General features: G+C 45.9%; 2 protein-coding genes across 3 annotated transcripts; both read right to left on the bottom strand.

The window, feature by feature from the left end:
• Window positions 1–26,740: 26,740 nt before the first annotated feature.
• Window positions 26,741–34,742, bottom strand: LOC109733015 (uncharacterized). 2 transcript variants are annotated; one of them, XM_020292216.4, is made up of 2 exons: window positions 33,237–34,742; window positions 26,741–28,091 (listed from the first exon to the last, which is right to left on the bottom strand). In XM_020292216.4, the coding sequence occupies exon 1, from the start codon at window positions 34,559–34,561 to the stop codon at window positions 33,671–33,673; it is 891 nt and encodes a 296-aa protein (XP_020147805.1). In that variant the 5' UTR covers window positions 34,562–34,742; the 3' UTR covers window positions 26,741–28,091; window positions 33,237–33,670. The 2 variants fall into 2 exon arrangements, with proteins under 2 accessions (XP_020147805.1, XP_020147806.1); XM_020292217.4 differs by having other exon boundaries at window positions 33,332–34,742.
• A 2,890-nt stretch (window positions 34,743–37,632) lies between these two features.
• On the bottom strand, window positions 37,633–42,645 carry LOC109733014 (uncharacterized). Its single transcript, XM_020292215.4, has 2 exons — window positions 41,295–42,645; window positions 37,633–37,993 (listed from the first exon to the last, which is right to left on the bottom strand). The coding sequence occupies exon 1, from the start codon at window positions 42,557–42,559 to the stop codon at window positions 41,306–41,308; it is 1,254 nt and encodes a 417-aa protein (XP_020147804.1). The 5' UTR covers window positions 42,560–42,645; the 3' UTR covers window positions 37,633–37,993; window positions 41,295–41,305.
• Between the last annotated feature and the right edge of the window lie 29,444 nt (window positions 42,646–72,089).

The following is a 72,089-nucleotide window of genomic DNA, read 5'->3' as shown; positions in this document are numbered from 1 at the left end:
TCTTCATATAGCTCAAGCTATTCCAGGAAAATTATAGAATTCCTATAGTTGGATTCCTGTAATCTACCTCAACTGGTCAATAGACGCTCATTTGAAAAATGCATTGTGCATTTCCAAAAGCTGTGAAGTCTATATTTTGTGAGGGCATGATACGCCCTTTAAGGCTTTCTTCATTCATATACAAGCAGCCCAACTACTAAATTACAAGGCAGCAAATAGGCTTGAACCACAGCAAGCAAGCATGCCATATCCATTATCCAAGAGGTTCCAAAGACGACTCAGGGAACAGAAGTAACGTTCAACATTACAGCTACTAATGAGACAGGCTACAACTACTGCTGAATGGTTCAGGATGTTGAATGTGACAGACGAAGTTTTCATCTATCGTTGCTTAATTACACTCGCACTGCACGCACCATGGAGGCATCATTGTGGTAGAGGGTAATAGTATTCTTCTTTGGGATCTATGACCTGGTCGAGCAAAAATCCCGCTATTTCCTCTTGAATTGCCCGTACGCGATCCGTTGGTAGGAGCTTATCTCGCACCTCATTGAACTTTTAAGAAGGAAATAAATATGCATGTATTAGTTGTGTGATTAGATATCGATAATGATGTAAAAATTGTGAATAGTGTTCTGGCAAACGTACCCATAGATGTCTAGCAGATTTGGTCCTTTCGGACGCCATCATGCAAATGTTCTCGCAAACGTAGTATGCACATAAATCAGTCCATGGCGCCTGCTTCATGGTCTTTACAAGAATAGAATTCAATCAGATAATAATTAATCAAGCATGATAATTAATGGTATTGAAACTAGAATTAAAGAGATGGTAGCTAGCTAGTACTACTTAATTATTTACCTTGGGTCGAAACTTTTGTTTTCATTCGCCTGAAACTGTTTTGATGAATTTTTGCCAAGCCCTGCCCACCGGCAAAGAAAATGAATAAATGATTTATTAATTAGTTGATATCAGGAAATGACGAACTAAAGAGGCCGACAGATAGTTCAATAATGATTGAAATTACCTGTTGACTATCCCCTTCACGATTGAGTAGTCACTAGGCTCTTTAAGTAGTGAGTCCAGTACTTCAACTGTTCCTTCTTCAACTTGAATGACTAACAAGATCCAGTGGTAACTGCATGCGCATATGTTTGCATGTATAGATTAAGCGGGCATGTGCATAACACTCATCAACTACCCTAAAACACTTATTAACATCGAGCTTGTAAGCAAAAACAGAATTTATAGTACAAGACAGTGTGACTCATCGGAAGTTGTAAGGAAGTAGTATATCTAGATTGCTATTGAGGCGCTTCAAGAACTCTAGCATATTTTTCTCTACGTCTTCTCGATATCATTCATATGTCCATGTCTCTTCATTAATGGTATTTGGGTCAATGACCCCAATGTCATAGCGTCCAGCTTTTTTCATTCCATACATCTTCATCCTGCATAATACCACAGAAAAGAATATAGTGAGGATAATTATAGGTAATGATCAACGAGAGCACTACAGCTAGCTTGAGACTTAAATTACACAAAGAAATCACTTACAGAGAATAGCAACTGACGATAGATTAGTCGAGTGCGTCTTGATTGAATAACTGAAACAGTTCTGTATACTCAATAGACAGAGATGTCTCATTGAAGTAATGCTCTTCCTTGACTTTCACCATGAGGGACTCTCGATTGGTAGTCTTGGTAAAATTTCCATGTACCATTGATACAATTCATGCATTCTCGTTGAGAGAGCTTCTTGACCTCCTCAGGCTTGACCAAAGGTTCGCCGCGGACATATTTCGGTTTTATGTCCTCCTCTTTAAGCGTATCCATGGGCTTGATCTCTAGGAGTTGATAAACAGTGATACCGAGCTCTGCAGCCTGCCTTCTATGCTCGTCGGTTATTACCAGCTGATCGGCGCTGGTACTCGCATGTGTTGGTATAATGAGCGGGGGGATCGATTGCATCACCTGTTCTCCCAGCTGGGGAACGGTTTTCCCGCTTTTTTTTGGCAGCTGCTTGGCTCGAGTTCGAGCTCGACTCCTTTTGTTGTGCTTGATGTGCCTTCCTGATTTGGCGCTCATAGTCTGAGTCAACAGGCTTGGGAGCTGGTGCTTTAGCCATATGAATAAAGTGGTCAACGACATGCTGAGGCACTTCCTCCTTTGGCGGCGATGGCGGTTTCGGTCCAAAATGGGCGTCCAATTGCGCCTTCACTTCGGCTTCGTTTTCCTACTCGGTCATGTCGTAAGGCCTCATCGAAAGAGGCGCGAGGCTTGGACCATATTGAAATCGCTTGCCTCTTGTACCTCATGTGCCTTGACTTGTACCGCTACGCACCATAGCTGCGGCAGCTCTCTTTGGCTGTTGCTGAGGTGGCGGAGACGGCTGACGTGGCTGACTTGGAGGAGGATGAGTGGGCTGACGCGATGCCGGACTTGGAGCAGGAGGAGTGGCCTGACGCGGTGCCGGACTTGGAGGAGGAGGAGTGGCCTGACGCGTTGGCGGACTTGAAGGACCAGGACTCTGCTGAGGCGGTGGCTGATGACTTGGAGGAGCGGAGTCTGCTGACGCGGTGGCGGACTTCGAGGAGGAGTCGGCTGACGCGGTGTCAGTGGCCTTGGAAAGATGATGCAATCCTTTCTTCATAGGATGATACGATGTATGGCCTCTCCCAGTGTGTGCTCGTCGTCACCTCCAGGAATGTCAAGCTCTAGCCCCGAATATTGGTCCACCACTTCATCAACCACGACACGAGCATAGCCAGCTGGAAATCGGGTTGCAATGGAAGGTTGCTTCTGGGGGATTTCTATAAGCAACGGCGTCCGCCACCTTCTTGGATATGTTCTTCATTTTGAAGTGTAGCTCACAATTAGTGTGTTCCATGATGTCATCCACAGGGTATCTATCCAGCAGTGCCTCGCCCGGGGCGGAACCCACGCTGCTTCTCGGCATGGATGGGACGGTGCTATTCAATACTGGATCATCCGCTAGCTACTGCCGCTGCTGAGACCCCCTTTCTTAGCTAAGTGAGTCGATCTGCTGCTGCTGCCTCTCCAATTGGAGTGCCAACTCTGCGTGCGCTGATTCTAGGCTTTTAAGGTGTTCTGCTTCCTGCTTCCTCTACTCCTCCTCCAGCTTCCTCTTCTTCTCCTCCTCCATCTTCCTTCTCGCATGGCTTCTGTAGTCGGCGTTCCAGTCCGCAAACCTCTCATACCACGGAACAATGCCTTTACCTCATGTTCTTCCCGGGTGTTCAGTATTTCCCAGGGCGCGCGTAAGCTCGTCGTTCTCTCTGTTGGGTGTGAACACCCCCGTTCGAGCCTCTTCTATTGCAACAAGTAACTTGTCGTCGGCTCCTTTAAGACTTGCCTTCTTCAAAACCTGGCCTATCTTCGGGTCCAACAACCCCCCCATGCGCATAGAACCAAGTCCTGCACCTTTCCGGCCAGCTCAATGTAACTGGAGTGACCCCTGCATCCACCATTTGTTGCTCAGACTTATCCCGCTTAGGCCGGGCCACCACGTAGCCACCAGGCCCCAGCGTACGGAAATGCTCCTTTTTTGTGGCATTGAGCTTGTTTACTCTTGACCGTTCCTTAGCTAATTCCGATCCCTTGAATTTCACGAAAGTGGGCCATTGATCTCTTTGCTTCTCCAGTGTTCCCGTGAATTCTGGAGTCTTCTTTCCTCCTTCGACGTACTTGGCCAATATAGTTTTCTTGTGGTTGTTGAATGCAATTGCCATCTTCCTAAGAGAAGCGTCCTTGACTTTCTGCACATCTGCATCTGTGAAATGATCTGGTAGGGTGAAATGTTCCATGAGAGATTCCCAAAGCAGATCTTTTGCTCTTTCGTCGACAAAAGTAAGATCTGGACGTTCCTTTGCTGTCTTTTTCCATTCTTGCATGGAGATCAGGATTTGGTCCTTCACAAGAACTCCGCACTGACGAACGAACTTGTTCGTATTCTTCTTAGGCGCGGTTGGGTCGCCATTAGTTTTGATGGCATCGATGTTGTACTTGAAGGAAATATGCCCTAGAGGCAATAATAAAGTTATTATTTATTTCCTTATATCATGATAAATATTTATTATTCATGCTAGAATTTTATTATGAATACATAGACAAACATAATGTCACTAGTATGCCTCTACTTGCCTAGCTCGTTAATCAAAGATGGTTGAGTTTCCTAACCTAGACATGAGTTTTCATTTGATTGACGACATCACATCATTAGGAGAATGATGTGATTGACTTGACCCATCCCGTTAGCTTAGCACTTGATCGTTTAGTATGTTGCTATTGCTTTCTTCATGACTTATACATGTTCCTGTGACTATGAGATTATACAACTCCCGTTTGCCGGAGGAACACTTTGTGTGCAACCAAACGTCACAATGTAACTGAGTGATTATAAAGGTGCTCTACAGGTGTCTCCGAAGGTACTTGTTGGGTTGGCGTATTTCGATATTAGGATTTGTCACTCCGATTGTCGGAGAGGTATCTCTGGGCCCTCTCGGTAATGCACATCACTATAAGCCTTGCAAGCATTGTGACTAATGAGTTAGTTGCGAGACGATGTATTACAGAATGAGTAAAGAGACTTGCCGGTAACGAGATTGAACTAGGTATTGAGATACCGACGATCAAATCTCGGGCAAGTAACATACCGATGACAAAGGGAAAAACGTATGTTGTTATGCGGTTTGACCGATAAAGATCTTCATAGAATATGTAGGAGCCAATATGAGCATCCAGGTTCCGCTATTGGTTATTGACCGGAGACGTGTCTCGGTCAAGTCTACATAGTTCTCGAACCCGTAGGGTCTGCACGCTTAAAGTTAGATGACGATTGGTATTATGAGTTTTGTGTTTTGTACCGAAGGTAGTTCGGAGTCCCGGATGTGATCACGGACATGACGAGGAGTCTCGAAATGGTCGAGACGTTAAGATTGATATATTGGAATGTTATATTCGGACCTCGGATGAGTTCCGGGGGTTATCGGATATATATTGGAGAAACCGGGAGGTTACCGGAACCCCCCGGGGGGTTATTGGGCCTCATGGGCCCAAGTGGTAGAAGAGGAGAGGTGGCCAGCCAGGGGCGCGCGCCCCCCCTAGCCCAAACCGAATTGGACTAGGGGGGCGGCCCCCCTTTCCTTCTTCTTCTCCTCCCCTTCCTTCCCCTCTCCTACTTGGACTAGGAAAGAGGGGGAATCCTACTTGGAGTAGGATTGCCCCCTTGGGCGCGCCTCCTCCCCTTGGCCGGCCCTCTCCTCCTCCCCCCATTATATACGGAGGAAGGGGGCACCCCATAGACACAACAATTGATCTCTTGATCTCTTAGCCGTGTGCGGTGCCCCCCTCCACCATATTCCACCTCGATTATATCGTAGTCGTGCTTAGGCGAAGCCCTGCGTCGGTAGCATCATCATCACCGTCACCACGCCGTCGTGCTGATGGAACTCTCCCTCAAAGCTCGGCTGGATCGGAGTTCGAGGGACGTCATCGAGCTGAATGTGTGCTGAACTCGGAGGTCCCGTATGTTCGGTACTTGGATCGGTCGGATCATGAAGACGTACGACTACATCAACCGCGTTGTGCTAACGCTTCCGCTTTCGGTCTACGAGGGTACGTGGACACACTCTCCCCTCTCGTTGCTATGCATCACCATGATAATGTGTGTGCGTAGGAATTTTTTTGAAATTACTACGTTCCCCAACAGTACTTTACGCCCTCCTTCAACTTTTTGGCCGGGCCTCGCACTGTCTTGCTACCTGTAGAAGATTTGCTCGATCCGGAGGGCTGAAAGAAGAAAGATTGATTCGTTAATATATCTTCAAATCATTTAAAACATGTGATGATCACGAGATGCCTGCTTATATAAATATACCTCGCCGGTCTCTGTTATTTCAAGATCAACATTTTCTAGTCATCATAATCATAGTTCTGGACTTCATCAATTCAGTCGTCTTTATCGAATATCATATCACCCTCCCCGGTATTGTTCAGATATTGGGAGCCCTCATCTTCTTCATTCTGATCATCTGGCCGGCGAGGGGAGCGTATGATCTCGAACAGGGCCTCTTCTCCTTCTCTGCCGGTATTGTCCGCCATAGCTTTTATTTAACTAATCCAGAAGAAATATAAAACAAATTAGTATTCAAATTACGATGCATGCATGCAATCAATAAGGAAAAACTGAACCATAGTACATAATATGCATCATCAAATATAATCTCGAATACATCATCTCGAATATTATCGAGTAATATATATAATCTCGAATACATCGTCTTGAATAATATATATAATCTCGAATACATCATCTCGAATATTATATATCGAATACATCACTAGCTAGCTAGCTAATATAGATCGAATACTATCGAATAATCTAGTTCACTCGCGGTTCCTGAGGCGCGGGCGGTGGACACCCAAAGAGAAGGAACCATCACAGGATCATAGCTCGGGTGAGATCCCCGAAGAACTTGCCAGGTATTGGAGAACCTGACGTCCATAGCAGCCATGTAGCGACGGACGTGCCCGTCCTCCTCCCTGACACGGCGAAGTACCACCTCCGGCGGGGCTGGCTCCCTCCGCACCGAAAGTGGCCCACGCGAACGCCACCAAAGGAGCTCCGGGTCGACGCGGGACCCGGGGCCGGGTTCCTCACCAAGCGGTGCGCCCCTGAAGGTAGCACCTCCCAGTGCCAGCCCGGCGGAGCCCAGTCCCGGACATGGCTCCTCTGAAGTAGGACATCGTCGCGAACGGGTCGACGGCGAGGATGCGGGCCGGGCATCGTTCACGTATAAAAAACTAAAAATATAACATTTTTAATTAACATTTATATATCTAATTAACATATATATAAATATATATATATAATCATCTAACATTTCTATAACTAAAAGTATAAAAAAACTAAAAAAACATGCATCTAATCATCTAGTGAAAGAAAATGTCAAATTACTTAACTTTTTTCTATATACATCTAATCATCTAGTGAAAGAAAATGTCAAAATTCATCTAGCTAACATTTCTATATCTAAAATTCATCTAACATTTCTATAACTAAAACTATAAAAAACTATAAAAATAGAAAATTTATCTAACATTTTTATAAGTAACTAACATTTCTATATCTAAAATTCATCTAACATTTCTATAACTAAAACTATAAAAAACTAAAATGCATGCGTGTGTGTGCGGACTTGATCTAGCTTTGGGAGGGTGATACGTCTCCAACGTATCTATAATTTTTTATTGTTCCATGCTATTATATTATCGATCTTCGATGTTTTATATGCATTTATATGCTATTTTATATGATTTTTGGGACTAACTTATTAACTTAGAGCCCAGTGCCAGTTTCTGTTTTCTCCTTGTTTTTGAGTTTTACAGAGAAGGAATACCAAACGGAGTCCAATTGACATGCCAATTTTTGATGATTTTTTATGGACCAAAAGAAGCCCCCAGAGTAAAATAGTTGGGCCAGAAGATTCCCGAGTCATCCACGAGGGTGGAGGGCGCGCACTACCCCCCTGGACGCGCCCCCTGCCTCGTGGATGACCCGGAGACCCCATGACGTGAGACCGACGCAAAAAATTCCTATAAATACAGAACCCCCCAAAAAGAAACCTAGATTGGGAGTTCCGCCGCCGCAAGCCTCTGTAGCCACCAAAAACCAATTGGGACCCTGTTCCGGCACCCTGCCAGAGGGGGGAATCATCACCGGTGGCCATCTTCATCATCCCGGCGCTCTCCATGACGAGGAGGGAGTAGTTCACCCTCGGGGCTGAGGGTATGTACCAGTAGCTATGTGTTTGATCTCTCGCTCTCTCTCTCTCGTGTTCTTGATTTGGCACGATCTTGATGTACCGCGAGCTTTGCTACTGTAGTTGGATCTTATTATGTTTCTCCCCCTCTACCTTCTTGTAGTGGATTGAGTTTTCCCTTTGAAGTTATCTTATCGGATTGAGTCTTTAAGGATTTGAGAACACTTGATGTATGTCTTGCGTGGGATACCCGTGGTGACAATGGGGTATTCTATTGATTCACTTGATGTATGTTTTAGTGATCAACTTGCCGGTTCCGTGACCTTGGGAATCTATGCATAGGGGTTGGCACATGTTTTCGTCTTGACTCTCCGGTAGAAACCTTGGGGCACTCTTTGAAGTTCTTTGTGTTGGTTGAATAGATGAATCTGAGATTGTGTGATGCATATCGTATAATCATACACGCGGATACTTGAGGTGACATTGGAGTATCTAGGTGACATTAGGTTTGGGTTGATTTGTGTTTTAAGGTGTTATTTTACTACGAACTCTAGGGCTGTTTGTGACACTTATAGGAATAGCCCAATGGATTGATCGGAAAGAATAACTTTGAGGTGGTTTCGTACCCTACAGTAATCTCTTCGTTTGTTCTTCGCTATTAGTGACTTTGGAGTGACTCTTTGTTGCATGTTGAGGGATACTTATATGATCTAATTATGTTATCCTTGTTGAGAGAACTTGCACTAGTGAAAGTATGAACCCTAGGCCTTGTTTTGAAGCATTACAATACCGTTTGTGCTCACTTTTATCATTAGTTACCTTGCTTTTTTATATTTTCAGATTACAAAAACCTATATCTACCATCCATATTGCACTTGTATCACCATCTCTTCGCCGAACTAGTGCACCTATACAATTTACCATTGTATTGGGTGTGTTGGGGACACAAGAGACTCTTTGCTATTTGGTTGCAGGGTTGTTTGAGAGAGACCATCTTCATCCTACGCTTTTCGCGGATTGATAAACCTTAGGTCATCCACTTGAGGGAAATTTGCTACTGTCCTACAAACCTCTGGTTTGGAGGCCCAACAACGTCTACTAGAAGAAGGTTGTGTAGTAGACATCAGAGGGCGGCCATGGCGACAGGGGCTCACAGCGGGCCGTCGGGGGCGGCGACGGTGACGGCGACGGTGTGCGAGCTCGAGGGAGGGGCGGCGCGCGACGGGGGCGGCGCGTCAGGAACGGCTCGTCGGGGGCCGCGGGCGGCGCGACGGGGCTGCGGGCGGCGTGACGGGGGACGGCGTTGGCGGCTACGGCGTCGATCGGGGCAGGTGGCGCGTCGGATGCAGAGAGGAAGAAACAGAGGAAGAACAGAGGGAAGCTGAAATTTTTTGAAGTGTTGTATATATAGGATTGACCTTTAGTACCGGTTGTAGTCACCAACTGGTACTAAAGGTCTGTTTTGGCCAGGCCAAGCGGCGGGAAGCGCACCCCTTTAGTACCGGGTCGTGGCTCCAACCGGTACTAAAGGGGGGTCTTTAGTACCCTTTAGTACCGGTTGGAGCCACGACCTGGTACTGAAGGGGTGCGCTGGCGCAAGTGCGGTGCGGGCAAGTTTAGTCCCACCTCACTAGCCGAGGGGCGCCCGCATCTGCTTATAAGCCCCGGCACGGCTGCTGTCTCGATCTCCTCTCTATTGCAGGCCTTCTGGGCCTACCTTTGCCGCGCTGCCCTGTGGGCCCACTGGGCCTTACGGGCCTGCATCCTGGCCCAAGTACAGGTTGGGTTTCTAGTCGTATACAGGCCGCTGTGGGCCAGTAGGCGGGCTTTTTTATTTATTTTTTCTTTTCTACTTTATTTATTTTCTTTTATTTATTTCTGAGCTGTTTTTTTGCTGCATTTAGAGTTTCTGTGTGAATATTTTTGCTTTAGGTACAAAAAATTACAAACTTTCTGTTAGTGCCAGTAGTTTTCAAATTTAAATAGTTTAAATTTGAATTATTTGAAATTTGTGTGAATCACTAGTTTGTGGATAACTTTACTTTAAAAATAGATTTTTCACAAAAATGCCAAATAGAGACCGAGCTCCATGAAGCCCTTTATTTGAAAACTTTAAAATCCAAACTTTTCTGTTTCTAAAAATTCTAAAAATAAATACACATATACTTAGATACATAATGTACATTTGTGCAAATTTTCAGGTCGAAATACATCAAAATGTGAGCTACACAAAAAAGACAAAAATCTGAGGCCTTTTAGCATATGTATTGTTCATCTATAAAGTCCATGATTTTGGTTTTTTTGTACAGCTTGCAATTCAAGGTATTTCATCCTGAAATTTTTCATGCATACACTTTACATCCTTGCATACATGTGTATTTGTTTTTAGAATTTTTTGAAACTGAAATTTATGAATTTTGAATTATTCAAAATAAAGGGCTCCATGGAGCTCGGTCTCCAAAATGCCCTACTCGATTTGCCAGTGATTCTTTTTTCTTATGTTTAATATTAGTGTGTTTGATCATTATATTCAAATTGGTAATACTTAGGTTATGAAATCCCTTTGTAACAGACGAGTTTTCGTCCGAAACCCTGATACTTCGAAAGAGATTGTCTAGTTTGTACACGAAGTGTATCCAGTTTTTGCCATAACCCTCTCTACTTTTTTGCACATGCTATGTGGGTGAAATGATGATACCAAGCCAACTTTCAACCTTTTCAGAGTTCATTTGTAGTGCGTTTCAATTTCAGGGTCATTTAGCTCAAAAAATCATTAAATGCATGAAAAATAGCAAATGATGTCAGAAAGGGTTGAAAGTTGATGACGTGGCTTTGAATGGTGCATACTGAATGCACAAAAAGTCTGGAGTGGTAATAAGTTTAAAAAAATGAAGTGCCTTTGTAACAGATGAGTTTTCGTCCGAAACCCTGATACTTCGAAAGAGATTGTCCAGTTTGTACACGAAGTGCATCCAGTTTTTGTCGTAACCCTCTCTACTTTTTTGCACATGCTATGCAGGTGAAATGATGATACCATGCTAACTTTCAACCTTTTCAGAGTTTATTTGTAGTGCTTTTCAATTTCAGGGTCATTTAGCTCAAAAAAATCATTAAATGCATGAAAAATAGCAAATGATGTCAGAAAGGGTTGAAAGTTGATGATGCGGCTTCGAAGGGTGCATACTGAATGCACAAAAAGTCTGAAGTTGTAAAAGGTTTAAAAAATGAAGTGCCTTTGTAACAGATGAGTTTTCGTCCGAAACCCTGATACTTCGAAAGAGATTGTCCAGTTTGTACACGAAGTGCATCCAGTTTTTGCCGTAACCCTCTCTACTTTTTTGCACATGCTATGTGGGTGAAATGATGATACCATGCCAATTTCAACCTTTTCAGAGTTCATTTGTACTGCTTTTCAATTTCAGGGTCATTTAGCTCAAAAAAATCAGTAAATGCATGAAAAATAGCAAATGATGTCAGAAAGGTACACGTTTGTCCGAAGCAAAAAAGTACACGTTTCAAGTGCCAAAACACATAAGCACCCTAACTATTACAAAGATTCCCTACGGTTTGCCCAAAGTGGGACTTTTCAGATATACAAGTCCGGAAACTCACTAGAGAAGAAAGTGATGACAGTGAAGCCGATCACATCCCAAAGTGGGATCTTTGGGTGTGAAACTTTTTCTTCGCGTGTGTCCCTTTGCGCTGTAACGATGGACAATCTTCATCATTTAACTGAATGCTGGGGTTAATATTCACTCTGAATGGAGCAATTTCATCAAACTTTTCATAATCTTCTCACATGTCTGTCTTATCGTCCACTCCCACAATGTTTTTTTCCCTGAAAGAACTATGTGGCGCTTTGGCTCATCATATGATGTATTCACTTCCTTATCTTTTCTTTTTCTCGGCTTGGTAGACATGTCCTTCACATAGAAAGCCTGCGCCACATCATTGGCCAGGACGAATGGTTCGTCTGCGTACGCAAGATTGTTGAGATCCACTGTTGTCATTCCGTACTGCGGGTCTTCCGTTATCCCGCCTCGTGTCATATTGACCCATTTGCACCGAAACAAAGGGACCTTAAAACCATATCCATAGTCAAGTTCCCATATGTCCTCTATGTAACCATAATAGGTGTCCTTTCCCCTCTTGGTTGCTGCATCAAAGCGGACACCATTGTTTTGGTTGGTGCTCTTCTTATCTTGGGCGATCATGTAAAATGTATTCCCATTTATCTCGTACCCTTTGAAAGTCATTATATTCGAAGATGGTAATTGGGACAGCAAGTACAGGTTATCTTCAACAGCGGCGTCATGCATGGCACGTGTCTGTAACCAACCGGCGAAAGTACCCGTTTGTTCACATGTAATCCAGTCCTCAGACTGCTCCGGGTGTTTGGAGCGGAGAATATTCTTGTGTTCCTCCATATACAGAGCCATCAAGGCGGAATTTTTGTAGAACTGTGTAGTGTGCTTGAGTAAGAGAATGCCCGTCCATACATATTATTGAAGGAAATATGCCCTAGAGGCAATAATAAAGTATTATTTATTTCCTTATATCATGATAAATGTTTATTATTCATGCTAGAATTGTATTAACCGGAAACATAATACATGTGTGAATACATAGACAAATAGAGTGTCACTAGTATGCCTCTACTTGACTAGCTCGTTAATCAAAGATGGTTATGTTTCCTAGCCATAGACATGAGTTGTCATTTGATTAACGGGATCACCTCATTAGGAGAATGACGTGATTGACATGACCCAATCCGTTAGCTTAGCACCCGATCGTTTAGTATGTTGCTATTGCTTTCTTCATGACTTATACATGTTCCTATGACTATGAGATTATGCAACTCCCGTTTACCGGAGGAACACTTTGTGTGCTACCAAACGTCACAACGTAAATGGGTGATTATAAAGGTGCTCTACAGGTGTCTCCAAAGGTACTTGTTGGGTTGGCGTATTTTGAGATTAGAAATTGTCACTCCGATTGTCGGAGAGGTATCTCTGGGCCCACTCGGTAATGCACATCACTATAAGCCTTGCAAGCATTGTGATTAATGAGTTAGTTGTGGGATGATGTATTACGGAACGAGTAAAGAGACTTGCCGGTAACGAGATTGAACTAGGTATCGAGATACCGACGATCGAATCTCGGGCAAGTAACATACCGATGACAAAGGGAACAACGTATGTTGTTATGCGGTCTGACCGATAAAGATCTTCGTAGAATATGTGGGAGCCAATATGGGCATCCAGGTCCCGCTATTGGTTATTGACCGGGGAGGTGTCTCGGTCATGTCTACATAGTTCTCGAACTCGAAGGGTCCGCACGCTTAAAGTTACGATGACAGTTATATTATGAGTTTATATGTTTTGATGTACCGAAGGTTGTTCGGAGTCCCGGATGTGATCACGGACATCACGAGGAGTCTCGAAATGGTTGAGACATAAAGATTGATATATTGGACGACTATATTCGGACACCGGAAGTGTTCTGGAGAAGTTTCGGATTAAACCGGAGTGCCGGAGGGTTACCGGAACCCCCCGGGGAAGTATTGGGCCTTAGTGGGCCTTGAGGGGAGAGAGAGGGCAGCAGCCAGGAGGTGGCACGCCCCCTCCCAGGAGGAGTCCTAGTTGGACTAGGAGAGGGCGGCGCAGCCCCCTTTCCCTCTCCCTCTCCCTCTCTTTCCTTCCCCCCTTCTTTTCCTAGTAGGACTAGGAAAGGGGAGTCCTACTCCTACTAGGAGGAGGACTCCCCCCCTCTCCTTGGCGCACCCAAAGGCAGCCAGCCTCCCCCTTGCTCCTTTATATACGGGGGCAGGGGGCACCTCTAGACACACTTGATATACGATATTTTAGCCGTGTGCGGTGCCCCCCTCCACCATATTACACCTCGATAATACCGTTGCGGAGCTTAGGCGAAGCCCTTCGTCGGTGGAACATCATCATCGTCACCACGCCGTCGTGCTGGAAACTCTCCCTCAACACTCAGCTGGATCGGAGTTCGAGGGACGTTCTCGAGCTGAACGTGTGTAGAACTTGGAGGTGTCGTATGTTCGGTACTTGATCGGTCGGATCATGAAGACGTACGACTACATCAACCGCGTTGTGATAACGCTTCCGCTGTCGGTCTACGAGGGTACGTGGACAACACTCTCCCCTCTCGTTGCTATGCATCACCATGATCTTGCGTGTGCGTAGGAAATTTTTTGAAATTACTACGTTCCCCAACAGTGGTATCAGAGCCTGGTTTTATGCGTTGATGCTATGCACGAGTAGAACACAAGTGAGTTGTGGGCGATATAAGTCATACTGCTTACCAGCATGTCATACTTTGGTTCAGCGGTATTGTGAGATGAAGCGGCCCGGACCGACATTACGTGTACGCTTACGCGAGACTGGTTTCATCGTTCGGAGCACTCGTTGCTTAAAGGTGACTGGCGGGTGTCTGTCTCTCTCACTTTAGTTGAACCGAGTGTGGCTACGCCCGGTCCTTGCGAAGGTTAAAACAGCACCAACTTGACAAACTATCGTTGTGGTTTTGATGCATAGGTAAGAACGGTTGTTGCTAAGCCCGTAGCAGCCACGTAAAACTTGCAACAACAAAGTAGAGGACGTCTAACTTGTTTTTGCAGGGCATGTTGTGATGTGATATGGTCAAGACATGATGTGATATAATTTGTTGTATGAGATGATCATGTTTTGTAACCGAGTTATCGGCAACTGGCAGGAGCCATATGGTTGTCGCTTTATTGTATGAGATGCAATCACCATGTAATAGTTTTACTTTATCACTAAGCAGTAGCGATAGTCATAAAAGCAAGTAGTTGGCGAGACGACAACGATACTACGATGAAGATCAAGGTGTCGCGCCGGTGACGATGGTGATCATGACGGTGCTTCGGAGATGGAGATCACAAGCACGGTGCTTCGGAGATGGAGATCACAAGCACAAGATGATGATGGCCATATCATATCACTTATATTCATTGCATGTGATGTTAATCCTTTATGCATCTTATCTTGCTTTGATTGACGGTAGCATTATAAGATGATCTCTCACTAAAATTTCAAGATAAAAGTGTTCTCCCTGAGTATGCACCGTTGCGAAAGTTCTTCGTGCTGAGACACCACGTGTTAATCGGGTGCGATAGGCTCTACGTTCAAATACAACGGGTGCAAAACAGTTGCACACGCGGGATACTCAGGTTAAACTTGACGAGCCTAGCATATACAGATATGGCCTCGGAACACAGAGACCGAAAGGTCGAGCGTGAATCATATAGTAGATATGATCAACATAGTGATGTTCACCATTGAAACTATTCCATCTCACGTGTTAATCGGACATGGTTTAGTTGCTTTGGATCACGTAATCACTTAGATGATTAGAGGGATGTCTATCTAAGTGGGAGTTCTTAAGTAATATGATTAATTGAACTTAAATTTATCATGAACTTAGTACCTGATAGTATCTTGCTTGTCTATGTTAATTGTAGATAAATGGCCCGTGCTGTTGTTCCGTTGAATTTTAATGCGTTCCTTGAGAAAGCTAAGTTGAAAGATGATGGTAGCAATTACACGGACTGGATCCGTAACTTGAGGATTATCCTCATTGCTGCACAGAAGAATTACGTCCTAGAAGCACCGCTAGGTGCCAGGCCTCCTGCAAGAGCGACGCCAGAAGTTATGAACGTCTGGCAGAGCAAAGCTGATGACTACTCAATAGTTCAGTGTGCCATGCTTTACGGCTTAGAACCGGGTCTTCAACGACGTTTTGAACGTCATGGAGCATATGAGATGTTCCAGGAGTTGAAGTTAATATTTCAAGCAAATGCCCGGATTGAGAGATATGAAGTCTCCAATAAGTTCTATAGCTGCAAGATGGAAGAGAATAGTTCTGTCAGTGAGCATATACTCAGAATGTCTGGGTATAATAATCACTTGATTCAACTGGGAGTTCAACTTCCGGATGATTGCGTCATTGACAGAATTCTTCAATCACTACCACCAAGCTACAAGAGCTTCGTGATGAACTATAACATGCAAGGGATGGATAAGACAATTCCCGAGCTCTTCGCAATGCTAAAGGCAGCGGAGGTAGAAATCAAAAAGGAGCATCAAGTGTTGATGGTCAGTAAAACCACTAGTTTCAAGAAAAAGGGCAAAGGGAAGAAGAAAAGGAACTTCAAGAAGAACGGCAAGCAAGTTGCTGTTCAGGAGAAGAAATCAAAATCTGGACCTAAGCCTGAAACTGAGTGCTTCTACTGTAAGCAGGCTGGTCACTGGAAGCGGAACTGCCCCAAGTATTTGGCAGATAAGAAGGATGGCAAGGTTAACAAAGGTATATGTGATATACATGTTATTGATGTGTACCTTACTAATACTCGCAGTAGCACCTGGGTATTTGATATTGATTCTGTTGCTAATATTTGCAACTCGAAACAGGGGCTACGGATTAAGCGAAGATTGGCTAAGGACGAGGTGACGATGCGCGTGGGAAATGGTTCCAAAGTCGATGTGATCGCCGTTGGCACGCTACCTCTACATCTACCTTCGGGATTAGTTTTAGACCTAAATAATTGTCATTTGGTGCCAGCGTTGAGCATGAACATTATATCTGGATCTTGTTTAATGCGAGACGGTTATTCATTTAAATCAGAGAATAATGGTTGTTCTATTTATATGAATAATATCTTTTATGGTCATGCACCCTTGAAGAGTGGTCTATTTTTAATGAATCTCGATAGTAGTGATACACATATTCATAATGTCGAAGCCAAAAGATGCAGAGTTAATAATGACAGTGCAACTTATTTGTGGCACTGCCGTTTGGGTCATATCGGTGTAAAGCGCATGAAGAAACTCCATACTGATGGAATTTTGGAATCACTTGATTTTGAATCACTTGGTACTTGCGAACCGTGCCTCATGGGCAAGATGACCAAAACACCGTTCTCCGGAACTATGGAGAGAGCAACAGATTTGTTGGAAATCATACATACAGATGTATGTGGTCCGATGAATATTGAGGCTCGTGGCGGATATCGTTATTTTCTCACCTTCACAGATGATTTGAGCAGATATGGGTATATCTACTTAATGAAACATAAGTCTGAAACATTTGAAAAGTTCAAAGAATTTCAGAGTGAAGTTGAAAATCATCGTAACAAGAAAATAAAATTCCTACGATCTGATCGTGGAGGAGAATATTTAAGTTACGAGTTTGGTCTACATTTGAAACAATGCGGAATAGTTTCGCAACTCACGCCACCCGGAACACCACAGCGTAATGGTGTGTCCGAACGTCGTAATCGTACTTTATTAGATATGGTGCGATCTATGATGTCTCTTACTGATTTACCGCTATCGTTTTGGGGTTATGCTTTAGAGACGGCTGCATTAACTCTAAATAGGACACCATCGAAATTCGTTGAGACGACGCCTTATGAACTATGGTTTGGCAAGAAACCAAAGTTGTCGTATCTTAAAGTTTGGGGTTGCGATGCTTATGTGAAGAAACTTCAACCTGATAAGCTCGAACCTAAATCGGAGAAATGTGTCTTCATAGGATACCCAAAAGAGACTGCTGGGTATACCTTCTATCACAGATCCGAAGGCAAGATATTCGTTGCTAGGAATGGATCCTTTCTAGAGAAGGAGTTTCTCTCGAAAGATGTGAGTGGGAGGAAAGTAGAACTTGATGAGGTAACTGTACCTGCTCCCTTATTGGAAAGTAGATCATCGCAGAAATCAGTTTCTGCGACACCTACACCAATTAGTGAGGAAGTTAATGATAATGATCATGAAACTTCAGATCAAGTTATTACTGAACCTCGTAGGTCAACTAGATCAAGATCCGCACCAGAGTGGTACGGTAATCCTGTTCTGGAGGTCATGTTACTAGACCATGACGAACCTACGAACTATGAAGAAGCGATGGTGAGCCTAGATTCCGCAAAATGGCTTGAAGCCATGAAATCCGAGAAGGGATCCATGTATGAGAACAAAGTATGGACTTTGGTTGACTTGCCCGATGGTCGGCAAGCCATTGAAAACAAATGGATCTTCAAGAAGAAGACTGACGCTGATGGTAATGTTACTGTCTATAAAGCTCGACTTGTTGCGAAAGGTTTTCGACAAGTTCAAGGGATTGACTACGATGAGACCTTCTCACCCGTAGCGATGCTTAAGTCTGTCCGAATCATGTTAGCAATTGCCGCATTTTATGATTATGAAATTTGGCAAATGGATGGCAAAACTGCATTCCTGAATGGATTTCTGGAAGAAGAGTTGTATATGATGCAACCGGAAGGTTTTGTCGATCCAAAGGGAGCTAACAAAGTGTGCAAGCTCCAGTGATCCATTTATGGACTGGTGCAAGCCTCTCGGAGTTGGAATAAACGCTTTGATAGTGTGATCAAAGCATTTGGTTTTATACAGACTTTTGGAGAAGCCTGTATTTACAAGAAAGTGAGTGGGAGCTCGATAGCATTTCTGATATTATATGTGGATGACATATTACTGATTGGAAATGATATAGAATTTCTGGATAGAATAAAGGGATACTTGAATAAGAGTTTTTCAATGAAAGACCTCAGTGAAGCTGCATATATATTAGGCATTAAGATCTATAGAGATAGATCAAGACGCTTAATTGGACTTTCACAAAGCACATACCTTGACAAAGTTTTGAAGAAGTTCAAAATGGATCAATCCAAGAAAGGGTTCTTGCCTGTACTACAAGGTGTGAGATTGAGTAAGACTCAATACCCGACCACTGCAGAAGATAGAGAGAAGATGAAAGATGTTCCCTATGCTTCAGCCATAGGCTCTATCATGTATGCAATGTTGTGTACCAGACCTGATGTGTCCCTTGCTATAAGTTTAGCAGGAAGGTACCAAAGTAATCCAGGAGCGGATCACTGGACAGCGGTCAAGAACATCCTGAAATACCTGAAAAGGACTAAGGATATGTTTCTCGTTTATGGAGGTGACAAAGAGCTCATCGTAAGAGGTTACGTTGATGCAAGCTTTGACACTGATCCGGACGATTCGAAATTGCAAACCGGATACGTATTTACATTGAACGGTGGAGCTGTCAGTTGGTGCAGTTCTAAGCAAAGTGTCGTGGCGGGATCTATGTGTGAAGCAGAATACATAGCTGCTTCGGAAGCAGCAAATGAAGGAGTCTGGATGAAGGAGTTCATATCCTATCTAGGTGTCATACCTAGTACATCGGGACCAATGAAAATCTTTTGTGACAATACTGGTGCAATTGCCTTAGCAAAGGAATCCAGATTTCACAAGAGAACCAAGCACATCAGAAGATGCTTCAATTCCATCCGGGATTTAGTCCAGGTGGGAGACATAGAAGTTTGCAAGATACATACGGATCTGAATGTTGCAGACCCATTGACTAAGCCTCTTCCACGAGCAAAACATGATCAGCACCAAGACTCCATGGGTGTGAGAATCATTACTGTGTAATCCAGATTATTGACTCTAGTGCAAGTGGGAGACTGAAGGAAATATGCCCTAGAGGCAATAATAAAGTATTATTTATTTCCTTATATCATGATAAATGTTTATTATTCATGCTAGAATTGTATTAACCGGAAACATAATACATGTGTGAATACATAGACAAACAGAGTGTCACTAGTATGCCTCTACTTGACTAGCTCGTTAATCAAAGATGGTTATGTTTCCTAGCCATAGACATGAGTTGTCATTTGATTAACGGGATCACCTCATTAGGAGAATGACGTGATTGACATGACCCAATCCGTTAGCTTAGCACCCGATCGTTTAGTATGTTGCTATTGCTTTCTTCATGACTTATACATGTTCCTATGACTATGAGATTATGCAACTCCCGTTTACCGGAGGAACACTTTGTGTGCTACCAAACGTCACAACGTAAATGGGTGATTATAAAGGTGCTCTACAGGTGTCTCCAAAGGTACTTGTTGGGTTGGCGTATTTCGAGATTAGGATTTGTCACTCCGATTGTCGGAGAGGTATCTTTGGGCCCACTCGGTAATGCACATCACTATAAGCCTTGCAAGCATTGTGACTAATGAGTTAGTTGCGGGATGATGTATTACGGAACGAGTAAAGAGACTTGCCGGTAACGAGATTGAACTAGGTATCGAGATACCGACGATCGAATCTCGGGCAAGTAACATACCGATGACAAAGGGAACAACGTATGTTGTTATGCGGTCTGACCGATAAAGATCTTCGTAGAATATGTGGGAGCCAATATGGGCATCCAGGTCCCGCTATTGGTTATTGACCGGAGAGGTGTCTCGGTCATGTCTACATAGTTCTCGAACCCGAAGGGTCCGCACGCTTAAAGTTACGATGATAGTTATATTATGAGTTTATATGTTTTGATGTACCGAAGGTTGTTCGGAGTCCCGGATGTGATCACGAACATCACGAGGAGTCTCGAAATGGTCGAGACATAAAGATTGATATATTGGACGACTATATTCGGACACCGGAAGTGTTCTGGAGAAGTTTCGGATTAAACCGGAGTGCCGGAGGGTTACCGGAACCCCCCGGGGAAGTATTGGGCCTTAGTGGGCCTTGAGGGGAGAGAGAGGGCAGCAGCCAGGAGGTGGCGTGCCCCCTCCCAGGAGGAGTCCTAGTTGGACTAGGAGAGGGGGGCGCAGCCCCCTTTCCCTCTCCCTCTCCCTCTCTTTCCTTCCCCCCTTCTTTTCCTAGTAGGACTAGGAAAGGGGAGTCCTACTCCTACTAGGAGGAGGACTCCCCCCCTCTCCTTGGCGCACCCAAAGGCAGCTGGCCTCCCCCTTGCTCCTTTATATACGGGGGCAGGGGGGCACCTCTAGACACACTTGATATACGATATTTTAGCCGTGTGCGGTGCCCCCCTCCACCATATTACACCTCGATAATACCGTTGCGGAGCTTAGGCGAAGCCCTGCGTCGGTGGAACATCATCATCGTCACCACGCCGTCGTGCTGACGAAAATCTCCCTCAACACTCGGCTGGATCGGAGTTCGAGGGACGTCATCGAGCTGAACGTGTGTAGAACTTTGAGGTGCCGTACGTTCGGTACTTGATCGGTCGGATCGTGAAGACGTACGACTACATCAACCGCGTTGTGATAACGCTTCCGCTGTCGGTCTATGAGGGTACGTGGACAACACTCTCCCCTCTCGTTGCTATGCATCACCATGATCTTGCGTGTGCGTAGGAAAATTTTTGAAATTACTACGTTCCCCAACAATTATTTGATCCTGTCCTAGCGTGCCTTTTCCACCCAGTCTGCCCTTATGCCGCGATTCAGGAACACCAATCGGCTTAAGGTCAGGAATAAAGTCAATACAAAACTCAATGACCTTCTCATTTTCATGGCCCTTGGAGATGCTTCCTTCTAGCCTAGCACGGTTATGAACATATTTCTTTAAGACTTCCATGAACCTCTTAAAGGGAAACATATTGTGTAGAAATACAGAACCCAGAACGTTAATCTCTTCGCATAGGTGAACTAGGACGTGCGTCGTGATGTGGAAGAAGGATAGTGGGAACACCAACTCGAAACTGACAAGACATTGCACCAAATCATTCTCTAACCTTGGTATGATTTCTGGATCGATTACCTTCTGAGAGATTGCCTTGAGGAATGCACATAGCTTCACCATGGTTAATCGAACGTTTTCCGGTAGAAGCCCCCTTAATGCAACCGGAAGGAGTTGCGTCATAATCATGTGGCAGTCATGAGACTTTAGGTTCTGGAACTTCTTCTCTGCCATATTTATTATTCCCTTTATATTTGACGAGAAGTCAGACGGTACCTTCATACTGAGCAGGCATTCAAAGAAGATTTCCTTCTCTTCTTTGGTAAGAGCGTAGCTGGCATGACCCTGATGTATGCAGTCTTTTTCGTGCATACGTTGCTGGTCCTCCCGTGCCTCCGGTGTATCTTTTGTCTTCCCATACACACCCAAGAAGCCAAGCAGGGTCACGCAAAGATTCTTCATCACGTGCATCACGTCGATTGCAGAGCGGACCTCTAGGTCTTTCCAATAGGGCAGGTCCCAAAATATAGATTTCTTCTTCCACATGGGTGCGCGTTCGTCAGCGTCATTCGGAACAGGTTGTCCGCCAAGACCCTTTCCAAAGATTACCTTCAAATCCTTGACCATATCATGTACATCAGCCCTAGTACGGTGGCGAGGCTTCGTCCGGTGACCCGCCTCACCTTTGAAATGCTTGCCTTTCTTTCTTACGGGATGCCTGCTCGGAAGAAATCGAAGATGTCCCAGGTACACATTCTTCTTACAATTATTCAAATATATACTGTCGGTATCATCCAAACAGTGCGTGCATGCGCGGTATCCCTTGTTTATTTGTCCTGAAAGGTTACTGAGAGCAGGCCAATCATTGATGGTCATGAACAGCAATGCCTGTGGGTCAAATTCTTCCTGATCGAGCTCATCCCATGCACGTATACCTTTTCCATTCCATAGCTGTAAGAGTTCTTCAACTAATGACCTTAGGTACACATCAATGTCGTTGCCGGGTTGCTTAGGGCCTTGGATGAGCACTGGCATCATAATGAACTTCCGCTTCATGCACAACCAAGGAGGAAGGTTATATATACATAGAGTCACGGGCCAGGTGCTATGGTTGCTGCTCTGCTCCCCAAAAGGATTAATGCCATCTGCGCTTAGACCAAACCATATGTTCCTTGGGTCACCTGCAAGGTCCTCCCAGTACTTTCTCTCAATTTTTCTTCACTGCGACCCATCAGCGGGTACTCTCAACTTCTCTTCTTTCTTACGGTCTTCTCTGTGCCATCACATCAACTTGGCATGCTCTTTGTTTTGGAACAAACGTTTCAACCGTGGTATTATAGGAGCATACCACATCACCTTGGTAGGAATCTTCTTCCTGGGGCGCTCGCCCTCGACATCACCAGGGTCATTGTAGCTGATCTTATAGCGCAATGCACCGCATACCGGGCATGTGTTAAAATTCTCGTACTCACCGTGGTAGAGGATGCAGTCATTAGGGCATGCATGTATCTTCTGCACCTCTAACCCTAGAGGGCAGACAACCTTCTTTGCTTCGTACGTACTCTCGGGCAATTCGTTGTCCTTTGGAAGCATCTTCTTTAACATTATCAGCAACTTTTCAAATCCCTTGTCAAATACACCATTCTCTGCCTTCCATTGCAGCAATTTCAGTGTGGTGCCCAGCTCTTTCTTGTCAGCTTCGCAATTCGGGTACAACAATTTCTTGTGATCCTCTAACATGCGCTGCAACTTCTTCTTCTCCTTTTCACTTGCGCAGTTTCTCTTTGCATCGGCAATGGCCCGACCTAGATCATCAGCGGGCTCATCTGATGCCTCTTCTTCAGCTTCTTCCCGCATTGCCGGCTCAGCTTCTTCCCCCATTGTTGTATCATCGTATTCAGGGAACCCATGGCCAGGATAGTTCTCGTCGTCCTCTTCTTCTTCATTGTCTTCCATCATAACCTCTCTTTCTCCGTGCTTGGTCCAAACATTATAGTGGGGCATGAAACCGGACTCAAACAGGTGGACATGAATGGTTCTTGACTTAGAGTAATTGGTATGATTCTTACAGCCAGCACATGGATAGGGTATAAAACCATCTGTCCGCTTGTTTGCCTCAGCCGCAAGCAGAAAAGTTTGCACGCCATTAACGAACTGGGGAGAGCATCGGTCATCGTACATCCATTGTCGGCTCATCTTCATTACACAACACCGAATAGACCAAATTAATACAAGTTCATAAATAAAGTTCATACAACACTTAAATGCAACATACAAATAAATCTCTAGCTAAAACATTTAAATGCAACAACAAATGCGATCAAGATCGCAACTAAGGTAACAATTGATCCAACAGCATAATGATACCAAGCCTCACTATCAATCGCATATTTTCTACTTTCTAATCTTCAAGCGCATTTTCTTCATCTTGATCTTGTGATCATCGACGACATCAGCAACATGCAACTCCAATTCCATCTTCTCCCCCTCAATTCTTTTCAAAAAAAATTCAAATACTCGTTTTCTCTTTCAACTAAATTTAACCTCTCGACAATAGGGTCGGTCGGAATTTCCGGTTCACATACCTCCTAGATAAAAATATCTATGTCAACTTGATGGGCATAATTTTTTCATAAACACGAAATGCAACAAATAGTTATAAAAAAGAATATACCACATCCGAATCATAACCCGGACGAGGGCCGATGGGGACGGATATCAAAACCATGGCACTATGTATAACAAACAACATACGGGTAAAATAATTATACGAATAACTATATATATAAATCACACAAACATGAATTTGTTATATAAAAAAGATAAGAACAAGAGGCTCACCACAAGGTGATGCCGTCGACGAGACGATGCGGGCGATCGACGGTGGTTAGGACGGAGACGGGAAGGCACTAAGTAAACCACACCTACATATCCAAACTAAGTGTTATTTTGACCTCAAATTGCATATAAATCAAATACTACCACATATAATTCCTCCCAAAATAAAACCCACAAATCACTATACTTATAGAGCATTGCAAGAGCTAATCTAGCAATGAGAGATGAAAGGACAAAGTTGCTAACCTTTGTGATCACTTGGATGGATGGGGTGCCTTCATATCTTCACAAATCTTGGCAAAAATGGAGTGTAAGCTCGAGAGGAAGAGGAAGAAAACAGAGGAGAGGGGAAAAACAGAGTGCTTCGGCTCGGGCTGGGCGAAGCACTATATATAGTGTGACCTTTAGTACCGGTTGGTTATATGAACCGGGACTAAAGGTTCGTCTCTAGTCCCGGTTCGTGGCATGAACCGGTACTAAAGGTTCTGGCCGGGCCCCAGCCTGACACAAGCCTGCCACCACCTCATTAGTACCGGTTCGTGGCACGAACCGGTACTAAAGGTTCGCCAGGAATCGGTACTAATGAGCGCCGCCTGCCTAGCCGTTGGAACCGGCACTAATGGTCACATTAGTGCCGGTTTAGTTACAAACCGGGACTAATGTGCTTCACATTAGGCCCTTTTTCTACTAGTGTGACCTTGCTTACAGAAAATGCCTTGCTTAGGTAAGGCTCCACTTTAGTTAGGGATAAGAAGAATCAAGGAAGATTATGAGGAAAACTCAAGGTAAGGATGTGAAGCGGAGGCAGTGAAGTCAAAAAGGACAACGGCGACGCTCAAAGAAAAGATCTAGTTAATCCATGCAATTAGTGAGTATACAAAAGAGAAAATTTAAGAAGATCGTAGCGATAAATAGATCATCACTAAGGCCTAAAATCTACCATGAGCCCAAGACAATTTCCCCTCCTATATATTTCCAAGATATGCACTATACAAAGCCAAAAAATTTTAAACCACACCATGAGAGTCCAAACTCATGATGCCAAAGTTACAAAGTCTATTCCACGATATCTACATGGGAAAGGGCTGTCAAGTGTCAACAAACTGATCAGTCTAGCATTGAGCAAGCCCCATATGCCCAACAAAATTAAGAGTGGATGCAATGAACTAGTTTTTTCACCTTTTCTATGAGAGTGGCTCCAATAAACACATACTCTTCTGCAACATACAATTTGATAAATTCATATAGGCTCTTTCATTACCATCTATAGTTTGACAAGCACTTCCAGTAGCATAGAGCGATTAACTTTCTACATTACAAATTAAGACAGCAAAGCACCATAATAATTCATCAAAACAAACTATAAAAGCCTGCCACTTCCCACTGCACAGGAAAGAATCCCCAACAGAATAAGAAATACAATGACAACAATCTTACCGCTTTGTAGTTCATAGACTTGGTTTTGACAATGATGGTGTGAAGCTAAAGTACAACCGAAAACAGGCAGCAATGCATTTATTCTTAAGTTCAGATGTCTTGACCTCCGGTGAAAAAACATCTGCACCCCGATCATCAGGCAACCCCTCTGCTCTGGTGCATTTTTATTCCACCGAGTTTCTTGAATCCCCGAGCAAAAAAGAATCCCTCCGCTGCACCCACAGTTAAAAAGCAATACCCGTGAGGCAACCCCACATCACTTAACCTTTGCGCCCCATAAACAAATGGAAGGTTCCCCCATTTGTTGAAAGGTATGATAGATGTAAAGCAGGGTAAGATCATACAAAAGTAATGCCGACCACAAGGAACAAAGAGGTTCCAAAGCCGGCCAAAAGGAACATAAGTAACACCTAACATATTATTGCTAGACAGAGTCACCACAATTGGTCAATCTCCTAGTACAAACAACTAAGTGTCTCTTACATATTAGTTGCTATAGAAAGTGACCTTGTTTAGAGCATGCCATGCTTAGGTAAGGCTTCGCTTTAGTTAGGGACAGGAACCATCAAGGAAGATGATGAGGAAAACTCGAGGTAAGGAACTAAGGATGTGAAGCGAAGTCGGTGAGGTTATAGCATAAAAAGGGCAACGGCGATGCTCAAAGACAAGATCTAATTAATTCATATAATTAGTGAGTATACAAAAGAGAAAACTTCAGAAGATCGTAGCGCTAAATAGATCATCGCTACACACACTTGACACATTATACCATCCTCCAATTCTCCTCAAAGGCATCAGATGCATGGCCCGAATAAGAGACTCCAAAAGCAAAGTGAGCTCATCGCTGCGTATAGCTTGAGAGTAAGTGGCACATGATCTGCTCATATTCATGCTTCAGGAGAGTCTCAGGGACATGTAATTATAGTTTTGAAGCAATTTACACACACAAAACATCTGCATGCCTTACCATATTGGTTCACTGTTGATTCTTGTTTGTCTAGTTTTAACTCTTGTTCTTCAAAGATAATATATTAGCTGAAACTTATAGAATGGTGGGATATTGCACAACAACAAAAGGATAAATAATGACAACAAGAGTTCTGTAGTTCATAAACAAACTTATAGAGCGATTAACTTTCTATGTTACAAATTAAGACAGCAAAGCACCATAATAATTCATCAAAACAAACTACATAAGTCTGCCACTTCCCACTGCACAGGAAAGAACCCCCAACAAAATAAGAAATACAATGACAACAATCTCACCGCTTTGTAGTTCATAGACTTGGTTTTGACTATGATGGTGTGAAGCTAAAGTACAACCGAAAACAGGCAGCAATGCATTCCTTCTTAAGTTCAGAAGTCTTGACCTCCAGTGAAAAAACATCTGCACCCCGATCATCAAGCAACCCCTCTGCTCTGGTGCATTTTTATTCCACTGAGTTTCTTGAATCCCCGAGCAAAAAGAATCCCTCTGCTGCACCCACAGTTAAAAAGCAATACCTGTGAGGTAACCTGCGCCCCATAAACAAATGGAAGGTTCACCCATTTGTTCAAAGGTATGATAGATGTAAAACAGGGTAAGATCACACAAAAGTAATGCCGACCACAAGGAACAAAGAGGTTCCAAAGCCAGCCAGAAGGAACATAAGTAACGCCTAACATATTATTGCTAGACAGAGTCACCACAATTGGTCAATCTCCCAGTACAAACAACAAAATGTCACTTACATATTAGTTGCTATAGAAAGTGACCTTGTTTAGAGCATGCCATGCTTAGCTAAGGCTTCACTTTAGTTAGGGACAGGAACAAGCAAGGAAGATGACGAGGAAAACTCGAGGTAAGGATGTGAAAAACAGTCGGTGAGGTTATAGCATAAAAAGGGCAACCACGACGCTCAAAGACAAGATCTAATTAATTCATGTAATTAGTGAGTATACAAAAGAGGAAATTTCAGAAGATCATAGCGCTAAATAGATCATCACTACACACACTTGACACATTATACCATCCTCCAATAAGAGACTCCGAAAGCGAAGTGGGCTACACATAACTACTAGCTGTTTCAGGATGTTGAATCAGCAGAGGGCTAAGTGGGCAACCAGCCCAAGGAAAAAAAAAAGCATACAGCAGGCCAAATGCCCTAGGGCATAACTTGTTGAGCAGATTAAGTACAACAACAAGCGGTGATTCTCCCAGCACAACAAGAGTGTCTGATAAATTATTGCTAGACAAAGCCACCACAATTGGTAATGACCACTCTCCCGGTACAACAGTATGTTTCTTGGACATTAGTGCTATAGAAAGTGTCTGCTTAAATACGCTTAACAGGTTACTATTTTTTGATAAATAGTATGGCACAACCAGCCAGCATGTCCACAGCACCATCTTGACCATCCTTCAATTCTCCACGAAGGCACCAGAAGCATGGCCCAAATAAAAGCCTCCAAAAACGAAGTGAGCTCATCCCTGCATATGTATTAGTTACAACAGTGCGATAAAAAATCTTTGATTCTGCAGTTTCAAAATAAGACTGCCCAAAATTGATAAGTACAGTAAAGATATAAGACTAGAGGGGCATAAGCTGTTCATTCCTGCTTCGGAAGTGTCAGAGCCATTTTACAACTGTTTAGGAGCAGAACAATATCAAAAAGTAGGTGCAAAATTGAGACATATGGTACATCTGAAGAGTAAAAGGCAACATGAGCTACTCGTTCATGCTCCAGGATCGTCTCAGGGACATGTAAGTACAGTTTCAAAGCAAATAAACAAAAAATTTACATAGCATTTGAATGGTAAATATAAAGCCTCAATGCCCTCAAACAATAAATAACTGATGCACATGTTATGCTTCATGAATTGTGTAAATGCTAAGAACAATAAATAACTGATGCACATGTTATGCTTCAAGAATTGTGTAAAATACTAAGACCTAAAATTTTACCATAAGCCCAAGACATTTCCCCTCCTATATCTTTCCAAAGATATGTACTAGACATAGCCGATTTTTAAGCAGCCACACCATGAGATTTCAAACTTATGAAGCCAAAATTACAAGTCTCCTCAACAACATACCAAGCCAATAAATCAAGCCCACGACTAATAACTTGGAATCACGGCATTGGCAGAATAAATGCCTAAGACGGAGTAAAATATAGAGAAACTAAGATTTTAGCTCAGTAACAAGTAATATTATGACCACATAGGTATCTAGACTAGTTTCCGTCCATTATTTGTGCAAGAATTTGTTCAAGCGTTGACAACTACAAAGATACTTTACAGGTTTCATGTAGTCAAATATTTGGAGATAATCATCAAAATATTATTATGAAATAAGGATATAAGCAAAATTCGAGGATGTGCGTAATTAATGGGCTGGGCAACCATCAAGAATTTTAGACCATTAACTATCCACCTAAAGAAATAGACTATCACAAAACTAACTTGATATCAATGCTACATTTTATATGCATATGCTCTGCTGGCTAAAGATGTGCATCAAGCACATACAATGAAGTTGGAATTTCATATACACCTATTATGATGGAGGAGATCCAACGCATTTCTTCACACATCTATTTCAGAAAGTTGATGACTTGGGGCAGCTCTCAAGTTAATACAATACCAGAAACTCAAGTCTTCCATTGAAAATGGAGTAGAAACTGAGTTCAAGAATCAGATTTCATATTTCATGATACATTTTTTTAATACACAAAGAATTGTGTATCATTTCATTGATATGTAGGAGAGAACTGTTACAAAGAGGAGAGGGGGGGGGGAGGGGGCACCACACCAACAAGCAACACATCCTAAAGAATCACCTAGCCCAAACTGAAGCAACGAAAGGCAAACAGAAGGGACACAAGGCACGCAGACCGTGTCACGACCAACACAAGGAACTTCCGTCGCGCGACCACCACTCCATCACAGACCGAATCAACGTTCCCCCACCTTACGCGCCTAGGAGATGGCAAGCGGGATGCAGGACCCGACCGTGCAGGAGGACGGAGGAGAAAGGCCTAGAGAAAGCGCTGGCGATGTCATACATTGCGCCCCGGATGCCCACACCCTGGGAAGCAGCCAAAGACCCAAGTACAACGTCCAACATCACATTCAACACCAGGGACTTCCGCGAGCACCCAAGACAACACCTTCATGAAGGGGGCAACGCTGTGACGCCGCCATTGTCCCCTTCATGAATGTGTTGTCTTGGGTGTCTAATTCACCTTTTCTATAACATTAGTAGCCAGGATGAATACTGGGAGTAGAAAACTCCATCCTGTGTGTGCCCAGCACAAGCAGCACAACCGCTGCCGCCACCGTTGTCACCTTAATGTTATAGGAAAGGCGAATTGACTAGAGGCTCTAATCAAGGATGAGATTAGCTTCAGTAGGCTGAATTGGACACCAAGATCAGCATTATTAGACCCAGTTTGGTCCAGCACTTGACCAGAGGAGCTCAAATGGAAGGACCAGAATGGATTGGCTTAGAGCATCTCCAGCCGCGCCCCCAACAGGCCCCCCAGGGCGACCTTTTTCGCGCCGGCGCCGAAAAAAAACCCCAGTCGCGCCCCCAAGATGCCGAAATCCGCCGGCTCGGCCCATTTTTGGGCCCGGCAATCCCAGACCAAACCCAGCACACTGCCAGGGACGGAGCTGCTGTGTAGCCATTGGGAATGAAATTAGGAATTCCTTCACTAGCTTAGCACTAGTCAGTACACATTTATTGAAGATGACCCCACTGTCTGAACATGACCCCATCAAATTACTTTTCTAGCTTCGTCACTGCGCACTGGGGGGCATTTGGGGGCTCCGACAGAAGGGAAGCCCGCGTCTGGGCCACCACTGTCAGGCGAAAACACATCTTGCACGTCCAGATTCCCCCCCCCCCCCCCCCCCCCCGCACACGCACGCCCTCCCGCCGCCGACCACCCCCCCACCACCGCTAGATAGGCCATCCCCCACCGAAAAAGTGAGAGGGTTCCACCGCGGCATCCTCAACCCCATTCCTGGGCGAGCTTTCCGGCGCTCCGGCCGCGCAGGGCGGGATACTGGCGGCTGCGGGCCTACCACGCCCGCCAGGTGTTCGGCGATTTGTCTGCTCGGCGATGGACTTGAACGACGAGGAGGCGCTCGCGGTGCTGCTGGAGGAGGAAGCCAATGCCGACGCCCAGGACGAAGAGCATCTCATGGTCGTCGCCGCCCTGGCCAGCCTGCTCGCGAGCAATGCAAAGCCGCCGCGAGGTGGCTCGGCGCCGGGCCAGCTGAAGGCAAAGCAGAGGCATCGACTGGAAGGCTATTGCTTCCTCTACTCCGACTACTTCGCTGACGCTCCACTGCACGGCGACAAAGTATTTCGGCGCCGTTATCGGATGAGCCGAAAGCTCTTCCTTAGGATTGTGAATTCCATCAGGGAGTTCACGGCTACTTCAAGTGCAAGGATTGCACCGATACACTTGAATTCACCTCACTCCAGAAGTGCACGACAGCTATGAGGATGCTTGCATACGGAGCTCCCGGTGATTCACTTGAAGACTATGGGCGCATGGCCGAGTCCACGACCATTGAGTGTTTCTACAAGTTCTGCAGGGCAGTGGTGGCAGTGTTTGGACTGCAATACTTGCGATCACCCAATGTTGAAGACACTGGTCTGATCCTAGCACAAAATGCAGCAAGAGGATTTCCTGGGATGCTTGGAAGCATCGACTGCATGCATTGGAAATGGAAAAACTGTCCATTTGCTTGGTAGGGGATGTACAAAGGCGCCAAAGGCGGTTGCAGTGTGGTACTCGAGGCAGTGGCCACACACGACCTCTGGATTTGGCACTCCTTTGGTATGCCAGGAACTCACAATGACATCAACGTACTGCAGTGCTCCCCTGTCTTTGCCAAGCTTGTTGAAGGTCATTCTCCTCCAGCGAACTTCGAGGTCAATGGGCGGCACTACAACAAGGGATACTACCTAGCAGATGGCATCTATCCGAAATGGTCCACATTTGTGAAGACTATCTCAAACCATGTGCCAGGAGGCAAGAACTCCCACTTCGCGAAGGTTTAGGAGGATTGCAGGCAGGATGTCGAGTGGGTTTTTGGTGTGCTCCAATCTCGATTTGCTGCTGTCCGGTACCCCACTCAGACCTGGTCAAAAGATCAAATGTGGGAGATCATGACTTGCTGTGTCATCTTGCACAACATGATCATTGATAGCGAGCAGGAAGAGCCAGTGTTTGACACTGAACCATATTACAGGCAGGGTCCTCTTGCCCAAGTTGATCACCACCTACCGGCAACCTAGACCGCCTTCCTCAATATGCGTCAGGAGATCCGAGACCCACTGGTGCATCAACAACTGCTGCAGGATCTGGTGGAGCACCTATGGAGGCTCAAGGGCAACGCCTAGCTCGACGTGTGATGAAATATGAGTTTTTATTTGTTGAACTATTTGTTGAACTATATAATTTGTATTGAACTATTTGATTTCTATTGATTTTCTGTGATGAACTATGTGATAAAAATAGCTTTTGTTCAATTTGTGCCGAAGCACGCCGAATACGGGCTGAAATTGGCCAATTTGTGCCGATAGTGGGCCAATTTGCGCCGAAAATGGGCTGAAAAGTGGGCCAATTTGCGCCTGGGGGCGACCTGGGGGCAGCAGCTGGGAACCCAATCGCCCCCATGCCGATTTTTAAGCCGGCGCGCCCCCAGGGCGGCGCTATTTCAAGCCTCTGGGGGGCCGAACGGCTAAAGATGCTCTAACCTCAGGGGATCTGGATGGGAAAACCCAGGCAAGACAGGTTTTAAATCAACTTAAGCGGACTTTGCACAGCTGATGGTGATGGGCACTGATTGTCGGAGAAAAGTGGGACTAAACACCGAAAAGTGGGTGCCCTTTATAATTTTATATGGAAAACATTATTTCTGCACCTCAAAAAATTCTGACAAAAAGTGTATACACACACACACACATGTGTGTGTGTGTAGTATGTAGTGTACACACGGAATTTCGTCAAAATATATCTTTATATGTGGTTTAAACAAAAAGGACAAATACATAGATCAACATAGGCCTTTTTCTTGTTGTATTTGGGCCGGAGTTTGTCTTTTTTTTGTAGCCTACAAATTATCGTATTACTTAATAAAACTTTGCAGATCCATAGAGAACATGTATATGTATTCATATAATATTTAAAAGACATTTCCTTCAAAAAAAATCCAGGCTCACTGGAGCCCAGTATCCAAAACACCACACATGACTAAACAGTTGCATGTCTCTTACCAGATTATGTCCAGTTTTATTCTTGTTTTCAAAGATACTAGCTGAAACTTGTAGAATGGTGGGATATTCCAGAATAGTACAAGGATAAATGACTTTCCTAGTACGTGAGTTATTTTCTTTACGTGTACAGATACATGGAAATGTTGATCAGGACAGAAACAAACCATGACTACCTTCCATAGTTTGACAAGTACTTCCAGAAGCATAGAGTGATTAACTTTCTACATTACAAGTTAGGACAGCAAAGCACCATAATTCATACTAAATACTAAGCCTATCACTTCCCATTTCACATGAGAAAATCTCCAACAAAATAAAAAGTGTGACAGCAGGCTTACCGCTTTGTAGTTCATAGACTCGGTGTTGACAATGATGGTGGCAAGCCGAAGTACGATTGAAAACAAAAGACAGTGGCGTTTGTTGCTCTACAGACCTTCTTAAGTTGAGAAGTCTTGACCTCCAATGAGAAAACATCTGCACTCCAATCATCCGGCAACCCCTCTGGCTGAGTTTTTCCAATCCCTCCAAGGAATAAGAACCCCTCAGCAGCACCCACAGTATAGTAACAATATCCGCGAGGCAACTCCATAACATTTAACAGCTGCCATTCACTGGAAGATTCTCCCTTTTGTTGAAAGGTATGATAGATGTAAAATGGGGTAAGATCGTAACGACCACCGATGAGATCAAACGAGTGAGATTTAAAAGGATCACCGACGAGATTAAAGACCTCAAAGGCTCCTTTTCTACCCTCGACAACAGTAGGCATGCATCAGATGTGTTCAGGCTGACCTATAAACTTCATATAGTAGGCAGGATGATGAATACTGAGAGTGAAAAACTCCATCCTGTGTGTGTCCAGCACAAGCAGCTTGTGCTCCCAATCCAAGGACCAGTAGAAGCAGCCGCGAAAGTAGTTAAAACAGGAGAACAATCTCCTGAAGGGGTCAACTACGCCCAAAGAACTCCAGCTGGTAGACGCAGCTATACACCATTGTCCGGTGACAGAAGAGAAGATGAATGTGACCAACTTGCTTCTGTAGTATGCCAGACAGATCACCTTGAGCGACGTCTCATCTTCATCCTCGCGAACGGGAATGAGGAAATGCCGCAATTCATAGAGGCGCTCTTGCTCGATGGTCATATCCTCAGGAATGGGTGGGAGCAGCAGGTACCTCCGCGACAAGGGGTTGCACACCGCCAGGTCTGTGAAGAAAGTGTCAGCTCCGAACCGGCGGTGCTCGAGGAGTACGCGGCCGTCGCGGACGTCGCAGGGAGACCAGATTGTGTGATTTTTACCGAGTGGCTTTGGGACGAAGGAGTAGGTGAAATCAGCCCCTTGGACAAGAGCACGGGAGAGCGGGGCGGAAGGGTGGGGCGCCTCGGTGGGCGCGAAGACACCTTCGTCGTCGATGATGCCGAGGAGGGGAGGCGGGTGGAGTTTGCGGAAGCGGCGGAGGAAAGAGCGCTCGGTGATGATGCGGCGGAAGGCGGCGCAGGCGAGGGAGGCACGGGCGAGCGCCGCCGGTGTGGGCAGGCAGAGGAATATATCCTCCAGGTTCACATCCGGAAGGGCCAGGAGCGAGGACTGTGTCGGACAGTCGGCGTCTGGCGGCGTCGGCGAGGCCATGGCCCGGGCAATTGGCGGCGCCGGCGAGGACATGGCGGGCAGCCGTTCGGCCGCCGCCGGGGTGGAGAGGGTGGGGGTCGGTGGTTAGGGTTTGGTCGGCAGGGGAGTGAGTTTTTTTTTTCTTCGAGTCGAAGGGAGTAGCGAGCTTGGGGTGCTGCGCTGTGAGCCTGTGATGTGACCGTGAGCGAGCGGCGACAATGGTGCGGTTCGAACTCAGCCCATTTGCATAATCTTTTCTTGTCTGGACCAAAATTTAACACTAGAGGTGTATGCATAGTTGCAGACAATAGATTATAGAACTCCTTGAAAAAAGTTGCATAACCAAAAATAATGGGTATTTAAAGGTAGCATCACTGTTGGCGCGTCATCAGCGCGAGCGGTGATCAAGGCGAGTCTGGATCGAGGCAGAACCACCGGTTACCTCCGGAGCCTGTTGGTGAACGCGAGAGAGGAGATGAAAAGCTCGCGCGAGTGAGTGTTATGATTGGGGATGGTTACGGTGGGCGTCCGCTATAATCCAAGGCGTTTAGAGCGAATGCTTTATTTGAGCTAAAGGTGGAAGGGATAGCGAGCACTAGCGTAGCTATATTGAGCAAGTCATGGATGTACCGGAGGAAGAAGATGGAGGAGCAAGAAGAAAGAGTGCGGACCGTTCGATCTTGATCCAGCGGACCACATGAGGTACTTTTTGAAACGCCGCAATCTAAATAAATCCTTGTGGTTTGGAAATTTTTGAAGTGAAGACATTTTGTATAAACAAAATGCACTTGTTTATTATCAAAATCAATGGGGAAAATGGTAGGAAAGAAACACCATGAGTACCCTTGTCTAGTTTTTCTATATCTGTTTAATTTTTGTATTTAATTAATAAAAATATTATGAAGCTGGCATTCCTATTGGCGATTTTTTAGGGAACACTCTTATACATGTAACCTTGATCGTGAATTAATCTCAATATGATGGCATGTGATAATCCCCGTGGGCGCACGGTTCGCTCCCATTCACCATCCCAATCGAACGATGCAAACGTTCCCTCTCATCCATCCTCCTGAGAGAACGGCCCCATGTGTATCATGACACTCACTTATGATATAGCATGACAATCACTAAAACATGTATGGTAATCTATTTGCATAGCATGGCTATTCGTCCTGTCGTAGGATGATAAATTGTTGGAGATGCATGCCAACTTTCTCTATTGTATCCAAATATTTAAATTGCAGGCAAAATTAGCACTATCACGGCCGGAGAGTCTCCACGCGATGCAATGCCCATTTTTCAATGATCTACTGCTAGGGGCAATCACTACACGAAACATCACTAATGGCTTAGTGGCTGCTAGAATTTTGCTAAAACGGCTGAGATTCCATTTTAAGGGGCCGAAACAGAGCGCGAACAATTCTCATCTCAAAGCTCCTCTGATAGAACAGCTCGTTCAGAATCCTATCTTCATTCTATCATCTTCCCTCCCGTCTGAAGTTTACAGCGGTTGCTGTGGAGGAGGCAAGAAATGATAAGGAACTGAGGTTGTTGTGGCGACTGCCCCATGGGTTGGTACTATTATTCCATCCGCTAGGCAGATAACCAGCAAACATCTGTCTAGGAGGCACCATAGGAGTAGGATGCGCTATAGGCACAATTGGAGGGTTTGAGTAGATAGAAATCGGCAGCGCTTCAGGGATCAAGGGGGGCGAATCGGCCGATTCTGATGTTAGAACCCACCTGAGTATTGGGATTGGGAGCAGTAGGCCTACCAGTTTTATTGTAGCCTCTACCCGCAGCATATCTTCCCCCTTCACGCAAGTTCTGATCTCTCCCACCTCCAGCCATACCTTTAACAAAAGCAGTAAAGGGGATTTTCCCAGTCCTCCTAGCCCAACAATCTCTAGATAGGCTGAATTGCTTAGGGCCCAACAATCTCTAGAGAAGTTGAATTGCTTGGGAACAGGAAGATGATCAGCACTACCTGCAGGATAGTAGTCCTCAGCAGTGAATTCTTCATGAACGAATAGATCCTTCCTAACCCAGACAAGTGACGATGGTAGAGTCTTGCCGCTGCGAACCCTAGCTCGTGGTCGATTTGGGGAATCCTCCACGGCAGTAGGGCGCCCCCGGGAAGGCGGCTTCTGCAAATGTGCGACCAAGGAGGGCTCGTCTGGGGCACTAACAGACAGGATCGAGCCAAGTGGCACCGCATCCGTCCGCTGAGCCACACGGGCCCCGACAGGTAGGACCCTCCTGGCAGTGACTCGTCTGCCGCCGTTGACCTTCCTCTCTAGTGACGTCATCACCAATGGCGGCGGCGACACCGCTCTCCGGGCACCTCCACCAATCACAAATCGAACCGAGAACCTGGGGGTGTAGAATGAATCTCTGTAATCCCAACCTCAGAAGCCAGAGGGGCAGTCAACCTCAACCCAGAATTTCTCTAAATAATATCCACCTTCGCTGCCGTCCAGATTGAGATTCTGCTCCCCGTCAGCCACCCTTCCCCTCCACCATAACCTAGCGGTGATTAGTCCTCCTAAATCCGGTGATTCACATATGTGTGTGTCAGGCTCTCTATGACCACCGCTCACGCGACCCCATCGCCACCGCCGACCACCCCTCCCCTCAACCATAACCTAGCGCCGATTAGTCCTAATCTATGCACTCTATTTAAATTATATGATAGTTTTGCTACACAACCACAAAATAACAATTTGATTATTTGAAGTGCATTGTTTCATCATACCTTTGAAAATACAATTTTATTCAGCAGGAATAATAATATGCTTATATTCTTGAACAGAGAAAGCATGTTTGTAAGAAGCTTGCTCGTTTCTTTATTGCCTCAAAGTTGGATGCCAAATATATGTAGCGAGTAAGAACCGTTTCTTCAGAAGATATTATTCATGTTCCACAAGCATAAGAAGTACTAGGACGGGAATGTCCTTGCTGTTGAACAATGAACAAAAAGGATTTTTCAATTCAGTAAAAAAAAGGATTTTTCAGATCTCCACAAGAAATGGATTTTGGAGGATGTCCGAATTTTTTCCAGTATTCATATAGCTCAAGCTATTCCACATTTATGGAAGTCCAACAGCCTGCTTCCTGTGGACAAATTTCCTATCAATCGAAATTGTACAATTTCTTTAAAACCATACAGTCCAAAGTGGCCCTAGAGCATATAAAACTAGCTGATGAAGTTGTTCATCAGAGTACAACAAGTCAACAATAAGTAGCGATTTCTCCCAGCACAACAACAATATGTCTCTTACATATTAATGTTAGATAGAGTGACCTTGCTTGCAGCGTCTCTTCGCTCAAATACGTTTAACATATGATTATTTTTTGATAAATAGTACTACATCCTGCCAGCATATTCCTAGCACCATCTTGGCAATCTTTCATTTATCCTCAACGGCACCAGATGGCCAGATGCATGCCCGAATAACAGACCACAAAAGAGAAGCGAACTCATCCCTGCATTCATACATATTTAGTTACAACAAAGAAGCAACCGACATGGATGCAAGAAAAATAAAGCCTCCTAGAGCCGTGTTAAACCGTTTGGTTGCAATGGAGAAAAAAAAATGAGGTCTTCTATACACAGTTGAAAATTACAGTCCAGCCTAAGAGCAAAAGGCACATATGCTGCTCATTCATGCATCAGGAGAGATACCAGGCCAATGAATTCCAGTTTTGTATCCAAGAGTTGGCAGAAAAAGAACATTTGAATGGTGAAGGAGAAGTATCAAGGCGACCAAACACATACACCAACTTATGGCAGGTAATGGCACATTCTTCTTTAGAACATAATCTGTCCCACTGAATGGAATGTACAAGATATCTACAATTCCAATAGACATTTACGCTCCTATATCTTTCCAAATATTTAGCTTCTAACACGAACGACCTGTCTTGGAAAAAAGAAAAAGGCAGAAGGCCTAAGAGAGTCAATCCTACTCGTAAGGCAAATCTTGTGTGAAGACTCATGCTTAAAGCCAGATTAGTACCACTAGGCTAATGAGTAACCTAAGACAGATTGATCTAGAGTCTAACCGCAGCAGTGAAAACAACGTCAGCTGGAGGGAGCTAACAAGAGATCAACACAAATATAGAATGAATACCACTGGGCTAAAGTTTGAACAAAACCTGAGACTTTTATATAACATCGAAACTGGCAAACTCCAACAGGGTCCGATCAATAATTCAAGTCAGAGACTTGGCCAGCATAGGCTCAATGGTGGCATTCGAACCCGCGCGATCAGACCCAACATGGACCGACAGTTGGACAGGAAAAGGAAGAACCAAGGACCAAATCAGCATGTGTCCAGGCGGCCCAGGCTGGTTTTAACCCAAACTTGGCATAATATCGTGTTTATAACTGTCTGGTGTGAAGTCACCAACAATTAAGAGAGCAAGGTCATCGAATGTTGGTAGATTGTATCCTGGATATCAATGTCAAGCCCAGGAGCTAATAGCCACATGTTGATCAGGACGGTCTCTAATTCGTTTTCCAACAATTCTAATTTGTTTCACAAGTGGATTTACATCATTTAACATTTACATTAGTTCTGCGAAAATAGTGCAATCCAATTCACCATCAAAATCATCTTCTTGACACAATGCTTTGATTCTATTTTCAATTTCACTATCGGTATCATGTATATATAACTGAGAAAATTTGGGCTTACCATCATGTGGAACTAATGTACCCGTTTCGTGGTGCACTTGACCGCTTGTTGGGAAAACATATGGACATTTACCATCGTTGATACTTTTGTCTACATGGGCTCCAAAAAAGTGAAATTAAATAGGAAATTATACGGCCTTATGTGGGTCATGAATTCTCTACTCTCACAACCACCATTGAAACGGATAGGCTGTGCAAGATATTCTGGTGGTGGTAGGAATTCAGAAATTTGAGACCGGAATATCTGGCACAGCTTATGCGTTTCAATGGTGGTCGTGAGAGTAGAGAATTCATGACCCACATAAAGCAGTATAATTGCCTATTTAATTTCACATCTTTTGGAGCCCATGTAGACAAAAGTATCAACAACAGTGAAGTCCATATGTTTTCCGAATAGGCGGTCAAGTGCACCACGAAATGGGTATGTTAGTTCCATATGATGGTAAGCCCAAATTTGCTCAATATCCAGTACAATTTACCAACATTCGATGACCTTACTCTCTTAATTGTGGTGGCTTCACACCAGGCAGTTATAAACGCGATATTATTGTGCATGATAGAGGTCTGCACCCTATATCAAACTTGCACCCTGCTCTTATGGCCTTGCAATATCCTCTATTATTTCCATATGGTCATGTTAGGTTCCATTTAGGTATTTGATACACCGATGCCCACTTATTGCACGAAAAAGCATGTAAAACATTTACCAAGTTGGATTATCACACATATTGCTGCCATTATAGGCCTGATCAGTACAAACATTACACGGGTTGTGGAAGGGTTACTTTCCAGTTACAAGTTGATTGTTATGCTTGCTTAGAAGAAAACCGCCTTTGGTCATCAAAATATATTCAAAATTGATCTTATTTCAAAGTGCTGGTCACGAGAAACACGAATATGAAAACATAACTTAATTTGGAATTTTCGTTTAAAAGATATAGAACTTTGAAAATCGGAAGCCAAAATAAAAAGTTAGCACCAGGGCCCTGAGTGCCCCCGCACTTGCGTACCGCAAATCCTCGTCCGTAGATAGAAGTGTATTAGATATATAGTGGATAGTAGATTCAGAGGAGAAGAGTTTTAATGGATAGATGAACCCTTTAATTAGGACAGTGGGGGCACCACTCCCTCACAAAGTGCATAAGATAGATCACTTGTTACCGGTGACACAGCTAGGTAGGACCATTGATTGTTGCTTGGCGCTGCCCAGTGCGATCGCTCATCAGAGAGGAAAACCACCTGATCCTCTTCAAGGAATCCATCTATGAAAAGACGCCTATTGTGTTCTTTCCATAAATTAAACCATACGTAGCTAACTTTCAACAAGACACACGATGAGAGTATTAACTCCTAAGGCCAGAATTATGAAGTTTTCAGTTCCCACTACAAAATCTCCAGGGGTTGAGGGCTATCAACAATCTTATCAGCATGATATTGAGCAAGACTCATATACCCAACAAGATTGAGATTGGCTCCAACAAACTAGTTTTTCACCTGTTTGACAAAATGGTTACATATAATTTGACAAATTCCTAGAGGTTATAATCAAGCATGAGATTAGCTTGAATAGGATCAATTGTGGCACTGAGAGCAGCGTCATCAGATCCAGCTTGGTCAAACAGTTGCACCAGAGAAACTCAAATGCAAGGACCAAAATGGCCTGATTTACTTCAGGGGGCTGGGACGGGAAAATCCAGCCAACCTGAGCGGGTTTTAACTCAACCTGAGTAAATTTGCAAAGCTGATGGGTATTGGTTGCAGGATAAAGATGTGACTGAAAACTTGCATGTGTTACCATATTATTTCACTGCGGATGTATGTTTGTCTAGTTTCTACTCTAGTTCTTCAAAGGTCTTAGCTAAAACTATGCACTCGAAGAGTGTTATCATAGATTGGTCAGATATTCCGTAACCTTTCCTGGTTTGACAAGCTCTAACAATCACATGAACCGTTAACTTTCTACATTCTAAATTAGGACAGCAAAGCTCCATAATTCATAAGGACGAACAGAATAAGCTTGCCATTAATCTACAACTTTACAAGAAAAAACCTCCAAAAGTATAAGCAATACTATGAAAACAGGCTTACCGCTTTGTAGTTCATAGGCTCGGTTTCGACAATGATGGCGGGAAGCCAAATAATGGGTGAGCACGATTGGGACGATCAAAGATTGTTGCCCTGCAGCTGCAGACCTTCTTAAGTTCTGAAGTCTTGACATCCAGAGAGAAAAAATCAACATCATTATCCACAGGAAAGACTCCATGTCTATTGTCATCCCACCGAGCTTCTCGAACACCTCGAAGGAATAAGAATCCCTCAGTTGCACCCACGGTATAATAGAGACATCGGGGAGGCAATGCTATAACATTTTTCAGCTGCCACTCTTTGGAAGGTCCGCCGTTGTTTTGCTGACTTGTATGATAAATATAAAACGAGGTAGGCTTGCAATGACCAACAAGAGTAAACATCTCAAGTGCTCCTTTTGTACCATCAACAATGGTAGACATGCACACACTCTGTCCAGGCTGGTTTATAAGCTGCACATGGTAGCCGGTGAGAATGTTGACAGTGGAGAACTCCATCGTGCGTGTGTCCAGCACGAGAAGCTTGTCTTTCCAAAGAGAGCTCCAGTAGAAGCAGCCACGCAAATAGTTGAAATGCGAAAAGCCTTTCCGAGGGGGCTCATCTGTGCCCAAAGAGTTCCAGCTGGGAGATGCAGCTATACACCATTCAACGGCTACGGAAGAGTACACAAACGTGACCAGCTTGGTTTCGTAGCGCGCCGTGCAGATCACCTTGAACGAGGTCTCATCCTCAACCTCATCCTCATCCTCGCCAATGGGAGCGAGCATTGGCTCGAACTCGATAAGGCGCTCTTGCTGGACGGTCATCTCCTCTGGTATGGGAAAGAGCAGCGTGGATCTCCGTGACCAGGGATCGCACACCGCCAGGTGTGTAAAGACTGGCTCGATGTCCCACAGGTAGCTGCACTCGAGGAGGACGCGGCCGTCGCGAACGTCGCGGTGGCACCAGGGGCTGAGGCCGCTGAGCCAATCATCATTGGGCTTGGGGACGAAGGAGTAGGTGAAATCTGCGCGGTCGGCAAGGGCACGGGCAAGCGGGGCGGAGGGATGGGGTTCTTGGGCGTGGTGGAAGCCATGTTTGTCAAGGGCGAATCCCACGAGTGGAGGCGGATGGAGAGCGCGGAAGCGGCGGAGGAAGGAGCGCCCCGTGATGATGCGGCGGAAACGGGGGCTGGCGGTTGAGGCGCGGACGAGCGCGGCCGGGGTGGGTAGGCGAAGGAAGATCTCCTCCAGGATCTCGTTGACGATGTACGACGCCGGCGGTGCCATGGTGGGCGGCAGATCGACCGCCGCCGCCGGGTGGAGAGGAAGAGGATTAGGTTGGGGGGACGGAGCGTGGTGTGTTGTGCTGTGCGAGGTGAGCCAGCGGGCTATAATTTCACAATTTGAGGCGGCCCATTTCAAAAATGTTCGAACCTTCATTTTTTTTTTAAATAATTTGGATTGCTTATCACATGTGTCACGTTGTATGTTCCGAAGCTATTTGTGAAAGGGCAACGCCGGTCTGGCGGGTCCACCTCGAGCGGATAACACGGAGAGGCGATTGAGGCGATCGCGAGGCGATTGTTTCGATAGCTAGGGTTAGGGTTTTCCGAGCGGTGGTGGTGAGGATACCGGCGGCGCGCAAGGGGCGACTGCGTCTCCAAGTGGGTCTAGCGCCGGGGCGGAAACTCTCCGACGGTCTCATGGCGGAGAAGAAGAAGGATGGAGCTGCGACGGCGAGCGGAGCGGCTGTTGGTCCAGGAACGGCGGCGAGGGCGGGGGCAAGTACCCCAAGAACGGCTCCGACGCCGCGTTCAACGGCACAGATGGAGGCGACCGATCCAGCGATGAGGAAGCCACTGGGCTCCCATAGCAGAAACGCTTCCCTCTCCCCAGGCTTGACGGCTCGCCTGGGGGGTTTAGTGCTGACGGAGAAGGAGGCCAAAGGTTTTATCTTCAAGGAATCCGACCAGGAACAAGGACGGCCGGCGAAGTGGTCTGCGATTGGCAAGGCATTCACTCCCAGACCGATGAACAAGGTTGCACTAGAGAAATCCATGACTAGGGCATGGGGCCTTCACAGAGAAGCACAGTTCAAGGTTATTGGAAGGAACCTGTTTGTCGTCACGTTCGGAAGCGAAGGAGATTGGAAACACGCTCTCAATAATGGCCCCTGGCAATTTGACTTTGCTGTCTTAGTGCTTAAGGATTATGATGGAGCAACGAGGCCATCTGAGTTGACATTTGAACATGTTGACATCTGGGTTCGGGTTGATGATCTCCCGCTGGACAAACGGTCAAAGGCTTTTGGAGAAGGGTTGGGGAATTGGTTGGGAAAGAGTGTACGGGTAGATGTGGAGAACGACGGATTTGCTAAAGGCTTGGAACTAAGATTCAGGGTGAAGCTGCCCATAATGGAGCCTTTGGTGCGAGGCTTCTACCTGAAGAAATCTGAAGATGATGAGGAAAAAACTTGGTTTGACTTTAAGTACGAGAAGATCCCACATTTTTGTTTTGAGTGCGGGTGCCTGGTTCATGGAGAGCGTGGTTGTGTACCGACAAGGGATTCAGAGCAGCAATGGGGAGGCTGGCTAAGGGCATCTCCTGGGCGCTCTATGGGACAGAAGGAGGGGGCGGTCCGTGGTTTCTCGGGGAGCTCGCATAGCTATGGCAGTGTGAGGTCTAGCGAGGGAGGAAAACACAACATGAAACAGGGGACTGTCAGAGATCTCCCGACAAAGCGCAATCTTCAGAATGAGTTTGCCAAACCGGCCGTCTCGCGCACTGGTGGAGATGGGACCGGGGCGTATGAGAGAAGGGGTAATGAGGACAAGCAGAATCAGGAGGAGAACAGTCCGATGGAAGGGAGGGACCTTCGTCAAGATCTTGAGCAGAAGAGAGAAAGGGAGCTGCGGTCTAAATTGCGCCAGAGGCAACAAGAAAGACAATCTGAGCTTAGAGCACAGTATAGGCAGTTCGGGCAAGGTTGGTATGAGGTGGATGGCTCGTCTACGCAGTGGAGGGAGCGGGAGAGAAGGCACGGATACTACGTGAGAAAGCCCAGACCGGACTATAGGCCTGAACAACGCAATCCGGATAGCCCGAGGCATGGTGCTATGTATGAAAAGAAGAGGAGGTAGAAACAGCTCTGGGTGCGTAAGGAGGACGGGGAGAGGCAGTTGGGGAGTGATACTTTTGTCCGGGAAATAAGGCAGAAGACGTCGTCAGTGTTTGATCGGATCGAAGAGGAAAATGAAACATCGGCGGACCCTGTGAGGCAGGGCCGCCGGGCACAATGAGTCTTTTTGCCTGGAACTGTCGAGGACTGGGGTTGGACTCGACAGTGGGCGAGCTTCGAGACCTGATACGGTCATACAACCCAGCGGTGGTGTTCTTATCAGAGACAAAAAATCGGCAAAAGCTATGGAGAGGTTAAAGTGGAGTTTGGGTTTCAGCCATGGAGTGGCAGTGAGTTGTGTGGGCAAAAGTGGAGGGCTAGCGTTGTGGTGGAGGGAATATGTAAGTGTAAGTGTCAGGCCGTGGTGTCAGTATTACATAGATGCCCAAATGGAGGTGGACGGGAAAACCTATAGATTCACTAGAATCTATGGGGAGCCGTGTGTGGAAAAAAGAGCAAAAACGTGGGAAGTGTTGAGGTACTTGAGAACACAAGATGATTTGCCATGGATTTGTGTTGGTGACTATAATGAGGCAACGGTGCAAAAAGAGCAGACTGGTGGTAAGCCTAGATGCATAAAACAGATGGATGAGTTTCGGGATTGTTTGGCGGATTGTGGGCTAGCGGACATGGGATTCTTAGGGTATCCGTTTACTTGGGATAACAAGAGGCAGGCGGAGGAAAATATTCAGGTCAGACTCGATCGAGCAACGTGCACGGCGTCCTTCATGCAGATGTTTCCGGCTTCGGAAGTGCAACACATCCTAACGGAGGAGTCTGATCATCAGGCGCTCCTAGTTCGGGTTGCGTCGACACTGGTCGCCAACTCAGAGAGAGCGCAGCGGCCCTTCAGGTATGAAGCAGCGTGGACCAGGCACGCGGACTACGAAGGAATGATAGCCGCTGCATGGGAGAAGGCCCATGCGGCCAATCACCGGCAGCCGGGCGTAGGGGCAGCATGCAAGCAATTTGGCTTGATGGCCAAGGCAATGCAGGAGTGGAGCAAAGAGGTGTTTGGATCAATAAAAAAACAGATCGAGCATTTAAAATGGCAGCTGCGAGACGCGAAGGAAAGGGCTCTCCGGACGGGATATAGGCAGGAGATAAAAGATATTGAGGACCAGCTACATGAGTTATACGAGCGAGAGGAGATATACTATAAGCAGAGATCAAGAGTGGATTGGTTACAATATGGCGATCAAAACACTCAGTATTTCCATAACAGAGCCTCGCATAGGAAGAGGAAAAATACGGTTAAGGCGTTACGTAGGGAGGATGGAACTAAATGCACTGATGATGATGGCATGCGTGTGATGGCTGCAAAGTTTTATGAGCGACTGTTCACATCTGAGGGGTCAAGGGATATGGACAAGATTTTGCAACATATTGAGACGACCGTGACGGATGAGATGAATGCGCGATTGTCAGCACCGTTCACAGATGTCGAAATTGAAAAAGCTTTGTTCCAAATGGGACCATTGAAAGCTCCGGGACCGGATGGTTTCCCGGCGATGTTTTACCAAAGACACTGGTCGTTGGTGAAAGAGGAGGTGTGTGCTGCTATTCGTGAGTTCTTGGCTGGGAGAACGACTCCGGCAGGCTTTAACGATACGGTGATTGTGATGATCCCCAAGGTGGCTTCCCCGGAGATGCTTGCTCAGTTCCGACCCATTAGTTTGTGCAATGTATTGTATAAGATCGCGTCAAAAACGTTGGCAAACAGGCTTAAGGAGGTGTTGCCTATGCTGATTGCGGAGGAGCAAAGTGCATTCGTCCCAGGGAGGTTAATAACGGATAATGTGTTGGTGGCCTATGAGTGCGTTCATGCAATTAGGAGGAGGAAGAGGAGAAAACCACTTTGCGTGATTAAGCTTGATATGATGAAGGCATACGACATGGTGGAGTGGGTGTTTCTCGATCAGGCGATGGCACAGTATGGATTCTCTGCTCACTAGAGAGAGATGATCATGAGGTGTGTCAAGACAGCAAGTTTTTCGGTTAAGTTGAATGGGGGTCTCTCAGACAGATTTCTCCCGTCGAGAGGACTCAGGCAGGGGGACCTGTTGTCACCCTATCTTTTTCTCTATTGTGTCGAGGGATTCTCAGCTTTGTTGAAGCACGCTCAGGAGGAAAAGAGGATCAAGGGTGTCTCGTTTGGGAGCACTGGCCCCACGGTCACTCATTTGCTGTTCGCTGATGACAGCATTGTGTTCTTGGAAGGGTCTCATGAAAATTTTCTTTGCCTACGTGCTATCTTGCAGGATTATGAAGGGGCTTCGGGGCAGAAAGTAAACTTGGATAAATCAGCCATATTCTTTGGGAACGGGTGTGATGAGGATGAAAAGGTGGCTCTCAAGCAAACGTTGGGCATATCTTCGGAGGCGCTCAGTGAGCGATATTTGGGACTACCAACAGTCGTAGGGAAATCTAAGGATGGAACTTTCCAGTATGTCAAGGAGAGCGCAAAAGGAAAAGTTTCAGGTTGGAAGGGCCAAGGACCGTCCAAGATGGCCAGGGAGGTTTTGATCAAGTCAGGGCTTCAGTCTACTCCAACTCTCACCATGAGCTGCTTTCAACTCACGAAGAAAATGTGCGGGAACCTGTCATCTATATCTTCAAACTTCTGGTGGGGTGAGGCGAACGGTGAGAAGAGAGTACACTGGATTGCATGGGATAAGATGTGCACGAGGAAGAAAGAAGGGGGGCTTGGATTCAGGGACCCGGAAATGTTTAACCAAGCATTGCTTGCAAAACAGGCCTGGAGGTTGCTTCAAGTGCCAAACTCGTTGTGCGCAAGAGTACTAAAAGCAAGATATTATCCAGAAAATTCCATTCTTAATGCTTCTTGTCCGAGTGGGGGGTCTTTCACATTCAGAAGCATAATCCACGGCCGGGAGCTGCTGTTACAAGGACTCATTTGGCGCATTGGTGACGGATCAAGGATCCGGATTCACCACGATAACTGGATCCCGCGGAAGGGCAGCCTGAAGCCACTGGGCCAGGTTTTTGTCCCGGGCATAACGAGAGTTGGTGACCTACTGGATGCTACGAACACTGGATGGATATGGCGAAAGTGCAGTATATGTTTCCTCCGGGGGAAGCAGACGAGATCAAGCATATAACTGTGGGGGGGGGGGCGACGGTGGAGGATTATCTCGCTTGGAACTATACGAAGAACGGAGAGTTCACGGTCAGATCAGCCTACCATCTTGGTATGGCGCTGAAGCAGGCTAAAAGCGGGAGGCCCGGGTCCTCCTCATCGGTCGCAAGCCACAAAGCGTGGATGAATCTATGGGATACGGTGGCGCCGGGCAGGATGAAGATCCACACGTGGCGTTTGATCCGTAATGGGCTTGCGGTGGGCTCGGAGTTACATAGGCGAAAGATCAAGCCGGGAGTGTTTTGTGCGGTGTGCGGTAGGGAGGAAACGAATTTACACAGATTTTGGCGATGCCCCCATTCTGCAAATTTCTGGACCTTGGTGTGCTCGGAGTTGGGAACATCGGTGGCGATCCCACCGGAGTCAGTTCGTTCCCAGAGTGCACTTTCACAATGGCTCATGTCCTGGTTTGGTGAGGCGTCGGACGATGCCCGAGCGATCATGGTGCAGGGCTTGTATGCTCTGTGGACGGCAAGAAACAACACGCGGGAAGGGACGAGGATCCAGGAGGCGAGTGACATGGTGGAGATGATCAAGAGGCTCATGGAGGAGTGGCAGCAAGTGCATGGCAAGGACAGCAAGACCCCTCGATCAATTCCAATACAGAAGTGGACCGCGCCTGAGCATGGCTGGATTAAGGCGAATGTAGATGGTGCAACTACCAAAGGAGGAGAGAAGGGGGGCGGGGGGGTGGTTTTCCGGAATTCAGACGGAGCATTCTTCGCTGCGGCGTGTCAGAGCTACCCGAATGTAGGTGATCCAGCATCGGCGGAGCTTCAAGCATGCAGGAGAGCTGCCCAAATGGCGGGAGAGCTTAATCTAGCACGGGTACATATTGAGATGGACTGCCAAGAAATGGTACGAAAGTTGCAAAGTGCAAATGATGATCTCTCCACGTTCGGGCCAATGATTAAGGAGGTTAAAAATCTGCTAGCAACGCGGGAGTGGAAGGTGACATGGGTTCGAAGGACGGCAAATGGAGCTGCGCATATTCTAGCTAAGGTAGGAGTAGCGATTAATCGTAGTATGGTCTGGGTGCACGATCCCCCAGAATGTATTTTGCAGTTGCTTTCGGCAGAAATCCCTGCCCCTTATGACTGAATAAAGTTGAAGTGAACTTAAAAAAAAAGGGCAACGCCGGTCAACCGACTGGAAACACCTCTCACACCGTCACGCATATGGTCATATCGTCGTTTGTTCCACGCATCACATTGCGTACATCTTTCCCTTCATAAAAGTCTGGACATGTTTTGAATAAGGGCCACCTGAGACCGCTTGTAAACTACAACATCTCTGAGCTAATCTCTGGGTATCAAGAGGGAACGTGTCCGGTTTATAAAGGAAGTGCAACTATTGTTGCTCCGTTAGCCTCAAAACTTCTCATGCTCTTGAAGTAGGCTATCGCATGACACGTCCCAAGCCCCCGCATTTTTCGGATCCGCTTGCAATATTTGAGACATTTATTGCACTGTTAGGGTTCAGCGCCCCGGAAATTACAAGTCTGCAATTTTTGAGATAATTAATTATTGTTATATCTGTTTTTGCTGCAGGATTACTTGAAAAAGAGGAATTAAATGATGTTGAGTATTAATCTTTGCCGAGAGTACCACTCAGCACTACTATCTTTTCCGAGTGCTACTCTCGGTAAATGTGGTAACCTAGTGTAACATCCCAAAATTCTAAATTTTAAAATGTTATATTAATCAAGTAATAATGATTGCTTGTGTGGTTGTTGTTTGAAATTGAGTGGAAACTTAAAACTTTTTGGAAGTTGAATGAAAGGGAATAAAAGGATTTTTCCTATTATTCATTTTTGCATTCTGTATCTTTACAGGAATTCAAATTAATTTCAACACAAAACCATGGAGTGAAGATAATATGACTTCTTCCGTTAAAGAAATGAAAAAGGGATTTGAATTCCATTTGAAAATATTCCACCCCAAAAACTTTTTGCAATTCAACGATTTCATGAGAGAAGATAAAATGACTTCTTCAAACATAAGTGAAAGAGAGTTGGAAGTTTAAAGGGATCATTTTGAAAGTTCATTTGGATCACCTTTTGAAAATTTTCTCTTTGGAGTTCTCCCATGTGAGTTTCAAAATCATTTTTATTTATTAAAATAAAATAAAGAGTGAAGGAAATATGACTCCTTCAAACATCAGTCAGAATATTGGGAAAATGAATTATGAAACAAACAAATAAAATTCGAAATCATTTGCATAGCTATTTTCTTGATTTATTGAATATTTGCTTATTTGGGTTTTATTCAAAATATTTTTCCTCTAAAAGATACTAAATAAGGGTGAGGGTAAAATGACTCCCCCCATGAGAAAAATAGTTGAAATTATTTTGGAGCCATTTGATATTGGTAAACGATTAAAAACAGCCGAATGATCTACGCATCGCGCAAACCGCCTCGTACTGTTGACGCGTGTCCCATGTGGGTCTCAACTGCACGCACGCCTTATCTCTTCCCCTTTCCCCTTTCTTCTACCTTCGTCCCTCACCGCTCGTTTTATCTCCCGGCACCAATCCATCTCCTTCCACCTAGCCTCGCGCTCCCTCCTTCTTGCCTTCCTTGTCTGCTGCGAGCGGAGGTGTGCTGCGAGCCCGGAGCGGCGGAGTTGGGAGCAAGGACGCCGGAGTTTGGGAGCGCTCGACCTCATCGATGCTGCAATCAATGGAAGCACCACCGAGCCAGGCAGCGCTCCCGTGGAGCTACAATGGAGATCGTCAAGGCCGTCCATCGATGATGCGATAAAGGTACGGCGCACCGCCGGTGCTACACTACAGCTGCAATGAAGCATCGGAGCGGCCGATGTGAGATGCGACGGGATGCCGGTGATGGAGCACCACTGCGCCGACGGCGGAGTTGCAATGAGGCATTGTGGCCTCCCGTCGGTGCTGCGATGAAGCCGCGACGAGCCGCCGGTGCTGCGATGACGCTGCGACGAGCCACCGGTGCTGCGAGGAGCCACCGGTGCTGCGATGAAGCTGCGATGAGCCATCGGTGCTGCGATGGAGCACCACCCCGTCGGCATCGGAGTTGCAATGAAGTGTGTGGCGGAGCTGTGACGGGCTGCAGTGGAGCACCGTCGCCCTGGTGTTGGCGTTGCAATGGAGGATCGTTGAACTGCTGTTTGGTGCAAGCCGGATGGGGCGCGTCGGCCGCCGGTGCTGCAATCCAACTTGTCAGTGCCGCCGGCTGACTGATGCAAGAGGAGACGGGGTGTGGCGAGCGCTGCGATCGACTAGCTCTGTTGACGGGAAGGGGGCGTGCGTCTGGTGCTGCGAGCCGGGCGGCGCTGTTTTCCCATGGCGACGTGCGCCGTCGCTTCGTTGTGCCTAGAGGAAGATGAGATGAGATGGATGCGTTTGACGAATCCAATGGCTGCGGGGGGGTCGGATCCGACGGCTGCAGACCCGACTGATTTCCCTAGAAAATCAGCCGGATGATTCGTAGCAGCGGCCTTTGATATTTTCAGAAAGTCATTTTGAATTTATTTTTTGCACTGGATTGCTTCTGCAATTTTTTGCAAATATTTATATATTTTATTTTGAAAAAATAAGTAATTCACAAGGATCCACATATCGCCTAGTATTTTTGTGCACAATTTCAATTTTTCTGAGTTCGTTTGCTATTTATATCTAGCACTTTGTGCTTCATAAAAAACAAAGGGAAAACACAACTCAGGCAGCCCCGCCCCCACCCACCCCCCCACCACCACCAGGACGGCCCAGTCCAGCCGCCCCTCCCCTTTTTTCCCTCCTAGCGGAGCCCATCGCCCTTCCTTCCCTTTTTTTCTTTCCTTTCTTCGTCCTTCCTTCTTTCTCTGTTCTTTCCTTCTGTACACGAACCTGATCTCGTTCTTCGTTGGATTTGATCTCCGGATCATCCTTTCCTTCTAATAAGATGTCCTATAAATAGTCGAGCCTTCCCTTGACTGATTTCCCCAAAACCATTCACCCAAACCCTCTCGTATCAACCGCAAGAACGAGTTGGATCTCGACGTAGTTCATCGAAGTTCACCGGCCGTTCCCGATGCTGGTAAGCCACCCTAGGCCTTCTTCTTCTGCCAATCAACTTCTTTCGTCGCAACTCACCCGTTTGATATCCACTTGTCATTTCTGGGGCCAGTGCTCTTGACAAGGAGTGATTGCAGTCTAGCTGTGTCAAATTGGGCGTGAAGTGTCCTTCTAGGTTTTGACTGATAGAGCAGAGGACTGAAAATCCTCTTTAGTTTCACACATGGGACTCTAAATCTCAATTGCGCTAGTTCTGTGGTTCGATTCCACAACAAAACAAACAATGAATGAATGTGGGCGGTCAACCAGGTAAGCCTGTGCCCAGAAAAGAAAAGACTAGGGAGGGATTGGGAGAAGATTTCACACTGGAAAATGAAAAAAAAACACCACAACTGCGAGCTCGTCCATCGACACTGGAGCACGTGAGTTCACCAGAGAAATGAGCACGCCCCGCTCTGCACCGACGTCCCCGAGGACCAACTCCACCACCCCATGAACTCCCTCGACACGCCGCCCCCAACCCCCTCCTCGCTGGCCGTCGTCGCTTGCCGGAGCCGCCGCTACGTCGTCGCCCTCTTCCCTGCTAGGCCACGCTCCCGAGCAAATACTATTTCAGCCGACCAAAATGTGACACGTTTCCCTGGTTGACCCCTAGTAAAATCACGTTTTCACATAAGTTCTGTTTATAATAGAGCCACAATTTTTTCATACTAAATCCAGATTGAGTGATTCCAAAGCCCACATCTCCAAAATTTTGTCATCCTTCCATTGGGACAGAAAGTGTTTATGTATGAGAGTTTTAAATTTGAATTTGATCGGATTTGATCTAAACACTAAATTTGGCCTAACTTTTATATAAAAAATTTATTTTTGAGTAATTATTTTTCCTACTGTTTATATATGTTATATACCTATCCAGTAGATCAATAAAACTAAAAAATTTAAACCATTTAAAATTGTTTTGGAACAGATCCATGTTTCAACTTGATTAGACCATAATTTTTGTTTTAGAAAAGCTTTTAATTTGATTCTTTTTGCAAATTAAATTTTGAGAAAAATACTTTCTGTTAAACTAACAAGTTTATATTTTTCATTTCTGTTAAAATTTTATTTCTATATCAGAGAGCCTTATTTGTTTTTGTTTGATCTTCTTGAGTTTTTCCCTAAGTTCTTCATAGTTTCTTTTAGTTTTCTTTATGTTTCTTTATGCTTTCTTTCGGTTTTGGAGTGATTTTTTTATATGTATGCAATTGTTTGGTTACAATAGATTTCTCGGAGTGTGACGAGTAGAATTATCAGGTATTGTGAGTGCGATGAACTTCACCAACAAGTACCAGTCAAGTCATTTTGATCATACTTTTACTACCTATGTTTTATTGCATTAGATCCACCCTTAAACTTGCATCAAGTAGGTATATGGAAATTGTGCCCTTGAGTAGTATCATGAGGTAGGAACCCAATACCTTTGTTACCAAGCCCTGAGAACCGGTGAATTAGTTATGCTGCTATGCTTGGGTTGGCATGAGTGAATTTTATGAAAGTTTTGAGTAATAAATTGGGTTAACCTTAAGGTGGTAACAATTTCAACACACCTATGCGTGGATTGGTTGCGGGCACCTGATTTCTCTCAGGATCTGCCGGGGCACCTAATGTCTATTAGGATTTGCCCAGGGGATCCGGGTGTCTACCTGTGATCACCCTATGGAATGCCACCCAGGCTCAAAGAGGATGGATCTTTCAAGACTAGAAGTTTACATGTGCAACCACAAGCCATTATGGGTTCTGGCACAGTCGAGTGAAAGATCGTGGATGTCTCCTAGAGGGGGGGTGAATAGGCGCTTTAAAATAATTACGGTTTAGGCTTGAACAAATGCGGAATAAACCTAGCGGTTAATTTGACAAGCACAAAACCTACAACAACTAGGCTCACCTATGTGCACCAACAACTTATGCTAAGCAAGATAAACAACTAAGTGATAGCAAGATATATGACAAGAAACAATATGGCTATCACAAAGTAAAGTGCATAAGTAAAGGGTTCGGGTAAGAGATAACCGAGGCACGCGTTGACGACGATGTATCCCGAAGTTCACACCCTTGCGGATGCTAATCTCCGTTTGGAGCGGTGTGGAGGCACAATGCTCCCCAAGAAGCCACTAGGGCCACCGTAATCTCCTCACGCCCTCGCACAATGCAAGATGCCGTGATTCCACTAAGGGACCCTTGAGGGAGGTCACCGAACCCGTACAAATGGCAACCCTTGGGGGCGGTCATCGAACCCGTACAAATGGCAACCCTTGGGGGCGGTCATCGAACCCGTACACTTTGGCAACCCTTGGGGCGGTCACCGGTACCCGTCAAATTGCTCGGGGCGATCTCCACAACCTAATTGGAGACCCCGACGCTTGCCCGGAGCTTTACACCACAATGATTGAGCTCCGAACACCACCAACCGTCTAGGGCGCCCAAGCACCCAAGAGGAACAAGATCAAGGGCACCAAGCACCCAAGAGTAATAAGCTTCTCAACTTGTAACTTCCACGTATCACCGTGGAGAACTCAAACCGATGCACCAAATGCAATGGCAAGGGCACACGGAGTGCCCAAGTCCTTCTCTCTCAAATCCCACCGAAGCAACTAATGCTAGGGAGTCAAAAGAGAGGAAGAACAAGAAGGAGAACACAAGAACTCCAAGATCTAGATCCAAGGGGTTCCCCTCACATAGAGGAGAAAGTGATTGGTGGAAATGTGGATCTAGATCTCCTCTCTCTTTTCCCTCAAAAACTAGCAAGAATCCATGGAGGGATTGAGAGTTAGCAAGCTCGAAGAAGGTCAACAATGGGGGAAGAACACGAGCTCAAGAGATAAGGTAGAATGGGGAAGAAGACCCCCTTATATAGTGGGGGGAACAATCCAACCGTTACCCCCCACACCAGCCCCGCAGAGAGCGGTACTACCACTTGGCCAGCGGTACTACCGCTCCCCCTCGCGGTACTGCCGCTGGGCCCAGAGCGGTACTACCGCGGTGGTCAGGGCGGTACTACCGCATACGAGCGGTACTACGGCCCCCACTGCCGCGGCTAGTACCGTAAAACCCAACACGAAAAAAGACCCCTCGAATCGAGGCGGTACTAGCACGAGACCGCAGCGGTACTACCGCTTGTAGCACCCAAGCGGTACTACCGCTCCGGCCCGCGGTACTACCGTTGGGACCAAAACTGCCATAACTTCTGCATATGAGCTCCGAATTGAGCAAACTCAAGCTTGTTGGATAGAGGAAGACGAGTAGCATCAAAACAGCGAGGTATGCCAACAAATAGAGGAGTGAAAACTCCAACCGAGAAGAACCGGCATAACCTCCAACATCGAAAACATCATAGAAGATGCGAGTGAACTCAGTTTTCGATGAACTCGAGCTTGTCATCAAGATGATCATAAGCTCCAAAACTCACAAAGAGAAGAACCAAACAAGAACCAATAAAGATGATGCAAGGATGCAATGGTTTGAGCTCTCTATGAACGATACGATCAAGCTACTCATTGAGAGCCCCCCTTGATAGTACGGCAATCGATCCTATAACCCGGTCTCCCAACTACCATCATGAGACCGGTAAAATAGAAAACCTATCAAGAGCAAACCTTTGCCTTGCACATGGTCCACTTGAGCTAGATGATGACGATCTTGACTCCCTAAAGATGGACCACCTTTCTTGATTGCGTTGGCTCGATGAAGACTAGTTGATTGCTCCCCCATACTCCACTATGGGTGAGCCACCCTTCCGCACATCTTCACAAGTCCATTGTCACCACAATGGCTTCAAGCATTTGATCTCTTCGTGATGCTTTACTTGAACTTGCCCGCTTCACTTGAACTTGCACACCGCAACCTAACCCCACAAAGAACTCTCACAATGGCCATGGGTTAGTACACAAAGCGTAATTGACAATGCTTACCATACCATGGGATCACTTGATCCCTCGGTACATCGTGTGCGCTTTGTGTGTTGATCAACTTGATTAACTCTTGACTTAGTCTTGATCAACCTTGACTCTTTCCAACTCTCTTCATTTGGATGATGTCTTGAAGGTAAACATGAATGATCACACAATCTTCTTCTTCAAGACATGCTTGCAATAAGCTCAACTCTCACATGACCAATCTTTGGATAATTCCTTAATAACACCTTGGTCACCACATAAACTCCTTGAAACCAACACATGGACTTCAAGAAATGCCTATGGACAAATCCTTCAAATATAACTCAAGGCAACCATTAGTCCATAGAGATTGTCATCAATTACCAAAACCAAACATGGGGGCACCGCATGTTCTTTCATCGAGTAACTTGTAGCAAAACTTACCGAGTGGTACTACCAAAGGAGGGGATTATAGCCGGGATGGGTACTGCCCATGGTTAAGGGGACCTCTAAGAAAAAACTATGTCTTGATCATCCAGTTCTTAAATACCAGCAAGTGTGAGGACTATAACAGAGGTGATCGGGTCTTGTCGGGAAAAGTGCGCAAACCTCTGCAGAGTGTTCAACTAATCGATTAGCCGTGTCCCCGGTTACGGACAATTTGAGCAACTGGAATTTGGATTATCTGGAGATCTCAACACTATTACCGATTAAATGAATTTGGGTTAATGTTAACTTTGGGATACCCCCTACTAATAAAGCAAGGTGTGCTTCGTCAAATTTTTCATCCATTCATCGCCGAAAGAATTTTTTCTACCCGAGGTGGTACTAAATTCTTATGCGTTTATCTGCTAGAAAAAAGAATTTTTGTACGTGGGCCGCGCGCTGTGGCCCAGCGAAGCCAGCCCACTTACTTTTCTGCCCGTGCAGTTGAGAAAAATCTATTTCCGCACTCGGAGTTTCGCACAGGACAACCAATAATTGGCTGGCCCATTTTTCTAGTTTCTGTGTTTTACTTCTATTTTTATTCTCCTTTCCTTATCTCTTTTTCCCTTCCAAGTTTATTTTTCTTTTAGAATTTATTTCATAAATTGAAAATTCTCAAAAAATGTTCAAAATTTAAAAAACAAATACTGGAAAATGTTCATAATTCCAAAGTTTTGTTGCTATTTTGAAAAATATACGGTTGCAAAAAGTTGCCCTTTTAATAATAAATATTGTTTTTGAAAACTGTTTGGAATTTCTAAAAAGAAAGTGGCATTTGTAAAAATGCTCCAAATTTGAAAAAAATTCATGTTTTAGTGAAATTTTCAAAATTAAAAATAATATTCGTGTATAAAAGATACACATTTTTTAAAAATCTTATGAATTTTCAACACATGTTTCCGTTTAAAAAAGGAACAATTGTATTCGTGCCCCTAGTTGGGTCACGCTCGACTGATTTGCCCCTATTTTTTCAACAATCACGGTTTTGCCCAGCTCACTTCACTCGCCTTGTGTTTTTGCCCTTCTGGGGCGGTTCCGACCAATCACGGTTCGCCACATGGAGCCTGCTCACTGGTCGAAACCACCCCGGAAGGGCAAAAACACAAGGCGAGTGAAGTGAGCTGGGCAAAACCGCAATTGTTGAAAAAATAGGGGCAAATCAGTCGAGCGTGACCCAACTAGGGGCACGAATACAAAATCCCTTTAAAAAAATGTTGTCATGTTTTTATAAAAAAATTGGTGTTTTCATAAAATATTTGTGAATTTTAAAAGATGTTCCCTTTCATATTTTGTTTGCGTTTTTTCATAAGTGAACATAATTTTCAAAAAACTGTTTAGAATTTTAAAAACTGTTCATGTTTCCTAGAATATTCAGAAATTTCATGCCTTAAAATCCCCTCGATTGAAAGGATTGAAAGGAACAGTAGATCGAATAACTCATGGGCCTTCTCTGGCGTACGATGACGTAAAACAATGCTGACAATTGTGGATTGTCGATATGTTTATTGATCGTATGCCGTAGCATATATAGAGACATAGAGTACAAGGGCAAGAATATCTCAACCGTATCCGTTATACATGGAAAGGATCAAGAGATATCCGTAGACTAGGAAACAATAAAAGGAGATCCTAGCTGCCTAAGTACATGCAATCATGAGTATCTCAACACCCCCCCCCCCCCCCCCCCCCGCAGTCGATACGTCGCGAGTGACGCAGAGACTGGACCGAAACTCCTCGAAGGTAGACGTCGGTAACCCCTTGGTCATGACATCGGCGAACTGCTGAGCGGTGGGAACGTGTAGCACACGAATGCGGCCGAGAGCCACCTGCTCACGCACGAAGTGTATGTCCAGCTCGATGTGCTTCGTGCGGCGATGATGAACGTGGTTGACGGAGAGGTAAACAGCCGAGACGTTGTCACAGTACACAAGAGTGGCACGTGAAACGTCATGATGAGGCTCCTGAAGAAGTTGCCGTAACCAGGAACACTCGGCAATAGCCATGTACTCTGCCTCAGCACTGGAACGAGAGACCGTAGGCTATCGTTTTGACGACCAGGAGATGAGGGATGGCCCCAAGTAAATGCAGTAACCGGAGGTGGAACGATGTGTATCCGGACAGCCAGCCCAGTCAGCATGAGAGTAAGCGACCATGTCGGTGGAGGACGATGCTGTCAAGGTGAGCCCAAGGGACATAGTGCCGCGGATGTAGCGTAGAATCCGCTTCACCAGGTTCCAGTGGCTATCGCGAGGAGCATGCATGTGTAAGCACACATGCTGTACGACATCCTGCAAATCCGGTCGTGTGAGGGTTAAGCATTGAAGGGCGCCGACAATAGACCGGTAGAACGGGCCATCTGGTGCAGGAGAACCCTCAAGCGTGGAGAGTTTGGCCTTCGTGTCAACCGACACGCTCAAGAAGCTCATGGGCGTACTTCTGTTGATGAAGGGAAAACCCGTCGGAGCGCCGAGTGCCCTCAATGCCGAGGAAGTAATGAAGCGGCCCCAAGTCCTTCATGGCAAGTTCGGTGCTGAGACGAGCAGTGAGCTGGTCGAGAAGCTGAGCTGAAGAAGCCGTGAAGATGATGTCATCGACGTAGAGCAGGAGATAAGCGGTCGCCGGACCGTGATGTTACACGAACAGGGAGGCGTCGGAGCGAGTAGCTCGGAAGCCTAACTGCTGAAGGAAAGCGGCGATACGCTGGTACCAAGCTCTCGGCGCCTGCTTCAGTCCATAGAGGGACCGAGAGAGTAGGCACACGTGATCAGGATGATCGACGTCGACAAAGCTGGTGGGCTGCTGGCAATACACCTGTTCGACGAGATGGCCATGGAGGAACGCGTTCAAAACATCCAGATGATGAACCGGCCAGGCACGAGAGACCGCAAGCTAAAGAACAGTGTGAATCGTGCCCGGCTTGACGACCGGAGCGAAGGTGTCGGTGAAGTCAACTCCAGCGCGTTGCCGGAAGCCGCGAACCACCCAACGAGCTTTATATCGCTCAAGGGCGCCGTTAGGACGCGTCTTGTGCCGGAAGACCCACTTCCCGCTAATGATGTTGGCGTGGCAGGTGTCGGTGTCAAAACCGGCGGATCTCGGGTAGGGGGTCACGAACTGTGCGTCTAAGGTCGATGGTAATAGGAGACGGGGGACACAATGTTTACCCAGGTTCGGGCCCTCTCTATGGAGGTAATACCCTACTTCCTGCTTGATTGATCTTGATGAATATGAGTATTACTAGAGTTGATCTACCACGAGATTGTAATGGCTAAAACCCTAGAAGTCTAGTCTGTATGACTGTCCTCCTTTCCGGACTATGCCCTCTCGTTTATATAGATACTGGAGGGGACTAGGGTTGTACAAAGTCGGTTACAGAGAAAGGAATCTTCATATGTGATCGCCAAGCTTGCCTTCCACGCCAAGGAGAGTTATATCCAGACACGGGAGAGAGTCTTTGGTCTTGTATCTTCACAGCCCATTAGCCCGGCCCATGTCCAACAGGCCGGACGCTCGAGGACCCCTTAGTCCATGACTCCCTCAGTAGCCCCTGAACCAGGCTTCAATGACGAGGTGTCCAGCGTGCAGATCGTCTTCGGCATTACAAGGCGGGTTCTCCTTTCCGAATACTCCAAGATAGCCTTCGGACGAATGTGTCCGGATCTGCAACACAAGTACCACACATACAGCCGTAGAGAGTATAATATTTCACGAGTCCCATCCACTAACAACTTTTCGCAAGATGACATCACGCCTGCCCGGTCATTATTTTGAACCGTTTTCGTCTGCGTTCCGCGTTTCGAGATGCGGTTTCCATTGGCACGTCTTGTCAAAGCAGAGATCGTGTCCCTTATTGCGGGATTCTTATCAATACGGGCATGGGTAACCCAACCATGCCGTTTACACAACCCTTGGGAATAGGCGAGTGGGGACGCGTTCGATATTCACTTCCTTTATAAGGGGATAAGGATTCTTCTTCTTCACCCACGCCTTCTTTCTTCCTCTTGAAGGAAATATGCCCTAGAGGCAATAATAAAGTTATTATTTATTTCATTATATCATGATAAATGTTTATTATTCATGCTAGAATTGTATTAACCGGAAACATAATACATGTGTGAATACATAGACAAACAGAGTGTCACTAGTATGCCTCTACTTGACTAGCTCGTCGATCAAAGATGGTTAAGTTTCCTAGCCATTGACATGGGTTGTCATTTGATTAACGGGATCACATCATTAGGAGAATGATGTGATTGACTTGACCCATTCCGTTAGCTTAGCACACGATCGTTTAGTATGTTGCTATTGCTTTCTTCATGACTTATACATGTTCCTCTGACTATGAGATTATGCAACTCCCGTTTACCGGAGGAACACTTTGTGTGCTACCAAACATCACAACGTAAGTGGGTGATTATAAAGGTGCTCTACAGGTGTCTCCGAAGGTACTTGTTGGGTTGGCGTATTTCGAGATTAGGATTTGTCACTCCGATTGTCGGAGAGGTATCTCTGGGCCCACTCAGTAATGCACATCACTATAAGCCTTGCAAGCATTGTAACTAATGAGTTAGTTGCGGGATGATGTATTACGGAACGAGTAAAGAGACTTGCCGGTATAGAGATTGAACTAGGTATTGAGATACCGACGATCGAATCTCGGGCAAGTAACATACCGATGACAAAGGGAACAACGTATGTTGTTATGCGGTTTGACCGATAAAGATCTTCGTAGAATCTGTGGGGGCCAATATGAGCATCCAGGTTCCGCTATTGGTTATTGACCGGAGACGTGTCTCGGTCATGTCTACATTGTTCTCGAACCCGTAGGGTCCGCACGCTTAAAGTTCGATGACGGTTATATTATGAGTTTATGTGTTTTGATGTACCGAAGGTAGTTCGGAGTCCCGTATGAGATCGGGGACATGACGAGGAGTCTCGAAATGGTCGATACGTAAAGATCGATATATTGGACGACTATATTCGGACATCGGAAAGGTTCCGAGTGATTCAGGTATTTTTCTGAGTACCGGAGAGTTACGGGAATTCGCCGGGGAGTATATGGGCCTTATTGGGCTTTAGGGGAAAGAGAGAGGAGAGGTTGGGCGCCCCCCAAGGCCTAGTCCGAATTGGACTAGGGGGAGGGGCTGCGCCCCCTCCTTCCTTCTCTTCTCTCTCCCCTTTCCTTGACTCCTACTCCTACTACTTGGAAGGGGGGGAATCCTACTCCCGGTGTGAGTAGGACTCCTCCTAGGGCGCGCCATAGAGAGGGCCGGCCCTCCCCCTCCTCCACTCCTTTATATACGGGGAGGGGGCACCCCTTGGAGACACAACAATTGATCTCTTGATCTCTTAGCCGTGTGCGGTGCCCCCCTCCACGATATACCACCTCGATCATATCATAGCGGTGCTTAGGCGAAGCCCTGCGTCGGTAGCAACATCATCACCGTCATCACGCCGTCGTGCTGACGGAACTCTCCCGTGAAGCTCTGCTGGATCGGAGTTCGCGGGACGTCATCGAGCTGAACGTGTGCTGAACTCGGAGGTGCAGTACGTTCGGTACTTGGATCGGTCGGATCATGAAGACGTACGACTACATCAACCGCGTTGTGCTAACGCTTCCGCTTTCGGTCTACCAGGCTACGTGGACAACACTCTCCCCTCTCGTTGCTATGCATCACCATGATCTTGCGTGTGCGTAGGAATTTTTTTTGAAATTACTACGTTCCCCAACAGTGACATCCGAGCCTGGTTTTATGCGTAGATGTTATATGCACGAGTAGAACACAAGTGAGTTGTGGGCGATATAAGTCATACTGCTTACCAGCATGTCATACTTTGGTTCGGCGGTATTGTTGGATGAAGCGGCCCGGACCGACATTACACATACGCTTACGCGAGACTGGTTTTACCGCCGTGCTATGCACACAGGTGACTAGCGGGTGTCAGTTTCTCCAACTTTAGTTGAACCGAGTGTGGCTACGCCCGGTCCTTGCGAAGGTTAAAACAGCACTAACTTGACAAACTATCGTTGTGGTTTTGATGCGTAGGTAAGAACGGTTCTTGCTCAGCCCGTAGCAGCCACGTAAAACTTGCAACAACAAAGTAGAGGATGTCTAACTTGTTTTTGCAGGGCATGTTGTGATGTGATATGGTCAAGACATGATGCTAAATTTTATTGTATGAGATGATCATGTTTTGTAACCGAGTTATCGGCAACTGGCAGGAGCCATATGTTTGCTGCTTTATTGTATGCAATGCAATCGCCCTGTAATGCTTTACTTTATCACTAAGCAGTAGCGATAGTCGAAGAAGCATAAGATTGGCGAGACGACAACGATGCTACGATGGAGATCAAGGTGTCGCACCGGTGACGATGGTGATCATGACGGTGCTTCGAAGATGGAGATCACAAGCACAAGATGATGATGACCATATCATATCACTTATATTGATTGCATGTGATGTTTATCTTTTATGCATCTTATCTTGCTTTGATTGACGGTAGCATTATAAGATGATCTCTCACTAAATTTCAAGATAAAAGTGTTCTCCCTGAGTATGCACCGTTGCCAAAGTTCGTCGTGCCCAGACACCACGTGATGATCGGGTGTGATAAGCTCTACGTCCATCTACAACGGGTGCAAGCCAGTTTTGCACACGCAGAATACTCAGGTTAAGCTTGACGAGCCTAGCATATAACAGATATGGCCTCGGAACACGGAGACCGAAAGGTCGAGCGTGAATCATATAGTAGATATGATCAACATAGTGATGTTCACCGTTGAAACTACTCCATCTCACGTGATGATCGGACATGGTTTTAGTTGATATGGATCACGTGATCACTTAGATGATTAGAGGGATGTCTATCTAAGTGGGAGTTCTTAAGTAATATGATTAATTGAGCTTAAATTTATCATGAACTTAGTCCTGATAGTATTTTGTAAATTATGTTGTAGATCAATAGCTCGCGTTGTTGCTTCCTTGTGTTTATTTTTGATATGTTCCTAGAAAAAATTATGTTGAAAGATGTTAGTAGCAAAGATGCGGATTGGATCCGTGATCTGAGGATTATCCTCATTGCTGCACAGAAGAATTATGTCCTTGATGCACCGCTAGGTGACAAACCTATTGCAGGAGCAGATGCAGATGTTATGTACGTTTGGCTAGTTCAATATGATGACTACTTGATAGTTTAGTGCACCATGCTTAACGGCTTAGAATCGGGACTTCAAAGACGTTTTGAACGTCATGGACCATATGAGATGTTCCAGGAGTTGAAGTTAATATTTCAAGCAAATACCCGAGTTGAGAGATATGAAGTCTCCAACAAGTTCTATAGCTAAAAGATGGAGGAGAATAGCTCAAGCAGTGAGCATGTGCTCAGGTTGTCTGGGTACCACAATCGCTTGAATCAAGTGGGATTAATCTTCCAGATAAAATAGTGATTGACAGAATTCTCTAGTCACCATCACCAAGTTAGTAGAACTTCGTGATGAACTATAGTATGCAAGGTATGACGAAAACGATTCCCGAGCTTTTCATGATGATGAAATCGATGAAGGTAGAAATCAAGAAAGAGCATCAAATGTTGATGGTTGACAAGACCACTAGTTTCAAGGAAAAGGGCAAAGGGAAGAAGGGGAACTTCAAGAAGAACAACAAGCAAGTAGCTGCTCAAGTGAAGAAGCCCAAGTCTGGACCTAATCCTGAGACTAAGTGCTTCTACTGCAAAGGGACTGGTCACTGGAAGCGGAACTGCCCTAAGTATTTGGCGGATAAGAAGGATGGCAAAGTGAACAAAGGTATATTTGATATACATGTTATTGATGTGTACTTTACTAGTGTTTATAGCAACCCCTCGGTATTTGATACTGGTTCAGTTGCTAAGAGTAGTAACTCGAAATGGGAGTTGCAGAATGAACAGAAACTAGTTAAGGGCCAGCTGACGATGTGTGTTGGAAGTAGGTCCAAGATTGATATGATCATCATCGCACACTCCCTATACTTTCGGGATTAGTGTTGAACCTAAATAAGTGTTATTTGGTGTTTGCGTTGAGCATGAATATGATTTGATCATGTTTATTGCAATACGGTTATTCATTTAAGTTAGAGAATAATTGTTGTTCTGTTTACATGAAAAAACCTTCTATGGTCATACACCCAACGAAAATGGTTTGTTGGATCTCGATCGTAGTGATACACATATTCATAATATTGAAGCCAAAAGATGCAAAGTTAATAATGATAGTGCAACTTATTTGTGGCACTGCTGTTTAGGTCATATTGGTGTAAAGCGCATGAAGAAACTCCATGCTGATGGAATTTTGGGATCACTTGATTATGAATCACTTGATGCTTGCGAACCATGCCTTATGGGCAAGATGACTAAAACTCCGTTCTCCGGAACAATGGAGCAAGCAACTGACTTATTGGAAATAATACATACTGATGTATGCAATCCGATGAGTGTTGAGGCTCGCGGCGGGTATCATTATTTTTTGACCTTCACAGATGATTTGAGCAGATATGGGAATATCTATTTGATGAAACACAAGTCTAAAACATTTGAAAAGTTCAAAGAATTTTGGAGTGAAGTGGAGAATCATCGTAACAAAACTAAAAGTTTCTATGATATGATCGCAGAGGTAAAATATTTGAGTTACGAGTTTGGCCTTCAATTAAAACAATGTGGAATAGTTTCACAAACTCATGCCACCCGGAACACCACAACGTAATGGTGTGTCCGAACGTCGTAATCGTACTTTACTAGATATGGTGCAATCTATGATGTCTCTTACCGATTTGCCACTATCATTTTGGGGTTATGCATTAGAGACAGCTGCATTCACGTTAAAACGGCACCATCTAAATCCGTTGAGACGACACCATATGAACTGTGGTTTGTCAAGAAACCAAAGTTGTCGTTTCTTAAAGTTTGGGGTTGCGATGCTTATGTGAAAAAGTTTCATCCTGATAAGCTCAAACCCAAATAGGAGAAATGTGTCTTCATAGGATACCCAAAGGAGACAGTTGGGTACACCTTCTATCATAGATCCGAAGGCAAGACATTCGTTGCTAAGAATGGATCCTCTCTAGAGAAGGAGTTTCTCTCGAAAGAAGTGAGTGGGAGGAAAGTAGAACTTGATGAGGTAACTGTACCTGCTCCCTTATTGGAAAGTAGTTCATCACAGAAATCTGTTAATGTGACTACTACACCAATTAGTGAGGAAGCTAATGATGATGATCATGTAACTTTGAATCAAGTTAGTACTGAACCTCGTAGGTAAACCAGAGTGAGATCCGCACCAGAGTGGTACTATAATCCTGTTCTAGAGGTCATGTTACTTGACCATGACGAACCTACAAACTATGAGGAAGCGATGGTGAGCCCAGATTCCGCAAAATGGCTTGAGGCCATGAAATCTGAGATGGGATCCATGTATGAGAACAAAGTGTGGACTTTGGTTGACTTGCCCGATGATCGGCAAGCCATAGAAAATAAATGGATCTTCAAGAGGAAGATGGACGCTGATAGTAGTGTTACTTGACTACGATGAGATTTTCTCACTCGCTGCGATGCTTAAGTCTGTCCGAATCATGTTAGCAATTGCCGCATTTTATGAAATCTGGCAAATGGATAAACAAAACTGCGTTCCTTAATGGATTTATTAAACAAGGGTTGTATATGATGCAACCAGAAGGTTTTGTCAATCCCAAAGGTGCTAACAAAATATGCAAGCTCCAGCGATCCATCTATGGACTGGTGCAAGCATCTCGGAGTTGGAATATACGCTTTGATAAGTTGATCAAAGGATATAGTTTTATACAGACTTGCGGTGAAGCCTGTATTTACAAGAAAGTGAGTGGGAGCACTACAACATTTTTGATAAGTATATGTGAATAACATATTGTTGATCGGAAATAATGTAGAATTATTCTGCAAAGCATAAATGAGTATTTGAAAGGAGTTTTTCAAAGAAGGACCTCGGTGAAGCTGCTTACATATTGAGCATCAAGATCTATAGAGATAGATCAAGACGCTTGATAAGTTTTTCAATGAGTACATACCTTGACAAGATTTTGAAGTAGTTCAAAATGGAACAGTCAAAGAAAGAGTTGCTTGCCTGTGTTACAAGGTGTGAAATTGAGTAAGACTCAAAGCCTGACCACGGCAGAAGATAGAAAGAGAATGAAAGTCATTCCCTATGCCTCGGCCATAGGTTCTATAAAGTATGCCATGTTGTGTACCAGATCTATTGTATACCCTACACTGATTTTGGCAAGGGAGTACAATAGTGATCTAGGAGTAGATCACTGGACAGCGGTCAAAATTATCCTTAGTGGAATAAGGATATGTTTCTCGATTATGGAAGTGACAAAAGGTTCGTCGTAAAATGTTACGTCGATGCAAGTTTTGACACTAATCTAGATGACTCTAAGTCTCGGTCTAGATACATATTGAAAGTGGGAGCAATTAGCTAGAGTAGCTCCGTGCAGAGCATTGTAGACATAGAAATTTGCAAAATACTTACGGATCTGAATGTGACAGACCCATTGACTAAAATTATCTCACAAGCAAAACATGATCACACCTTAGTACTCTTTGGGTGTTAATCACATAGCGATGTGAACTAGATTATTGACTCTAGTAGCCCTTTGGGTGTTGGTCACATGACGATGTGAACTATGGGTGTTAATCACATGCTGATGTGAACTATTGATGTTAAATCACATGGCGATGTGAACTAGATTATTGACTCTAGTGCAAGTGGGAGACTGAAGAAAATATGTCCTAGAGGCAATAATAAAGTTATTATTTATTTCCTTATATCATGATAAATGTTTATTATTCATGCTAGAATTGTATTAACCGAAAACATAATACATGTGTGAATACATAGACAAACAGAGTGTCACTAGTATGCCTCTACTTGACTAGCTCGTTGATCAAAGATGGTTAAGTTTCCTAGCCATTGACATGGGTTGTCATTTGATTAACGGGATCACATCATTAGGAGAATGATGTGATTGACTTGACCCATTCCGTTAGCTTAGCACACGATCGTTTAGTATGTTGCTATTGCTTTCTTCATGACATATACATGTTCCTATGACTATGAGATTATGCAACTCCCGTTTACCGGAGGAACACTTTGTCTGCTACCAAACGTCACAACGTAAGTGGGTGATTATAAAGGTGCTCTACAGGTGTCTCCGAAGGTACTTGTTGGGTTGGCGTATTTCGAGATTAGGATTTGTCACTCCGATTGTCGGAGAGGTATCTCTGGGCCCACTCAGTAATGCACATCACTATAAGCCTTGCAAGCATTGTAACTAATGAGTTAGTTGCGGGATGATGTATTACGGAACGAGTAAAGAGACTTGCCGGTATAGAGATTGAACTAGGTATTGAGATACCGACGATCGAATCTCGGGCAAGTAACATACCGATGACAAAGGAAACAACGTATGTTGTTATGCGGTTTGACCGATAAAGATCTTCGTAGAATATGTGGGAGCCAATATGAGCATCCAGGTTCCGCTATTGGTTATTGACCGGAGACGTGTCTCGGTCATGTCTACATTGTTCTCGAACCTGTAGGGTCCGCACGCTTAAAGTTCGATGACAGTTATATTATGAGTTTATGTGTTTTGATGTACCGAAGGTAGTTCGGAGTCCCGTATGAGATCGGAGACATGACGAGGAGTCTCAAAATGGTCGAGACGTAAAGATCGATATATTGGACGACTATATTCGGACATCGGAAAGGTTCCGAGTGATTCGGGTATTTTTCGGAGTATCGGAGAGTTATGGGAATTCGCCGGGGAGTATATGGGCCTTATTGGGCTTTAGGGGAAAGAGAGAGGAGAGGCTGGGCGCCCCCCCAAGGCCTAGTCCGAATTGGACTAGGGGGAGGGGCTGCGCCCCCTCCTTCCTTCTCTTCTCTCTCCCCTTTCCTTGACTCCTACTCCTACTACTTGGAAGGGGGGGAATCCTACTCCCGGTGTGAGTAGGACTCCTCCTAGGGCGCGCCATAGAGAGGGCCGGCCCTCCCCCTCCTCCACTCCTTTATATACGGGGAGGGGGGCACCCCTTGGAGACACAACAATTGATCTCTTGATCTCTTAGCCGTGTGCGGTGCCCCCTCCACCATATACCACCTCGATCATATCGTAGCGGTGCTTAGGCGAAGCCCTGCGTCGGTAGCAACATCATCACCGTCATCACGCCGTCGTGCTGACGGAACTCTCCCGTGAAGCTCTGCTGGATCGGAGTTCGCGGGACGTCATCGAGCTGAACGTGTGCTGAACTCGGAGGTGCTGTACGTTCGGTACTTGGATCGGTCGGATCATGAAGACGTACGACTACATCAACCGCGTTGTGCTAACGCTTCCGTTTTCGGTCTACGAGGGTACGTGGACAACACTCTCCCCTCTCGTTGCTATGCATCACCATGATCTTGCATGTGCGTAGGAATTTTTTTTGAAATTACTACGTTCCCCAACACCTCTGCCTTTCCATTCTCGAGCTCCAGCGCCCAAGTTCTCGTTTCTTTCACCCCGAGCAAGCTCTCAACCATGTCCGCCTCTGGAGGCCAAGTCAAGTGGATGGCTTCCTCCGTCACGGGGAAGGACATCGCCGAGCTTCGGGAGGCCGGGTATCTGGCGAAGGAGATCGCCCACCGACTTCCGGCCAAGGGACAAGTCATCCCCACACCGAAACCCAACGAGAGGGTGGTATTCCTCCCTCATTTCGTCCGCGGACTAGGGTTTCCACTCCACCCTTTCGTCCACGGACTTATGTTCTATTACGGGCTAGATTTCCATGATCTAGCCCTGAACTCTTTCCTCAACATCTCGGCATTCATTGTCATGTGCGAGGCTTTCCTCCGCGTCCAGCCCCACTTTGGTCTGTGGCTTAAGATCTTCAACGTGAAGCCGAAGGTGGTGGATGGCCAACACGCGAAGTGCAGAGGAGCCATGGTGAGCAAGATGCCCAACGTCACATGGCCCAAAGGCACGTTTGTGGAGACTGTCAAGGAGTGGCAGAAGTTGTGGTTCTATATCACAGAGCCCTGCGACGCCACCTGGGCCGCGGCTCCCGAATTCAAGTCCTGGGCTCCAATGCGGCTGACCTCCTGGATGGAGAAGGGCCCAAATTGGTCTTTGTTGGACGAGCTGATGGCGCTGCAAACGCGCATCCAAAGCATGCTGGACAAAAACATCAAGCTCGTCGACGTGATCCAGGTTATGCTAGTTCGCCAGATCCTCCCCTGCCAAAGCCGAACTTCCCCTCTATAGGAATTCGATTCAGAGAAGCACCAGACCTTGGTGAGGCTCTTCGGCACCACTCACGAAGACTCCTGGAAGCTGCTCTTCAAGGGCGACGAGAAGCCGCCGGCCATAGACTCGGATCGTGGGCACGATCTTGCCCACCCCGCCAGCGCCGTAAGTCCTTCACATCTCAAGGCGTACTCTCTACCTGCTTGTCCAAGGATGGCAACTAAACTTTGCTAATTTATCCTTTCAGGAATGGACGGAGAAAGCAGACCGAATTCACAGTTCGGCTCCGCTGCCCGAAGAACCAGTCATCCCGCTTCTGGCGAAGACACTGGTCCCGGCGCCCTACCAGCCACCGGAGAAGAAGGCCAAGGGGGCCGGGGTGGCCCCCGCCGCAAGGGCGCTTCGGACGTGATGTCCGAAGACAAGACTCACTCCTCGGCCGCCGAAGATGACGATGAGGAGGAGGAAAGCAACCCTCCCCCTGATGTGGGGAGGAAGAAGAGGGCGGCCTCCACAAATCTGGAGGCGGAGGCGCCCAAGAAGGGGAAAGGCTCCCTCGCGGATAAAATCGCGTGGGACGTCGACAACAGTCCGGAGCGACGCCCCCGGAGCAAGCCCCTGGCCGCATCGTAAGTACTGACAGTCTCGTACTCGCCCGTGTATCCGGCCTTTTCCTCCTCATTGTATTAACATGGTTAATTGTGCAATTGCAGTCCGGCCCATGATAGCTCCCAGCGATCCTCATCAAGAGGTTCGTTGGATTCAAGGGCGATGGCCAGCGCGTCACCGCCGGCCGCTTACTCTCCCACGGCCAAGGGCGACGCCGAGGTGCTGTCGCGAAGGACTTTCCCAGGCCAGGGAGGGTCTCAGGAGGCTGTCAGGGTGGCGCCAGAGGGCGAAACCTCGGCCGCCGGACACATGGGGGAGCAGTCCCCCATGGAGACTGGCAATGGGGGCCGTATTCAGTTCGGCCCCCGTCCAGATACGGTTTCGGAGACCTACACGGCTCCGGAGTCCGGCGTGCAGCCTCCTTTGAAAGATGGAGGTGTGTCTATCCCACCGGTGACCTCTATTCAACCAGAGGCACCGGACAATCTTCTGGAACCGCTCGAGGCGCTTCCATTCTAGAAGAACACCGTATCCTTATGGGTACGGTGATTGAGAGCAGTCTGTCAAGAGCGGACTGACCGAAGCCTGCAGCGGCCTGCTGACAGGTTTTGAGATAAGCGACGCAAGGGAGAAAATCTCCATATAGACAGTAGCCCCTGAGACACTGTCTGGTGTTTGGAAAGAAAAACCGGACAGAGGATCAATTCATTTTTGCAGGAAACTAACTGAACGTGTATTGTATTAATGAGCAGGTGTCGTTACTAGCCGCGACCTCACACGCTGCCGAAGTCTCCGGACTAAAGCAGAGACTGGAGCGGGCCGAGGAGGAGCTCGGCCAAGCGAGGAAGCAGCTGGAGGACCAGCAAGGTATGCAATGACTCGCTGTGTATTCGGAAAGAATAAATGATGTGTATTGACCATAGTATTATGATATGTGCATGAGCGACGACCGAGGTCGAGGCCCTGAAAAAGGCCCTGGCCGAAGCTGAGGAGAAAGCTGCCAAGGAGCAAGCCGCCCGTAAGAAGCTCAAGGCCAGGGTCAACGAGGTCCAGCAAGAGCTCCAGGATGCTGTGAAGAAATGCGAGGCCTTGGAGTGCGATGTTTTGGCTCAGGAGGCCGACCTCGCCAAGGCCCGCCAGAGCGTGGAAGAAGCCCGGGTCGAGGCCCAGGGCGCCCTCCAGGAGATCCAGGAGGCCAGGAAGATCGCGGCGGGTAAGGCGTTTAGTATGCAAAGCAAGTATGTGAAGAAGCAGTATGTCTTACTAACCCGGATTCGGAGTTCTCCAGGGGCGTTTGCGGATTTGCCGCGTAGTGTGTTAGACGCTGCGGAGTTCTTCCGAGCCGAAGAAGGGAGCTCAACGGAGAAGCTGTTCTGGTCGCAATACCTTGCGCCGGAACATCCAGTGCCCTTCACCGATTAGCTAAAGCAGCTGGTCGAGCTGCATAGGGTGGCCGAACTGGCCATGAAGGATTTAATAATCCGGCTGTGGCCTGCCGAAGCTATACCCGGCAGTTACTTCGGACTCGTGAAGCGGCTGGTGAATGCCTATCCTCGGCTGGACGTCATCAAGCGGTCGGTCTGCATCGAGGGCGCGTGCATGGCCTTCGCCCGCGTCAAGGTCTGGTGGGCGAAGATGGACGCCATCAAGCTCGTCACCGAAGGACCGCCTGGGGGTAAGGAGCACCACACGCCAGAGCGATATTCTGAAGACGTCCTGGAGGGGTCCCGCATTGTAGCGACGCATGTGCGAAAGACATTATCTTTGAATGAATACATTCATATTGTCTCTGCCATGTACATGAAACAAAGTTGTTATTTATTATAATTTGTGTTATGTTTAAACAATTTTACCTCCTGTGCGGCCGTTTTGTATGAAATCTGAGAGTTGGCCAGTCGTCGACTTCTGCCCCCACGTAGGTAGTACGGGGGTGTTCGGGATGGAATCTAAACACTCTTGATTCAATTGTTTGGTCCTTGAAGAAGGTGTTTAGCGCAACGAACCAGGCAATCAGACTATGCGGTTTTAGCACTCTCACTTAGCCATAAGAGTTTGACAATAAAAATGTGGGCGCAGCCCCTAGTATCCGGACTAGAATGCTATAGGCACCTGACCGGGTAAGTACCGGTCCCTCGCATAATGCGAAAAAAATC

This window comes from Aegilops tauschii, chromosome 6 (assembly GCF_002575655.3).
Source record: "Aegilops tauschii subsp. strangulata cultivar AL8/78 chromosome 6, Aet v6.0, whole genome shotgun sequence".
NCBI classification, from domain to species: domain Eukaryota; kingdom Viridiplantae; phylum Streptophyta; class Magnoliopsida; order Poales; family Poaceae; genus Aegilops; species Aegilops tauschii.
This window is presented reverse-complemented; position numbering and strand designations above follow the sequence as displayed.

What these genes read in the sequence shown, in the direction of transcription:
- LOC109733015 (XM_020292216.4), bottom strand. Translation starts at nt 34,561, where the DNA reads ATGTCCTCGCCGGCGCCGCCAATTGCCCGGGCCATGGCCTCGCCGACG.
- LOC109733014 (XM_020292215.4), bottom strand. Translation starts at nt 42,559, where the DNA reads ATGGCACCGCCGGCGTCGTACATCGTCAACGAGATCCTGGAGGAGATC.